The sequence below is a fragment of the Lates calcarifer genome, linkage group LG7_1 (genome assembly GCF_001640805.2).
Source record: "Lates calcarifer isolate ASB-BC8 linkage group LG7_1, TLL_Latcal_v3, whole genome shotgun sequence".
NCBI classification, from domain to species: Eukaryota; Metazoa; Chordata; class Actinopteri; family Centropomidae; genus Lates; species Lates calcarifer.
Genome location: NC_066839.1, coordinates 8,828,969 through 8,901,057, shown reverse-complemented (window position 1 = coordinate 8,901,057; position 72,089 = coordinate 8,828,969). Strand labels below are relative to the sequence as shown.

The 72,089-nt window shown below is 41.4% G+C and overlaps 1 protein-coding gene across 1 annotated transcript; it reads right to left on the bottom strand.

Annotated features, from left to right (window-relative positions):
* Positions 1–14,313: 14,313 nt before the first annotated feature.
* On the bottom strand, positions 14,314–70,356 carry LOC108895996 (glutamate receptor ionotropic, kainate 2-like). Its single transcript, XM_018695014.2, is given in 17 exon segments — positions 14,314–14,590; positions 17,599–17,849; positions 21,307–21,532; positions 22,421–22,638; positions 23,610–23,728; positions 27,575–27,798; positions 28,918–29,124; positions 29,275–29,388; positions 29,537–29,605; positions 29,607–29,645; positions 30,506–30,649; positions 45,376–45,549; positions 47,035–47,088; positions 48,596–48,777; positions 51,289–51,552; positions 52,229–52,396; positions 69,763–70,356. Coding segments are annotated over 17 exon segments (2,742 nt in total). The 5' UTR covers positions 69,887–70,356; the 3' UTR covers positions 14,314–14,425.
* Positions 70,357–72,089: the final 1,733 nt, after the last annotated feature.

Sequence of the window (72,089 nt, the reverse complement as noted above, 5' to 3'; positions counted from 1 at the left end):
TTTTATGACATTTTTGATGCCTTACTATACTATGACATTTTTATGACATTTTTGACGCCTTACTATACTATGACATTTTTATGACATTTTTGACGCCTTACTATACTATGACATTTTTATGACATTTTTGATGCCTTACTATACTATGACATTTTTATGACATTTTTGACACCTTACTATACTATGACATTTTGACACCTTACTATACTATGACACTTTTATGACATTTTTGACACCTTACTATACTATGACATTTTCTGACCATTTTTGACACCTTACTATACTATGACATTTTTATGACATTTTTGACGCCTTACTATACTGACATTTTTATGACATTTTTGACGCTTACTATACTATGACATTTTTATGACATTTTTGACACCTTACTATACTATGACATTTTTATGACATTTTTTGAAAGTTTTTGATGCCTTATCATACTATGACATTTTTTGATGGCTTACTACACTATGACATTTTTGACAATTTTTTACGCCTTACTACACACTTTTTGACGCTTTACTATACTATGACAATTTTTGACATTTTACCATACTATGACATTTTTTGAAAGTTTTTGACGCCTTACCATACTATGACATTTTTTGATGCCTTACTGCACTGACATTTTTTGAAAGTATTTGATGCCTTACCATACTATGACATTTTTTGACCATTTTTCATGCCTTACTATACTATGACATTTTTTGACGTTTTACTATATTATGACATTTTTTCATGCCTTACTACACTATGACGTTTTTTGACACCTTACTTATTATTACTTATACATTTACAGTTTACTGCTGTAAACTACATCTAGTAACAGATTACTTTGACTATTACATCTTACTTCTGATATTGCCAGTTACTTTTACATTACTTCTACTTATACAGATTACTTATACATTTTTTTATATTGCAGATTACTTCTATTATTAAACAGTGTTAGTGCTCTGTGCTGGACGGTTGATGTAAAGCCGTTTGTGAATTACCTGGAGTCCTCTGTCCTGGTCTCAAAGAGCTTCCCCGTTGTACGAAGACTCTGTGATCGTGGACTACGTCTCTGTGATCGTGGACAATGTCTCTGAGATTATGGACAAAGTCTCTGCGATTATGGACAACGTCTCTGATCGTGGACGATGTCTCCCTCATCCTCAACAATGTCTCTCCAATCATGGACCATGTCTCAGCGATCATGGATGATGTCGTGGACGAAGTGGTGACACCTGAAGGAAATCAAAGAGAAACATACAAAGGAAAATGATCAATACACTGCTACCTATTCCTCATCAACAGTTTAACCATGAAAACAACAAAAAAAAAAAAAAACAACAACAACAAATATTTGGGAAAAAGTACAATGATTATTAATTGTGTGTCTATCAACTAATCACTGAAGCAGTCGTGTATGTTACTATGAACTGCACAACGATAATAAACATTAACAGTTCAGTAAAATTTTGAATGCAGGGTTTTAACTTGTGTTGTTCACTATACTTAAGTAAAAATTCTGAGTATTTCTACCCCCATAGTCAGTCACACACAGAATCATTTTTTTCAAAGTTCAACCTTGTTCTTATTAACACAAATTTAAAAGATCTTTGTTTTGTGTTGTTTTCATTTAATGAATAACAACCAAATTTACAAACGTCTTGCCAGCAGCTTATGTGAAAATTTGAAGTAAATAAGTGTAGGACTGGTTGTTACACACTGCAAAGATATTATTAAAATCACCCTTGGACCAACAGTTAAAATTAACACACTTACGAACAACTCAATCCAATATTTTATTTGTAGACTCGATATTGTTTTATGCTGTGTAGTCTAGTATGTCTAGCACCTACACAAGATTAATAATTTCTGATCATGTACAATCAAACTGAAGTTAAGATATTTTTCAGTCCCATTTTGACTGATCCTTAACAACAACAATAACGTCTGACATTTTGATGCCTTACTATACTACGACATTTTTAGTGCTTTACTATACTGTGACATTTTTACTTCTATTTTGGATTACTATTACTTCTGCATTGCTTTTATATTACAGATTACTTTTACTGTAATTTCTAATATCAGATTACTTTTCCCATTACATATTACTTTTCTAATTACTTATTACTTACACATTTACAGATAAAGTTTACTGTTGCAAACTACATCTAGTAACAGATTACTTTGACCATCACATCTTACTTCTGATATTGCCAATTACTTTTACATTACTTCTATTTATACAGATTACTTATACATTATTTTTATATTGCAGATTACATCTATTATTATGTTTTTCTGATAGACTGAATACTGAACATAAACAATGTCAGTGCTCTGTGTTGGACGGTTGATGTAAAGCCGTTTGTGAATTACCTGGAGTCCTCTGTCCTGGTCTCAAAGAGCTTCCCCATTGTACGAAGACTCTGTGATCGTGGACTACGTCTCTGTGATCGCGGACAATGTCTCTGAGATTATGGACAAAGTCTCTGCGATCATGGACTGTGTCTGTGATCGTGGACGATGTCTCTGAGATCATAGACGGTGTCTCTGTGATCATCAACAATGTCCCTGATCGCGGGCAATGCCTTCGAATCGGTGACCCCCGTCTCCGCCGATTCTATCGCAAGGTCTCTACGAAGCATGGGACAATGTCTCTGACCATGGACAACGCCTCTCTCGTCTTTGACAAGGTCTCTGCGATCATGGACAACGTCTCTGATCGTGGACGATGTCTCCCTCATCCTCAACAATGTCTCTCCGATCATGGACCATGTCTCAGCGATCGTGGACAATGTCGTGGACGAAGTGGTAACACCTGGAGGAAATCGAAGAGAAACATACAAAGGAAAATGAACAATACATTGCTACCTATTCCTCATCAACAGTTTAACCACGAAAACACAGATAAATATTCAACATTACAACTGAACCAGAACATTTAATATTTTTTGACCATTTTTGACGCTTTACTATACTATGTCATTTTTTCACAACTTACTATACTATGACATATTTTGATGGTTTTTGGTGCCTTACTATACTATGACATTTTTTGACACAACGCTATGACATTTTTGTAAACATCTTTGACGCCTTACTAAACAGTGCTCTGTGTTGGACAGTTGATGTAAAGCCGTTTGTGAATTACCTGGAGTCCTCTGTCCTGGTCTTTAAGAGCTTCCCCGTTGTACGAAGACTCTGTGATCGTGGACTACGTCTCTGTGATCGCGGACAATGTCTCTGAGATTATGGACAAAGTCTCTGCGATCATGGACTGTGTCTGTGATCGTGGACGATGTCTCTGAGATCATAGACGGTGTCTCTGTGATCATCAACAATGTCCCTGATCGCGGGCAATGCCTTCGAATCGGTGACCCCCGTCTCCGCCGATTCTATCGCAAGGTCTCTACGAAGCATGGGACAATGTCTCTGACCATGGACAACGCCTCTCTCGTCTTTGACAAGGTCTCTGCGATCATGGACAACGTCTCTGATCGTGGACGATGTCTCCCTCATCCTCAACAATGTCTCTCCGATCATGGACCATGTCTCAGCGATCGTGGACAATGTCGTGGACGAAGTGGTGACACCTGGAGGAAATCAAAGAGAAACATACAAAGGAAAATGATCAATACATTGCTACCTATTCCTCATCAACAGTTTAACCACGAAAACACAGATAAATATTCAACATTACAACTGAACCAGAACATTTAATATTTTTTGACCATTTTTGACGCTTTACTATACTATGTCATTTTTTCACAACTTACTATACTATGACATATTTTGATGGTTTTTGGTGCCTTACTATACTATGACATTTTTTGACACAACGCTATGACATTTTTGTAAACATCTTTGACGCCTTACTAAACAGTGCTCTGTGTTGGACAGTTGATGTAAAGCCGTTTGTGAATTACCTGGAGTCCTCTGTCCTGGTCTTTAAGAGCTTCCCCGTTGTACGAAGACTCTGTGATCGTGGACTACGTCTCTGTGATCGCGGACAATGTCTCTGAGATTATGGACAAAGTCTCTGCGATCATGGACTGTGTCTGTGATCGTGGACGATGTCTCTGAGATCATAGACGGTGTCTCTGTGATCATCAACAATGTCCCTGATCGCGGGCAATGCCTTCGAATCGGTGACCCCCGTCTCCGCCGATTCTATCGCAAGGTCTCTACGAAGCATGGGACAATGTCTCTCTCGTCTTTGACAAGGTCTCTGCGATCATGGACAACGTCTCTGATCGTGGACGATGTCTCCCTCATCCTCAACAATGTCTCTCCGATCATGGACCATGTCTCAGCAATCGTGGACAATGTTGTGGACGAAGTGGTGACACCTGGAGGAAATCAAAGAGAAACATACAAAGGAAAATGATCAATACACAACATTATAACATTACAGCTGAACCAGAACATTTTCCAAACATTGGAGGGCTGTTTCAGAAAATGAACCGTTCACTATCATCACCTCCTGAAGAACCAACAACGAGAAACATTTTGGAAAAAGTGAAGTGATTATTGTGTGTCTATCAACTAATCACTGAAGCAATCATGTTTGTTACTGTAAACAGCATAACAATAATAAACACTATCAGCTAAGTACAATTTAAATGCAGTCTGGCTGAGTATTCCACCACATACTGTCACATACAGAATCATTTCAACCTTCTTCTTAAAACAAATATTTAAAATGCCGTTGTTATGTGTTGTTTTCGTTTAATGAAAAACAACCAAGTTTACAAAGGTCTAACAGCAGCTTATGTGAGAAAAAAGTGTACTGGTAGTTATACACTGTAAAGATATTTTTAAAAACACCCTCTGACCAACAGTTAAAATTAACACACTTATGAACAAATCACTTTAATATTTTATTTGAAGAATTGATATTGTTTTGTACAGTGTTGTCTAGCATGTCTAGCACTTACACATAACTAATAATTTCTGATCACATACAATCAAATTGAAGTTAAGACATTTTTCAAGCCCATTTTGTCTGATCCTTAATAATAGCATTTGACATTATTATGCTTTACTATACAGTGGTGTTTTGATGTCTTACTATAATGTGACATTTTTACTTCTGTTTTGGATTACTGTTACTTCTGTGTTGCTTTATATTACAGATTATTTTTACTGTTACCTTTAATATTACTTTTCACATTACATATTACTTTTCTTATTACATATTACTTCTAAATTTACAGATAACTTTTACTGTTGCAAACTACATCTAGTAACAGATTAGTTTGACTCTTATATCTTACATCTGATATTGCTGATTACTTTTACATTACTTCTTTTAATACAGATTACTTCTACATTATTTTTATGTTGCAGATTACTTCTATTATTACATTTTTCTGATATACTGAATACTGAACATAAACAATGTCAGTGCTCTGTGTTGGACAGACTCGAACCAACAGGAAGTCAGCCATTATGACTTTAATATATAGATTTTGCTCATTTTCGCCATTTGGGAATACTGTATTTGAACGAACTTCTAGATATTTAACAGTCAGGTTACTGTTTAACGCCTTTGTGATTGAAAGTTATCAAAAGCTTGGATTTTCGTCAAAAGGTACGGCCGTGGCGGCACCTCAAATTTGCTGTCGCAAACGCTGACATTCAGGTGTATAGCAGACAGGTACAGATGCAATATAATATAAAATTACCACAAACAGACTCAAAACGATTGCAACGACATGACAGACGGCTAAAAACCGAGTTAAAATGGCCAAGATGGAATACAAAAATGTCGGTAAAGTGACTGTAAACGGGGGTTTAAACAGACTATCAAGAGCTCCTTGTGTTTTACCCGTCCTCGTTAGGGGTCCACAAGTCATGTCACGTAAACACAAACACACACTTACCCACGGGAGAAAAGACTGAAATGGAAATAAGATCATTAGCTCGCCGCTAACGCAAATGCTAACGCTAGCTGCTAGCTAGTACGCTCCTTAGCCTTACCTTCATGCCACAGGTGTGTTCAGCATCCAGCCTCATTCCTGTTCGACAATAAAGCAGCTTCAAAGCTTGTTTTAGCACCCAGGCTTCTTCGGTAATTACGGTTTCCCCACAATACTGACAAACCGAGGCCACAGCTCAAAGGTTGGGACTCATCTGTTGTCCGAGTTTCTCCGCCTCTCTGCGCTCCTCCCAGAGGCTCATGACGAGACAAGACGTAGCCAATGACGATACACGCCACGCACAAGCGCGGCAGAGAGTGATCATACTCAAAGTGTTGACTCTGGTTTTGTCCAGTCACAAACAAGAAGTGCTGTCACACCCTTTCTGTAATCTGAAATGTTTCTGTGTTTTGTGAAGTGTTGTGCTTTGACCTTCAGGGGCACCGCAATTTCGGGCTGTTGGCTGGACAAACAAAACAATTTTCCCAAGATGACTGTTTGGCCATTTTTGCCTTTATTTCTTATAGTGTACATGTTTGATTCAGCAAATTTGAACTGGGGATGTTGCCGTTAAATGGCATGCTTCTTAGACATGTAGGTCACTGTGGCACCTCCAAAACAAGCAATTTGAAGATTATAAAAGCTATTTTTCTTTTCTTTCTCTTCTAAAACAGAATAATCAACAATTAACAGATTATTTGGTTAAGAAAATATCAGTCAAATTTTTCACATCAACTGAGGGGAACTTCTTTACTGCCTGTTTCCCTTTAAGAGCCTTTTGAAACTAGTTCAGCTCATTCAATTCTTGTCCACTCTGTAGTCTTGACCTTGAATAAAGTCACTCTTTCATAGTTCTTCGTTATCTGACAAGAGAAACAGTAATATACATCAATCATGGCACCTACATGTCACAGAGACTCAAAATAAATGAGTTCAGAGTGAAGAAAAATGATTTTCTTTATTCTATCACTTCTCAGCTCTGTTCACTAGGGGGAAACCTAGTGCCATTGTATCATTGTTCCCCCTCAGGCCTGTGAAGGACACAGCCAAAGCAGATTAATCACCTCAACACATCTGACTCACCAAAGACGCTGGTGTTTCTTCACAGCCCTCTCTCTATTCTCCTGCTCCTCTTTAATGGCCCAGCGCCTTCCTTTTTATAACCGGCTGTCTCTCTCACTGTCTCTCTCCCTAAGCACATCCAGACTTTAGGGGGTCCATTAAAGGTACGCTTTTTGTTTACAGTTTCCCTTTGTTACCCACCATCATTTCCCTATACAGCCCCCACCTTTTTTTTCATATACCATCTCTGGAGATGGCTTTGTCAAGGTCAGCTATTTTTACAGCTTGTGATATTGGACGTATCTCAGGGAGGCGATGATAAGAAGGAAGAGGAAGAGGACAGGGGGAGAAAGGATAGAGAACTAGACTGATAAACACCGCCGCCTTTGCTGCAAACAGTACAGGGTGTGTTTTGGGGATGTCAAAGACAGTACACTGGCCGAGCAGATGAGAGGAGTACATTTCTCTATCGTCCTATTCCTCATTCCTAAACTGCATGTTGACCTTTGTAGTACCGCCTCCAGGCTGTATGCTTTAACCTTTCCAGTGAGAGAGAGGGGGCCCCTGTACTGGGAATACAAGATAAATCACAACTGCTGTCTGTTAATGCGACAGGCAACAACACACACTGGCATACAGGCACTGCTGAAACCTTTGTACTCCCTCACCAAACCCTCCCCTTCTCCAAAACACACACACACGAGCACGCAGATGGCCATGCCTCCATAAAGATGTTCACAGCATCAGCGCACTGGGCTATTACATCTACAAGTGAACCCTGAATTATTCATCCTCCATTAAAATGCACTATGAGTAATGATAGCCACGAGTGTGTTTTGGGGTATTCTTTTTTTTTTTTTTTTTTTTTTGAGTAAAACACAGGGGTCATTAGGAGTCATTTCTGGTCAATTTTGTATGATCAACCATGCTCAAGAGAAAGACAGGGAAAAAAAATCCCATTTACTTTCTGTGCATTGGGAATTCATGTTGAAAGAGATCAAAGGGGACAGACAAAGAGATGAGAGAATCGACATCTTCTCGTCTCCATTTGGCTCCCTATGAGAAGAGGAAAATTACTTTAAAGCTGCTGCCTTGATGAAAGAAAAAGGCGTTATGCCTGATGTATTCCTCCAGAGGTGGAATCAACAGTATGAATGACTCAAAGGCAGAGAGAGGGGAAGGTGGGTGGGGGGATGGCGGGGGGTGGGGGACATTTGTTTGAGAGAACCTAATGGGGGATTTTGGTGAGGTACGAGAGTGCTATTTGACAGCAGTGAACAAAACAGCGATTCCCCTGTCAGGAGAAGTGACTGGTTCTAGATTCAACACTGTTATTTCCGGCGTGTGCATAAAAATGCAGCGGATGTCATCAGATAGTGAGCTCATTCGCACTATCAATCTGGGGATTTTATCAGAGTGAGCGCCATCAACATGTTCATCTAAAATGTGATTTAGCGTAATATTCTCCTTACTTTTCTCAGGACCAGTGCGGAATAGGTCATGAAAATGAAATAGCCTCCAAACGCACCATTAGTTTTTCTCACCCCTACTCTAAGAGACAACCAGCACTGTCATTTTTCTGACAGAGCTGTCAAAGCATCGAGCCAACCACCCTAGTTACACATAAAGCAAATAGAAATGAAAACATTGTCAGTGAAAAGACTCATGGGGTAACGGAGACGCCAGGAGCAGGGTGAATCACTTAGCAAGCTGTGCTCCTCCATTCTGCAGCTGCCACCCACCACAACACATCTGCCACTGGGAAAAAACACTCAGATAGAAAACCACATCCAAACGAATTGCTACATGACACAAAAGATCACTTCTTCAAATTGAAATTCATTTGCTGCTGAAACGGGGGTTTGTCCCCCTGGGCACACATGCGTGTGTGACTGTAGAAACCCACATACAGGTGGCAAACGGTTGAGAATCTACATGCAAACACACACTTTGCTCACGCGGATAATACACTTAGCTCCAGTAAAACCATTAGATTTCTTTATATGGGGCCGATGATTCTTCCAATACGCCCCCCTGTGCTATCTCTGGGCAGACACATGCCACTGCTGGGCAAGATCCTCATGCGTACCAAATCATCACTTTTCAACCAATGACGTCTGCCCGGCTCAGCCAGCTATTGCAATTCCCCTTTTATTACATTTCCCCAGAATTTCTTATTATACATGCTGAACTTCACAGAAAGGAAACCTGAGATGTCTACAGAGGGACAATCATCTACCGCAGGCTGAATATTGCACCAAAGATTGCTACTAGCTTTGTTGATATGAGCCACATGGTAACAAATCATTAAATTATTTACGCAGTCCATGCCAGGAATCAGTGATGGCTTTAGACTGAGGGAGAGAGAATAAAAAGATGTTAAATTGTTAAATTCTTCTTCTTCTTCTTCTTCTTTTTTTTTTTTTTTTAAAAAAGCAACAAGTAGCCTACTTTTCCACTACTACTTGTCAGCACTCATTTACTTTTACCACCTACACAAGGACTATGTTTGGCAACAAATTATGTTTTTTTAATTGCATATTGTTCTAAATACTTTTTTTTTCATAATTTGAGATATTTGAGAGTTCAAATGAAATAAACTGTAATTATGATTTGGATTTTATGTTACAAACAATAATTCCAAGCATTATTCTGTATATGAACTGCAGTACTTCACATGTTCATTCTTCATTGCAGTTTCCATTTGTTTTAGGTGTAACAAGTTTAGTTAACATGTATTGTCATATTATTATATCCATACATTTTCTGGAAAATTAAGTGAACAAGACTAAAAGACTCAACAGCCATGCTAGTAGCTCTGTATGACTGCACAGCCACAGTGATGCTCTTAGCTAAATGCTAATATCAACATGCTAATGTGCTCTTGTTGTTTAGCAGCTACAATATTTACCATTTCTATCATCTTTATTGATTACCGCTGAACACAAAGTACAGCTGTGGCTGAAGGGAATGTGATTAGTTTAGCATGTGTTTGGTTGTGAGCTAAAGTAGTGGACAAAGTAAAAACTTGACTGATACGAAGTGAAAAGTCAGGGGGTAAAAGTGATTACATTTCATACTGAAGAGGGTGTGAATGTCTGTACCAATTTTCATGGAAATCCACTGAACAGCTGTTGAGACATTTCACAAAATAACCACACAAATATCAACCTGCTGGTGGCGCCAGAGGAAAAGTCAGGGATCTGATCGAAGTCAGCAGGCTTCATCCTCTGGGAACATGAATGACCATCCATCCAGTAGTCGGTGAGATATTTAAGTCTGGATTGGACCAAAGTGGTGAAATAATGACTTAGCCATCAATACAGCCACATAATACACCACAAATATAAACTATGGTGAAACCTCTGATGATGTATTGTATGTCATTATACGCCCACCCCTAGATTATGTAATGACTTTACAAGTACATGTACTGCTACTTGTTTAACAGAGAAAAATCAAAGTGGGCTTACATGATTCTTAATCTGGAATCCTGAATTATTAAAGTCACTGGGAAATGAACAGAGGACTACATTTTCTCCTTCACAAAACCCTCCTTGGCAGGTGCTGTTAGCCTATAATATCTGTGTGACAAACCAAAGTCACATTCAGAAAGCAATTTTCTGTCCACAACGCAATCTTAGCCATTAATTGCCTAATGAACAAGATGTTATCCAAGGATACCTTTCCAATGACCACTTAGGTAAAGGAGGAAGAGGACTTAATATGATGGAAATAAGTGTGACAGACTAAACGGTCCCTGGTGAACGCACTGACGCATGCTCTGACCTTCCCTGTCAATCTGGAGGGCAGACAGGGCGGCCATTTATGTTGTTTTCATCATTACTCCCAGAAAAACCTTGTCAGAAACCCAGAACTGTCTGACCGCCCGCCGCTGCCTGTGGGAGGGAAATAACAATAAACAATGAAATATCAGAGAGTCAGAAGGCGTGGAACATTCTCTGGGCCCTTTTTGTCAGGCTGTGCAGTCTCCTGTGTATCATTGTGAATTCTATATACTTACAGTCATCTGGATTCCCGTGATCTCAGAGGGATATTTTAGAAACTGTGTGGTCAGAAAAAGCATCGCACAGCCCGGCACACAGCCAGGTAGATAGATGCACCAACAGCCAGGGAGCAAGTCAGGAAAACAGCTGCCCAAACATGCTTACAATGCTGATTTGATTAACAATTTAGCAATTACCTAATGTATTCATTTAGATAATACAAATCAAGTCTTTGGACATTTAATCAATTAGAAGAGTCCTGACATTTCAGAATACTGCAAGACATAATGCTCATCATTATACTTGATGGCATTGATGCAATCCACAATGAGACACCAAAAGATATTCTGTCTTCTGCTCCTTTGTTACCAGAAGAACATGAAAAGGTTGCATGAATAATATAAGGCAAAGGTACAATTATGACATTATTTTAATGACATTATTTGTAAAACCTTGCATCAATGTCAAATTCCATGAGCTCATGTTTGTTTTCAACAGGACAGCAAAGCCTTTTGGAGTCGTTTCTAATAAATGTTTCCAAGGTATTCAATCACTTCAGCTCGTGCCGCTAGATTTAGCTGGGTGGAAATGACAAGCAACACTGGTAGAGCGCCAACAGATTTCAGGATTACGTCTTCCCTGTCAATTCTCATAATGTGTATATGGTGGTTGTTTTAAGTAAGTCATTAACTACATCCACTCATGTACAGCAGAGATGTCATCACTAGCATTGGACTTTGTGTGGATGTTTTTTTTCCCACTTTGAAATCCCTGGACTAACAGATCAAATGATTAAAATGGGTGGAGAGGGAAGATAGGGGCAGTGATGTAGTGACCTACCATGTATGCTTGTCATTTCGCAACATAGAATAGAGTTAACAGACAACAGGTGTCGTGGGGCCAGATGTGTTTGTGTCACTTGGTGAGGAGAACACACATTTGGAGACAATTAGTGGATAAATTATGTGGCTATAATCAACATCACGCCCCAGAGTTGCTCAAGTCCACTTGAGGCAACGAGTGAAGTGACGCCTCCCAAATGAGCGAAGGTGAGACATTTACCATGGTAACGTACAGTGATTGCCTCGAAGCTGCTTTCATTGCAGTCGTACTGCAGCTGCACTGTTTTACACATACATTCACCAGTGGCCTATCAAGCTCATTGTGCACCTTAGAATCAGCAGTTGAAAAAAAAACATTATCACTGCAATGTCTCTTCAGAGGCTAAACTGGAGCTTTTGATCATATTACATGATCTTCATCATCTCGTTGAGTTGCCCAGTTGAAAATGTAGATCTCCAGATTTCCATTTAGATGAGCACTTCTCATCCATGTTGGTTTAAAAAGACATCATCTGATACGACTGAAAACTCCAGAGCAGCTACTAAATGGACCTTGTGGTGCAAAAATCTACATCTTATCATGTCATTTTTGTCTATTACTGAGTCCTAAAGGTAATATTTTTGGAAAGTTGTGAAAATGACCTGCCAGTGCTATAAGATTATTTCAACTTGTTTCAATAATTTTCTAGAATCAAATGACATTTTTTTCTTTATTCAAGTGCAGCCATCTCTTCTATTCTGTCTTGGTTGCAGATATTGACACAAATTTCTAATAAATTGTTGAAAAAGCTTTGTATAGAAAATATGTTGTTCGTCTCACTCATGCACTGATACCCTAACTGAACAGGATACCCTTAATGCACTGACTATTTTTAGAGCTAGACCAATACATCACCCAGGCCAATATAACTGCTGATATTAGCTTTTAGCAAATATACTGGTATGGATGCATTGTCTAAGGTCATTTAGAAATACTTTGTCCACCAGAGAATACTGAAAAGTTGAGTTTTGACCTGTCATATGTCCCACTTAGAATATATCCATATCAAAATTATTTATGTTATGTATTTAGGTTAAAACAGTTACTCTTGGCTGATATATCATTATCAGTATTGGCCTCAAAAACCCAGTATTGGTGATAATATAATTGTAGAATTACTTTCACTAGATTAAAAAATAAGACTTTAATGTTCTCATGATAAAATTTGAACCTTTTTTTTTTCTTTTCGCAGTTTCCTAAGGCTAAAATTTGGTGTGATAACAACAATCTTGCCTGGTATCACGAGCAAGCAACACTTGTTTTACTACGTTTTCCGTGGTGACTCATCATAGCCGCTGTTAGTTAATCACGATGTCTGTCAGTGGGACTTTGCTGACAGTTGCAAATTTCTAGAATGAGTCACCACCTTCGTTAACAGTTTCATTGTTCTTACCCTCTGAAATCCACCACATTGTCCCCCAGACAGACACTATGTACAACGGGCCCCACGAGACTGACAGGAAAAACAGACTGAATCTCTGAATGATGAGAGAGAGATGAACCCTACACAGCAGAGTTTGAAGCCCCAGTAGCCACCAGTTGTCAGAGTTTGAGGGGCTGAGTTAGTATCTGCTACATATTTTGTCCACAGGAAGGGGCTACCATGATACAAAGTACTACAAAACTTCTTGTTCTTGTACAAAAACAAACATTTTTGTAGAAATCCTGCATTTTAAACAACAACTGATACAGAGTGAAAACTGCAGACTGCATGTGATGGACGGACATGGATAAGGACTTTGACAGTATGCTTTTGCTTGTAGAGGCTTTGAACATAATAGTAGGCATGGTAGAAAGTTCTTTACAATGGCAGAACTTTGGCACGAGAAAGGTGTTACAGAAGAAAACAATGAGTATTCAACAAGGTCAGCATAGATGATTCGAAACTAAATATCACTTTTATACATCAGTTCACAGTAAACCGTTTGGCTCCGTCTACTGTTCCCTTTGTTGGTGTGAGATTAGTGTTTGTTCAAATCATTTGAAAGAAACTCAAGCCACTGAGGGGAGGGGCCGATGGGGGTCACACACACATGGAGGTAAGACAAAAGGGTATTGACATCAACAGAAAAACTACATCTGGTGTTACTGTCACAATAGAGTTTTCTCTTCTGCACAGGTGTCAAGTGTGTTAGATGAGAGTGTGTCGGTGTCTGTGTGTGTGTGTGTGTGCGAGCGTGTGTGCATACATGTGTTATGCGTGTGTTTGTGTGTGTTTAAGTCCACCTCAAGTGTGGACCAGACTTATGTTTTGTTCCAAACTTACATCATCATTTCAATCGTTTCAATTTACATACTTTATCAACACAAACCCAAGAGTCCCTCCTCTCCAGCTCCCTTCAAAAAGTGAACGTCACAGTGAGGTGACACTGCTCAGGTATCTATATTTCCACAGGAAACATCTGTCTACATAAGCAAGTGGGTTCAAAAGGAATCCTGTTTTGACTGCTAACTTCAGTCTGTGGTTAAAAGTCAGCAGTAATATAACCCTGTCCCCCTCCCCCCCCCCCGCCACCGTGTTTGTTTACTGAGGGGTGGGTGTGCGTTCGGCGCTCACGCCATGGTTTCCTTTCCTGGGAGTCTCCTGTCGTTGAACGTGTGCATGTTGATGACCTCCTCCGTCTTAACGATGACGGGCGGCTGAGGCTTCTGCTTGAGACGGCGTTGGCACTTCAGAGACACGCGCAGCTCGTCCATCATGGCGCTGCAGAATGATCGCTGCAGAAGGCAACAGGAAAAGAGGGGAGGAGGGGGGGGTATTATGGCTGGCATCGTGATGTCTGCCACATTACTCAAACTTACGCAACTTGAAAATGCCAGTATTAGCTATATTCAACATGGGAGTCAATACAGAATATCGGCAAGACATTAGGACTCTTGTAGGCTACATAACTGTCTAGAAAAGGTGATGAATCCATACATATCGTGAGCATGTTTGGACTTTATTACACTTTTTGTTTAGAATTTCTCTGTTAGCATGGCCTTTTTTTGAACTATTTTGATGGCATTTACTTTTGTGTAAAAATCTCACAATACCACAGAAAATTGGGTGCAGTCTATTATATGTGTTCTTTCAACTCATTCATGTCACCTCTGTGCTCCTGGGTCAGATCTGTGGGGGAATGCACTCATGTCTGCCATAATGTCTTTGTTTACCACTGGGGGGCACCAACATAGGATCTTTTTAAAAATTCCTCATAGAGGCATTAATACTCCAACAAACAGTTGAGCTTCACATTGAATCAAGATTAATAATTTACAGGGTATATATTTTGATATGCAAACAGTAATTTTAATGGCATGGTTTGATGTTTTATTTTATTTTCCTCCATCTTCTTTTTGTTGGTTCTGTCTTTGCTTCATGCTGCACAATTATGCTGCAGCCCTTTTGATCAGAAAATAATAGATTTTGATCTCAAGAGTCCATCTCCCCACCTGGTCTTTCATCTTCCTGTCTGGTTTTTCAAACTCCAAGTGCCCAGTTTGCAACACAGGTTTTTCTCTTAAAAGAATCAGAGCCTAAAACCCAATCTAAAAAGATTTCTTGGACTTCAGAAAGCCTCTCCAGAGCCTAAGAGGACGATATACGACTGTTTTTACAGGGTAAGTGGTGCTCCTCAGAATGAGTGAACCGATCTTGGTTTACTCAAGGTCGGTGAAGAAGGAAAGTAAGAAAACGTATAAAACATGTAGCAGCAAATGAAGATAGATTGATTTTTTATTTTTTATTGAACCGATTGAAAATAAGTCTTAACGTTGTAAAGCTGTCAGCAGTGGACAGGTCAAATTAGGTCAAACCTGTTAATTCATTTTGTAAATAATCTTTTTTTTTTTTTCTTTCTCAGCAGTAAACAGGTCTTAACTTAAAGGTCTGACATGTCCCAGATTTCCCCCCTTTTCAGCGTTACTGTCTCACAAAGGTCTGAATGCTGTTTCAGAGCCTTTTCGCACCCTGCCAAGAACTAAATCCTGAGAAAAAAACATTCAAACACTTGTAATTTTTGGCATGCCAGAGGAAAATGTAAAGATATTGCACAAAGGACAAAACATCCACTTCAGCAGATTAAATCCCAAAATATTGGTACCTTCTTTTAAAACATCAATCACCCCCTCACAGAGTGACAAGTGTTATGTAACTTCTGTAATATGAGCTTCTGTTGTCCCTGCATAATGCATGTGGTGTGAAATCCTATAAAATGCCAATATGCTTGAGCACCAACCTTGCCAAGACAAATTCCCATACATTCACTTTCTGATTATGCAAAATCTAATTCAAATTCTTAGAGGATGTAGGAGGAGAAGAGATATAAAAGAGGAGGGAGAGCATTAAAGTATGAAGCTGTTATTTTTTCTGTTTGTGTATGTGCGTAGGTGTGTGAGATGGATATCTGTGGGTGGCTTATGCACCAGGTATTTCTGTATTTTTCCCTCTTTTTTTACATATATTTGTCTGGCGCCTGAATGAAATACTTTGTATACTGGGAAGATGAGTGATTACAGAAGTAGAGAGGGGCAGGAAGGGTGAGGGGAAAAGAAACAATGAGGAGGGACATGGATTAGACTGATGGGAGAAAATATGGAAAACAAGGGGGATAAAAAAAAAAAAAAAGACGGTGATGTTAGGGTGGAGGAGGCTTGCAGGGCGAGAAAATAGAGAAGGAGAGGCTTGTTGTCAGCATGTAAATTACTTGCACCTTGGCAGCCTAGAGACTGTGGCATTTGCAAATTATCTGAATATTGTGACCCAGTCTTGCGGCTCTTGATTAATGATATCTAAGATGTGCTCTGAAACATATGCAGCCCCATAAAAAAAAAAAAGCTAGAAACTAATTACTATCGCAATAAAGTAACACGCCGCCGCACTGAGATAATTCTGTAGATGTAAATAATTAAAATACGCTATCAAACGGACTTCCACAATTATCTGGAAACATCATTGCACAAGTGAAAGTGCACTAAAATACATACTCTACACTGTGTGATGAATCATGTGCACTCAGTACTAAAATAGGGCACAGATAGAAGAGTCTGAAATGTATTCTAGAAAGAAACATAACCAGAGGCGGGAGAGAAAAAAGCTGCACATATGCAGCACTGTATGCATGGTGAACGTTTTCATTTCAGGCAATCATGCATTTAAAAGATCAGATCAAATTTGATTCATCTTTTAAAACAATAATAACTGCTGTAATTGTTCTGTCTGTTTATACTGCCCATAAGGAGACTACATCCTGATGTGATTTCAAAATAAGAGAAGGAAAATCTGTTAGACAACCAAAGTTTCAGTCTTAAAGTAGTAAAGTAAAACATTAAGTCATTAAGTCATGTTGCCATCTCTCTATGGGATGTGGAACTAAAAAGATTAACTAAGTACAACAAAGGAATCTTTTTAAGGCCGGTGTGGACGGGGGGGATCAGGTTAGAACTATTTCAATGTAAATTTGAGTATTGTTTTAAGATAGACCTGAAAAAAATTGATATGCAAAGTAAACTAACTAAACACTTTAAGTGTGTAGTACGTATGTGTGTTTTATTTGATTTTAGTTTGGTTTAATTGCAAGTTGAAACTCAAACTGAAAGTAAAATAAGAAAATGAGACATGTATAAAGAGGGATGCCAAATCCAAAAATTAAATACTGCCTGAATAAAATGACTGGGAGAGAAACAACAGCAAAAATACAGCAGAATCTTTAATCCTTTGAATGTATCAGGAAAGACTCCAGTACCTTCTCCAGCTGTGCGTTCTGTTTAGACTTGTAAAGGACCTCCCCCACAGCCACAAACACTGACAGCACCAGTCCCGCAGCCAGCACGATGAAGATCCCACCGATGTTCTGCACCCCCAGAGCGCTGGCCTCTTTGCTCTCCTCCTCGGGACATCCGTTCCCTCTCCACCACTTCTCCTTCATCATGTGCAGCTTCCCTTCCTCCTGCAGCTGCAGAATGGCTATTGTGATCTTGTCTCTGTATGGAGAGCCTGCGGTGACAAAACACCACATCAGAGTGGTGAACATAGATAAAAGCAAAATATGAAAAAAACTGATTATGCTATGCTGTGTATCATTGTCATATAGATATATATAAATAACCTTTAGTGGTGGGCGTATGAAACATGCTCTGGCTCACATGTGATCATATAACCTGTCACGTTATTGTTGGCTGCTTAGAGGGAGTTTTTTTGTAAGTCCTTCTTCAAATCCCACTAATCCCTATATTCACAGAGTGATTCCAAAATTCTCACTCCTCTCTGCAGTGTGTGAATTATAATGCACAGGGAGTTGGCAACAAATACTTGGCTTTGTGTAGCCGAGCTGCTGTTGAATCTGACGAATTAGCTGCTGTTTGCACGCGCTTTCATATGCCATAAATGGTGCGTATAAACAGGCAAAACAGGGCAGCCCAGCGGGGTGTGCATTACATGGGTGCATATGTGTTTGGGATTATACTGTATGTGTGTATCAGAGATAGGGTTTCTCTATCGGTGTGTTTTTAATGCATGTTGATGTCATGTTGAGTAAAAGAACCCCAAATCCACAGACACTGGGAAGGCGCCAGAATTAGCAGCGAGGCATTAAGGCGCAGCGGGTGCTGGCGTGATCAAAGGAGGAGTAATCGTTGCAGAGCACCCGAGTGGGGTCGTGTTCCTCTCCCATCCGCAGTGTGTGTGACACAACGCGCGGCCGATCAAGGCGCAGCACACCCACCCTGCCCCAGCCAGGCCGGGGAAGATTAATACTTACTGTGAGCGTTCATGTTTCATTTATAAACTGCCTTAAAAGCTTGTTAGTGTATTTATGTGATTACCGAAATCATACGTAATGAAGCCTGGTTGTACATTTCCATTTCCGTTTAAGGCATTTTGTGCTTATTCAGAGTCACTTAAAAGAGATGAAACAGTAGTAAAATGTAAAAATGTTTTATAATGCCGACATAATAGAAATCACCTTTTACAAACATGGGAACATTTTGTGCTCTAACTCCTGGAGAAATGAATTGAATCTGCCCCCTGGTAGCAGGTAGCATCACTTTGTCTGCTGCTCTCATACAGTTTTGCCTGTCAGCCCCTTTAGTTGATTCCCTCTCTGTCTCATCTATCATTTATCTATTGCCATCCATCATCCTTTCATCTCAGTCTCTGTGTATTTAGACTGACAAAGGGGACATTAATACAAAAAGGGAAAAATACATAGAATGTCACTGATTTTTGAACAGCATATCTATGTTTGCTTCTTTGATTATAAATCGTCTTGTATTCATGCAAGTGTGCTTTTCTTTATGACGTGCATGGTGTGAGATAACCTTAGATAAGAACACGTGCGGCCATACGTTCTGTGCTTGTACAGTAGATATGTAGTGCGCTGAAGACGCAGTCGTATATATGCATGTGCTCGTGCATGTGAAAAGCATATGCTTGCTTCATTTGAAGATGAGAGATCTATCAAGTATCCTGAGTCCCCTGATTCTGGCTCCCCTCATATTTCAAATGATTAATGATTGCCTAACAAAGCAGGCCTTGGATAAATGCTAATAGGATGGGTCCTTCGAGAGGAGGATATGGAGAGCGGGGCCTGGGCGAATGGAAAAGCGCTGCGCTTGACATGCTGTGCATACACAACTACCTGACAGATGTTCAACACCAGAGGACATCCATCACTCCCACACTGTCTGGCTTCAAGTATTAATGTGATCACAGTTTAAGTCGATAGCTGTGGATGACGCATTTGCGTTTTGGGAACAGGACATGTGAGAACTGACAAATGCTAAAAGGTTAAGACTTATTATACAACTTGCTCCGGTTTATTGCTGTAACAGCCCTACGGGGAATGAGCTGCTAAACAGTGCTCAGCGGGGCAAAAGTTATGGGTTAAAGGCTGACGTGCAGACCGAGGTCTTCATAGGGTTTGGGACAAGGACATGAGGAGAAAGAAAGAAAGAAAAAAAAACATATTCCTTCTCTTCGAGGAGGACTGCTGGCATGAAAACAGAACTGACTTTGAACTAATAAAGTAATTATCTCCAGACCTCTTTCATCACAGAAGAAACATTTTACAGCCTATAATCAGCTTTATTTCTGAAATACTGAGCAATGAACATCAGGATTAGAGATTGAAATGAGTTAGTGGGCAGTAATAACTTTGAGAGCGGACATTTTAAATCATTATTTTTTTATGCTTTTAAATACTAAACCACTTATTGCTGAATTAATATGATATGGGCTATATTTTGTAGTCATATATTTGATACACTATGTTGCTACATGAATAAAAAAAAGAACTGATACGTCTTCTGGGTCTACGTGTCCATCTCAAGGGCATCAGTGTAAGTACTTCTGCTTTTATGGAGCCACAGTGGGACTATATTTCACAGCATCACCTCAGCTTTGTTACAGCCACGGCTATCGCCGCATCCCCTGCAGATCTATTACTGCCCCATACTCATCAGTGGCGGCCCGGTCCAGATGTGGATGGCCAGAATTAATCCTCTATATTTTGATGGCCTTCATATCACTGATGATGGATGTGGCCATTACAGTGGGTCGCAGTGCTCTCCCTGGCCTCGTCATGACCGCTCTAACCTCTGTGACACTGGGACTGGAACCATCTCCAGCATGAAGCATGCTTTATTTGTAACAAAACTTTAAGTGGAAAACATCTGATTCATGATATCGTTTGCTAAAATGCCAAATAAAACAGTAAACAGCCATTTTGATGGTTTTAGCTCATCTGCTTCATCATAGGGTAATGGCTCTTTAAAATGTCAGTGCATTATTTTTTGACAGGAGCTGGGTCAAACAAGCAGTTTAAAACAGTTCTTAGTGCTCGTTTTATACTTTCTGAAATGCTTTGTTGTTGTGGTTTAGTGCTCAGATACAATTCAGACAGTGTCAAGTAACTCACAGGGAATTGCACTAAATTGACTTTTGTTTTGCTTTCTGTGATTATTTCACTGACTTTCACTCATAAACTTGCCTTATGTGACCTCAAAGTAGGCTAAAACACATCATTAAAAGTATTTGCGAACATTGTTTAACCCAGGTTTGCTCCTCTACTCTGTAAATGATCCTGGGAGAAAAAATCATTATGGCTGGGGAAAAAAAACCCATACTTGCTAAGGCAGATATCGAATGGCGCCTGTTTTTTTTTTTTTTTTTTGAGCCCTGGGCACATTTTAACCTTATCCATAAATTCAACCTCTTCAGCCATTCGCTTTTCATTAAGCTAAACCTTTTACACCTCACTCTTTCGAACCATTATACCCATGACCCCATCAATAAAGGTCAACCTTTCCATTCACAGAGCTTATCCATCATCCTCTCTATATAACTTTATCTGTCACATACTATCTGCAGTATCAATCTCTCTGACCTAAAGCTTTTCAAACAATTTATAAGCAGCAGGCAACACAGGTGTGTGTAAATGTTCGAGGTCATTTACCCATGGGTGTTCCCACTCCGTAGGCTTTGGAGTCTATGAGGCCTCCGATCTGGGTGAGGTTGCAGTTGCGCTGGGTGACAAACTCAATGGTGGTGGACTCCATGAGGAAGGCGTAGTCTGAGGTCAGGACGCGCTGGATACCCTCCTCCACATTCTTCACCATCACAGACTGCCTCCTGCTGTTCATGAACTCCCACATCTTGTCATAGGTGGAGATTTTTGTCTTCTGCGAGTCACCGGGGAAAAGCAGAGGAAGCAGCATTAGGAATAAACATCTCAAAATTCTGATGGTATGACTATTTTGTTTATGTGTGTTTTTCACTCTGGGTTAGAGGTTAGGGATTGGGTTTACTGCGAAATGCAGCTACCACACTTATTATTTCTATGAAAAAGAAAGTTAAGTTTTTATGAAATTGAGTTCCATTTCTGATGCTATTTATGGTTGGGATTGTTTCAGCAACAGTCATTCAGTGCATTTTCATTCTGTAATTATCTCGTTGTGTAGTAGTTTTCATACCTACTTTGGCATGAGGGATCCAAATAAAGCAAAGCATGTTTATAACTCTTCTACTACTGTTCTAAGAGCATATAAGAGCTGCCACTTCATGCTTAAAATGTTGAAACCGCTGCAACATAGGGTGGCTTTTATTGTGAAATAAATGCAATTCACTTCTTAAAATACATCTACGACACAAGACACAGCCATTTTCAGCATTTCTTCGACACCAGATCAGTTTAAAATATTGCAGGGGGTAAAGGAAGAAGAGGAAGCAGCAACGCTGAGTTGTTAGATGAGGATCAGGCGATGCGCAACTTCTCAGCAAGGTAACCAACTCCACAACACAGTGGGGTGCTTTTGTGTGGAAAAAAATATTTGCAACGTGTGCAGAATGAAATCAGACCGCAGCTGCAATTATTACTAACAGACTTCTTGATTAAAACAACATGTCTACCTGCACTGTAAACACTCAATCAGCACTTCCTGTAGTATCAAACAGCACTTAATGTGACCACCACAGATGGCACCCAGAATCTTAAATATTATAACTTTAATAGGTGAGAAAGAAAGATTCCTCATAAAACTACTCTCTAACACCCCAGGAGATCCAGCTACCTTGAAGAAGGTCATAGTGGCGCCGTCCTCTACCACCCCGTACAGGATTTTAGTTTGTTTGGCCAGGTCATCGGCTGAGTCTATGGGTGACTCCATCCTCTCCACGGTGAGGAAGGCAGCCAGGTTAGCCGTATAGGAGGAGATAATGATGAGGGTGAAGAACCACCAGATGCCTCCCACTATTCGAGTCGATAGGGCCTTGGGCATGAGCTCTGAGCCTGGTGTGAGGAAGGTGGCAGGGGTGAATGTTACACTGTATTTCATCTCAGCAAGTCCTCATTATGATTCTAATCTTGTATTTAATTGTTTACTCTGATCATATAAAGAAAAAAACAAGATGAAATTAGTTCCTTCAAAAAACAAAACAAAAAATAAATTCTTGTTTCGAGAACTCTCTTTGAGTTTTCAGCTGAGGCAGGTGCGCCACTCGCTTCGAGATGAAATCACTTGAGAGGGCTCTCAAAACAAGATGATTGCTGGATTTCAAACAAGTGAAATTATCTTGTCTCAGTCACAAGTGAGTGCTTTAAATAATGCAGGAGACACAGAAAAGTGCTATTTAAAATGTTCCCCGAGGACGGGGGGTTTGCATAAATCAATCAAATCAGGTAAACACATTCAATATCGATCATTCAGAACAGTGTGGAGAAGTGACAGGCTGTTTGGGCCAGAGAGTCATGTACCCAAGGTAACCTCACATCCTGACTCCACACCCCACTGATCTCCAGGTGCTGATGTGCCAAGGGCAAGAGGAGAAGACACTGGGTATAATAGTGCTATCATTACTGTGATAAAAAGCAGATTTAGAGACTGTATAATTTTTTTTTAAAATCTCAGTGGTTCTGCTGTCTATGGGTGACTCATATACATTCTAAATCCCTCATTCATTTTAAAACAAGGGTAATTTGATTTTACCCAAGTGGTATGATGGCTGTTCAGATCTATCTTTCTCATGTATACACCTCTCATATACACATATATTGTAGGTTTATTCTGTGTTCCTATGAGCTAAGTTGATTGAATTAAAAAAAAAAACATTACATGCACATTTACTCTGAGTTCTGTCTGGACCCCCAGAGGTTTTTCTGTTGCCGCTGGCTTGTATAAAACAACCCAGCTCTCAGAGACAGTGGGATATAGAGAGCTCCAGCTCCACAGAGCAACAGTAGCCACAGGCTGAGGCAACTACCTTGCTGCATGAGAGCCCCAACTCCAAACCAGAAACTATTGAGCAGTGTAAAATTGTTTTCCACTACATCTGAGTCGGGGTTGCATGGATGCGGGTTGTACCACTCATAGGGGCTAAACCTATAAAGGAGAGAGCACAGAGACAGATATGTCAGCACAAAGCAAAGGACAGTGTGTTCCTTGGTGCAGATTAAACGGCAGATAAAACACACATTTTAAAACAGTGCGGGTGGGAACAAAGGGAATGTAAATGTGTAGGAATCCTGTGTTGTGGCCTCGGGGCGTGAGCTTCTGCAGAGACCAAAGCAAATCATTCAGGCTTTTGCTGAGATCAACTTATTGGCATATTCAAATGCCATCAGTTTATTGTGAGAACAGATCAATAGGCTGGAATAACACTGTCGCTGGTGATAATGTCCTGGTGCGTGATGCTCTTTGGAGCTCATTTGGATTCACTGACTCAGGAGCCTTTATGTGTCCCCCCCCCCCAGCAACTGCAATCACCATTACTCTGCGGACGCCACATCCTCCTCACCCCACCGACATGGGACTCGCGCTCTCCTTTTCTTTTCTCCTCGTTTCCTCAACAGCCACCCCCCCCCACGGCCGCTTTTCCTCTTTTCTCACATTCCCTTCACACCTTCATCTCTGCTCCCTATCCTGCGCTATTCCCACCTCGACAACCCACACCTCATTTCTTCGCAGATTACCTTGCTTACCCTATGAACCTCCTTCCTTCACCCCTCCACATCCTCCCGCTGCCTGCCTCAGCTGATTGTCAGTGTCTTCAGGTCAGTTGTGGACATTTCTCATTTATTATCCTAAGCAAAAGTGGCACGGCATTAGCGGAGGGTGATTGGGTTAGCGTTAAGCATCAGGAACTGATTGAGTTTGTGCTGAAGTGGTTGATAGAGGGAACATTGCTTATGCAGAGTTGCTGGGCCCATCAGGTAAGGCTGTTTAGGAGCTTTTCGCCAACACGCTGCATGCTAATAAGCCTGTGAGCTAGGATTCAGACATCACAGCAACGTGATGCTATTTGTCAGCTAAAGCTTTTAGAGATGCAGAAGAATATATACAGGCATATATATAGACTGTGTTTACAAGACACACACAGCTTTTCATATTACTGAACCAAATGTTACGTGATGGCTGTTTGATGGTGGTACTGCATGACTGCTGTGGAGCAACATACAGATACTTCATTTGATCGTTCTTTGTTGTTGCAACGGTTTAATTAACGGTCTCGTTTTACAAGCATAGTGAATGTGGCAAAATTTTTGTCATACTGCTCTTCCCTTTACAGCTATTTTCTACGCTGTCCCCTTGAGAATCATCTGCGTGGTCATGGCTGTGATGACACACTATAATTCTTCCTGTCAACCCCATCAGGATGCCTGATTTACTGGAATGTCAATGAGTTCTGTCTCCTTGGAACCACGGGCAACTGAAATGGCACAATGGCCTTGTGGAATGGTGCAGAATGCGGTCTGTGTGTGTGTGTGCGCTCGCAACTGTCCGTATGTGTGTGTGTTTTATGCCTGTGTGTATCAAGCCGCTGGCGCATGAATGTTTGCGCATGAGCCTTTTATGGCTGTGTGTGTGTGTGTGTGTGTGTGTGTGTGCATCTGTCTGCGGTAGCGACCGTATTTGCGTTGGCTCGATCAAATCCATTCAAAGTCAAATATTTTCTGTGATGCTTTATTTATGTTGTTGTTCACAGATGTTACATATATTGTTTAGCTGCTGCCAGAGGCTAAGTGTGGGTGCCATTAGATTGGTAACGTAGTAAATCTATACAATGTGCATTTCATTGGAACGTGTTTGTGCCTCTCGTTGTCTACATGCGTATTCTGTATGCACCAGGCTCGATGGCTCCTCTGTATGACCTTTGCCTGCAGTCGGCCTGTATTCCTGCGGGCCGTGTACTGCACACCGATCACCAGGAAGAAGGGGATGTGAAACATGCGGACGTAAGGTCACCTCCTCACACCAAGCACGAGGGACATGTCGAATTGCACACAGAATTCTAAAAAGATTCCTCCCCTCACTCCCGCGCCTCGTCCCCTCCGCACGTCCTCAGCCACAATAACACAACACGCTCCCTCCATTAGCTGTCTGTTGGATTCGATTACTCTGGCTGGCATTATAGATCTGTTGCCTTTCCTCTCTCAGGCCAAGTGAGGAGGCTGTGTTGGGGAGTGTTAAAATCACAGGCGTCTGGGACTTGGACCGCAAACCTGAAACACTCCGTAATTACAGTACGTGTAAACATGTTATAATGCAATTTTAAATCCTCCATTCTTCTTGGCAGGTAGACATTTTCTACTCTTGAGAGGGTTTTTTGCGATCTGAAGGAATACCATTAGTTTTGTTAATAAAGAGAGAAATCAATTCATCCACAAACAGAGCTGGAAGGAACCACTGAGCGGAATGTATTTCTCTGGAGCTTGAAATGAGATCGCTTATTTAGTCAGGGAAAAAAAAAATAAAAGTGTGTGCGTGTGCGTGGGAAGTGGTTCAAAGACGTTGCGAATCCCTGGTGAGATTGAGGTGTTTAGTGTTTTATTGCGCAAAACTGGGACTTCATAAGCTCTCTCCACTCACTCTATTTGTAGGGGATTAAAGAAAATAATATACTCTGCATTTGGGTGATTGACCAATCAATTGTTGGTCGTGCAATCAATACTACAATTATGAAAGAACCAGCTCAGCGGACTGTGGAGAACACTGTATTTCAGATTTAAACTTTGCTGAACATTTTTTGGTCACAGTGTGAGGACAAGCACTATTTATTGCCACTGTGTGCAGAAAAGGCGCAGAGCATGCACACAAACAGGAGTATTATAATTTAATAAAAGCACCAATGCCATTTCATTTCATTACAACCAGAAGGATATCAGTATAATTGCATGCTAATCACTTACCCTGATATACTGTGGAAACAAAGGGCTATGGGTATAATTTGCATATTCTGAGCTAACTTAGGTGACAGTTGCTGCTTCCCTGTCGTGTGATCATTTTGCCGGTAACATTTGATGAAATGTGCATTAAACCCAAACCTCTCAGGATCAAAGGAGAAGGAGAGGAGCCCTGGGGTTAACACACATTGTTCTGTATCGTTCATGCATCTGTGGTTTTAGGGGAGTAAGGGGTGGGGGGTGGGTTCATCAGGATATCGTAAGAATTGTACTTGTACAATGTCAGCATTGTACTTGGACATTTCTTACAGCTGATTAAGAGATATATAACGGATTGCTGGTTTTACAGTTGCTGATGCTTGTGCAAAATTCTCCTGGAATGGTGTGAGGAATCAACTGATTTTACAGACTCATACCAATGTGTTCTTCCTAATGGCTTTAGCTCATTTACTGTTTTCCTCTCCTCAAAACTACTTTGTAATTGCATGATAATGAAGCTAGAACAATGTGTTTTTCTGAAAACTTTTCTGAGAGAGATGGTGGGAGGCTCTGAAAATCTGAGATCTGTTGTTTGGCAGCCAGCTGTTAAATGCATTTAAAACAGTCTGCTCGCAATAGTATTTTTAAATGATGATAACCCAATTCTGACACGAATAAAGTTATAAAAGCTATGGTATATTTTGGAAAACAGTAGTATAAGATATAAGAGAACATGTAAAAACACTGGTATGGTCCTTTATGGTAGCATCTTTACTGCAGCTTTCATATTCCTTCGTTGAAGACCCTATCTCCATCACTGAAGTCATCTGAGAATAAACAGGCATGCACTGCCTCTTGCGGGAGTGTTTTTTCCCACCAGTCCACAGCTTGATGATTTTCAGTGAATGAATTACTCTCTTCGGGCCCAGAGGGAGCAACTGCTGTGTTAGTGAAAGCAGGCAAAACAGGTAGGTAAAAAAGGAGGATTAGGGAAGGAAGAAAGAAGGAAGGAAGGAAGGAAAGAAGGAGAGGATGGAGGAAGGGAAAGGGAGGGTTGACATGTTACCTGGCTATGACAAACAGCACACAACTGACACCCAAGCAAGCCAGCAGAATATACATCCAGATATCGGGTGAGAGGGGGTTGAGGAAGGAAAAGACGCCGGGGTTGGTGCCGTTGGGCTTGCGGTACAGGATACTTATCCCCAGCGTCATGAAGGGCTTGGAGAAGTCGATGACCTTCTCTCTGACATAGGTGATGGCCAGAGGAGCCACTGCCAGGTCCGCTTTCTGCAGTGAGATAACGGGGGTTGGGTGGGGGAGAGTCCACCAATGAAAAACAACCAATCAAATTAACATCTGATTTCTGTCGACAGTCGGTCTGATCAATATGCACAGGAGGAAGAGCCGTGACAGAGGAGAGAAAATAGCCGGGGTCATTAGTTCAGGTAGATTAGCAGGTAGGATGCTGAGTTTCTCGGGAAATTACAGGTTATGTGTCTGATCCCTCTTATGGTGGTGTCAAAGGTGAGTCACCAAGGCAACAATCTTGGGATTAGATTAATCTGCGACGAATTAACCCTCTGTCCCCTCGAACGTAAGATTAGCCTTCTTTGGTGCTGAGTGCTGGCTCTGAAGGGTTTTTTGCTAACACCTTGAAGACATAACTTACTCTTCCATGGGCTTGTATTAGAGTGTATTTATCCTTGTCTGCTATTTGTTTTAACTAAACTAATATTGATTTTGATAAAAAGTAAAACACAGAAGCTCCTGTATGCTAAAGGCATTTTACTGCATACTTTCTATCATATCAAATCATTTATGTGTACATTAGAATTCTAAAAACCTTATTATCTTAAAGGGAGGCTATGTACATTTTGCTGAACACCATACACTGTGGCCACAAGTGACAATCACAGAATAATGTTGGATGTTAAAACATAGTGATAGTCTAAAGTTTGCTAACATTAGCATCCAACAACTGGTCACACCAAGCCAAGTAAGGCTGTAGCAGCAAAACCCCTGACTGATTTAAACTGAGCAAAGGTGTGTTTCATTACTGACAAAGTCAGCTTTTAATTTGTAAGAGAAAAGTACATTCTCTCTTCTTTCAAATATTATAGTCTCTCTTCAAAACATTACTATTAAATATCCAGTATATTAAAAATATTTCAGTTTCCAATTAAAATCAGCTTAGAATTGACAGTGAGTGCCTTCAAGCAAAAAGGAATAAAGAAATATAGAAAATTTCACTTTGATGTTAGACAAGCTGAAATATTACCACTGAACTGACAGCTTTATGAGAGTTGAGGGACAGTTTTACCCTGGTTTAGATGTATCTGGTGATTTCTCCAAATGTTTTAATTTCCTGTATTTTACCATGTGTAGATTCAGTGTTTATTGACTCACGTGGTCCATGAGCTCCCGCACCATCCCGTTCCATTGGCCTGTGCTCTCATCCAGTGCACCATACTTCCCATCTTCTACTAATCGCACCTCATAGCGGAAACCCAAGATGGCAGAAAGCTCCCTCAGCAGATCAATACAGTAGCCCTCAAAACGGTCGTTCCCATACAGAGGCTTGTCTGACTTCTTAAACATCACGTATGGCTCCTCCTGTACAGGGAGAATAAGTTGGTGTAGAAGTGCAGAAGTGTGTGTGTTATGTGGCATTAGATAAACAGTTGTTTTTTTATCCTGTGTGTATTTGTTGACTGTGTGTGTGTGTGTGTGTGTGTGCTTCTGCTTTCATTTGGTTGTGTCTACCAGTATGGTGGATACACGCAGGGATTTGTTAGCCAGAGAGTCAGTGATGTTGGATGTCTTGCTTTTGTGAGTTTCTGTCATATTCAGGCCGCTGGGAGGATCCCATGTTCCAATCTGTTGAAACAATTCAGTGTCAAGTTTATACCACCTTGTCTTGTTGACAGACAGGAAATAAAATGCTTTGAAGCATCCAGCCCAACTGTTTGTTTTTGTTAAGACTCAGGAGCCACACGGCATCAACGACACAGAGTGAGTGACAAACCTTTTCCAGCCCCTCCTCCTTCAGACTGATGACGTCCAGATCGAAATCTGTTCTCAGTCCATTGGTCTTGATTGAAGAGAACACGTCCTGTCAAACCATCCCAGTGAGCCTACAGACAATAATATACAGCATAATAAACTAAAACCCTGGGCTCTCAGTACAGTCATTCCATTAACCTTAAAGTATCGTCTTTCTCAACAATATCAGTCCAACCTCTAACCATAAAACTTTTTCTTTTCCAATTATAAATTCCGGCTGGCTCTCTCCTCACTGTCTATCTCAACAACATAACAAGAAACAATAAAGCAGCAGGAATAGAAGCAAGCTTGACAGGTAAGACTTCATTATGCATGTGGTTCATTGTGCTTGAAGTTTCACTTCAAAGCCATTGGAGGAACAGACGGGCATGGAGAGCGACAGCAGACACAGGAGGGGGAGGAAGCGCCAGCCACTACAATGGCTCGTTCCGAAAATTACCTGCAATGATACCATCCAGAGAACTTTGTAGAACAAAGCAAATGGCTGACCCTGGCTAGAGTTAAGGAGACACACAGGGGCTTTGATATAAACTTGAGTGGAGATATGCGAGAAGAAAAAGCCGGAGAGAGAGAATGAAAGATCACAAAAAACATGTAGTTACTGCGGATAATGCAGTGGTTATTTAGATTTCAATCTGATAAAGATTTTTGAGAGTGTTGAGATTGGGCGATAAACTTGTTTGGGATGTTTATATGAGCTTTATCATTATCACAATTTTCTAGTAGAGAAGAAAATGCATGCTCTGAAAATCACTCTCAGAATGTGCTATAAAGTTCAGTTAAAGCATTACAGTGATTTACAAAGAAGATGTTTGCAAACACACGACCACACTCATCATCAATATAACACAACAGAAGCACAGCGTTCAGCAGATTCAATAGGTCAGAGGTCAAGACAGAGAGCACATTGATAGCAGGGAAGGACTTGTACCTCTTTGATGAGGCTGATGAAACGCCCTCCAAAGCGCCACGGCTTGTGGCGATTACATTGCAGGGAACTGACGGTGATCTGCTGCGATTGCTGCACCGCCACCGCCACCACGTGCACGGCGTCGTACATCAGTGCCGCATCGGTCTGCGAACAGGAGGGTGATATTATTAGGCATTTTTACAACACCTGTCGATACGTTTGTCCACATGGCCTTTAATCCGTCCATTTGTTCACCTGCGGAAGAGCATGAGAAACCGTGTGTGAAGTCTCGGGTGACTTGCTTTACTCTTTAGTCGGGACAAGAGAACATAAATTAGGAGTATTGCCAGCAGTAAATGCCCTGCACAAATGGCACGGTGTCTCAGCCTGTTAGTAAAAATACCCCACCACTGTCTGAGGCAACGAGAAAGCTCCGCCAGGGAGAGTCTCTCAGTGGAAGGCCGGCTTGTCAACGTGAAGACTAATGGCTCCTGATGGGTGTGCCTGTTCCCCAGAGAGCGAGAGAGAGAACGCAAAACAGGCACCAGTGCAGACGGCACAGCTCTGACTGGCACACCAGTGTAAAATGCTAAATATACACTCAAAGTGTAGCTGGGATACACGGTGAATGGTCATCCATATAACCCCAGTAATAAGTCATCAAAAGGAGCAAAAGGAGCTCAAGCTCATTTCACACGCTGACAAGCTGAGATTTATCTTTACCACTCTGCCTTGACACACATGAATTCCTTTCATGATGCCTGTCCACACAGTTTGAGACACTCCACATTTACCCGGGTCAACACATCACAGCTCAGCTCACATCCTCTTTCCATGGTCCCACACTGGCTGAAATACACTGCGGTGATCTTATTTGACAAGTCCTGGATGACCAACCTGCGAGGGAGTATGAAAAATGACTTTGAGACCACAAAGTATCTGCAGCTATAGGGTCTTTGTGGATGTGCTGGCTGTCAGAGTGAATGAGCCGGGGCTTCAGCACAGCTAGGCGGCGAAGCAGGAGACCACTGTGCTGCTGCTTAGCTCAGATCAGTTCCCTATGTTGTCTCTATAGGCGCAGTGAACCATCCCGTGGCATCCATGTGGGAGAAAAAGGGAGGCATGAAGGATATGGGAGGGGCAAATTATGCCTCATGTACAATTTATTCATATCTTATTTATGGTGGCAGGCCAATTAAAGAAATAAATCTTACAGCCAAGACTGAGGAGGGAGGAAATTCAAGATAGAGAAAGAAGGGAGTTTATGTGTGGTTGCGGCGGTGGGCAGACTGTCAGTTTTCAGCTTGTCCCCGAGCTCTCCCATGCTTTTGGAGTTGGTGGCTGCTGATGTCAAAGGCAGGAGCAGATCAGAGGATGGGAGACCCATCTCTGCGCTCTTTCATCCCCACTGCTTCCCTGGGAAAGGGAACAGCTAGTGCCATATCTGCTCTCCCAGTGCCGACAGTGGTATAATATGTGTGTGTGTGTGTGTGTGTGTGTGCAGATGTGCTAGCGCGTGTGTGGTGGTGTTCATGGCAAACGCTGATTAGGAGAAGAATCTGCCATTCCACTAATCTATTTCTTGAATAGAGGGGAGGATTTTCATACACAGCCAATATCCAAACACTATTTTCTCCACTAAAGGGAAAGTTCATCATGTCCAATCATCCAATTATTGTGTTACCAACGACGTACAAAGGCATGGCTTGGTGGATTGAATCTAGCCTTTTCTCCCGGATGCATTTTTGAAAACACAGCTCAGTCTGAATTCGGAAAAGCTGTAACAATCACATTCAGTTTCAGCCCACTGCATCCCATTTCAAAAGTACATGATTCATTTTGAACTCATTTATTCAGCAAATTCACTTTTTGATTGATTTCAGTTTGGCTGTGACATGGTTGAATTCATGCAATTCAAAAAAAAAAAAAAAACAAACTCTGCTTCTACTCCTCTTTTTTAGTACTCTTCATAAATATCTCTTCACTTCAGTTTTGCATGTGACCTTTTCACTTTCCTCTGGCAATCTTGACTTTTTTCATCCAAATTCAATCAATATCACTTTCATATTCTTGCAGCCACAAACTCTTTATTCAATTGGGTCAAACTACAGCATGTGCTGCATTTCCAATAAGTCATTATAGCTATAAATATACTGTATTTTGTGCTTGAAAAAAAAAAGACAATCTGACAACTTGTTTGCTAAAAACAGACACAGTCTTAAAGTACTGCTTGGAAGTTTATTTTTACTTTTCTTTTCATACTGAATTATGCCCCAGTATAAAATGCAGCTGGGATATTTTAGCACAGCCTTGATGTGTGACAGAAGGCTGATAATTCATTTCATAGAGGCTTAACAGATGTTACCTCCTATATTTGACTTCAAGACACGCTGGGTGTCGAACCGTTTGTTTTTTTTGTTTTTTTTTACCCCTAAACTATACGCAGCACAAAAAGTATCTGTATCAAATTGTTTATTCCGGTACTCTTTAAGTCGGATTTTTGCATCAAAATACAACAAAATCAGCCAGAGGTGAGAGGCTTTCATTTGTTTTCCATGAATATATTTTCTGTTTGTTTTTGTTTCCAGATATTAATACTTTGCAGGAAATTAAACCCTGCTGTGGAATCACTGGAAACAAGTAGGATTATCTCATCCTGTGGTAGATATTTCACATGGTTTGAGGAAGAAAAAGATTTTATGAATACACGCGAGACTGAATTAACTGCTAAAAATGGACATTTTACTGTGCAGTTCTTTGTAGAATGAAGTTAACATTGTTTTAAAAAAAAGACTGAGCAGCTAAAGATGGAGTTAAGCAGGCATTTAATATAATATGCATTTAATATGCTACAATAAATTTTGTAAATGAGAGAGACTGCTTTATGATGACTCATATACAGTATGCGTGCAGTATCCTGTTTCAAAATGAAGACTTTAAAAAAGCCTTATAACATACTACACTGACAGTTTTACAGTGATAACAATATATATTTGCTTCATCAGCAGCTGTAAAGAGTTTTTTTAAAGAGACAGGAATTTGTTTATTATAACATAAAGATCGATTTGGCTACAAGATAAATCAGTTTATTTGGGAACAGGAGTTTATTAGATTTTATACAGTATAAACACAGTTGTGTGTGAGTGGGTTTGCACTCTGAGGCCAAAACAGTCCACTGAACCGCCCCCCCATCAGAGTCTTTGTTTGAATGACTTATGTCATTCTGTTAGCTTCTCCTCCGACCTAACAACCATTCCTGGAAATATTTCCCCCATCTTTTAACTTCTGATTGCCATGATTTATCAAATACTGCCTGGTTCGAATGATTTATATGGCAAAGATCTTTTTCCTACTTGCCTTTGGAGCAGAACAATTCCTGAAAATCCCTTTGTGATGGAAACAAAAAGAGGCTGGCATCGAGTGGAAGAAGGAGAGATCAAGGGGGTGGGTGGAGGAGCTGGGGGGTGGGAATGTGAAATGATGGCTCACAGTTCTGGCAGATTGCATTCAATTTAAAAACAATCCAAGAGTGATCTTGATATTTATTTCAGAGCCAAGCACGGGTCCTGTGGGGTGTTTTAAGTGCTTTAAGTGAAACCAATCTCGAACCCCTGGGACTCTCTAGACAGAGAGGGTAGAAGGTTTCAAACAAGATGCCCAAAACCTTTGTTGCCTTGTCTTTTTCACCTCTCTGTCCCTCTCTCTCCCACTCAAACAACCATATAACTGAAATCGCACAATCCCCTTCTGCTTCAATAAATGCGCCAGTCTAGATACTCTTCTCCTTCATGTAATGACTCACATTTTTTCCCACACCTTACATCTTCTTTTCCGGCCCTTGATGTCTTAGTTCAACTTTGCATTTTCTCTCTCTCATAAACATGATACGTGAGGAACATACAAATATTAGCACCCATGTGGGTACCAATTAGCCAGGTGTGTGCACGCTACACACACAGGAAAACACGGACGCGCTCAGACACGGTGACAAACTTCGACTCACAGGCTTCCCGGAGGCATGCCTCATTTGTCGTAGTTGCATGCGGTTTCCTCATTTAGAACAGGTGAACTGCGAACTCTGCCGAGCTTGCTGCTGTGTGTATGTCTATGTGTATTTGCACAAATATATTCATTTTTACCGCATCAGTATTCACCCCAGCTCTCCACCTGCGCATAATTCCATAATTCCTCTGATAATGTAGCACCCTGAAAAACGACATCTCTCTTTCTCTTCTCACCTCTTCTCAATCATTCATCCTTTCCCCACCATTCCTCTTACCACCCATCCAAACACACATTACTACCGGTCTGGTGATGGACGTGTACTGCGGCTGCTTGTGTACAGTGGAAAACCACTGTTTATACATATCGCATACATCTGAGCAGCCCTAATGAGATTAGCACTGACCTGCTATTCACCATGCATGGCTGGGCCGCAGCTGCCAAGCTACAGAGCAGCAACTCACACTATAAGTCACAGAGATACTGTATGCACTCTCATACACACACACAGACACACACACAGATACATACTGGCAGCATTGCCATCAGCATCAGAGTCACAATGTCAGCGGGGGAGAGAGAAGCTTGATTGTTTTCTCGGAGCTGAAGTCACTATGCCCTCAGATCACAGACAGACCCATGGGGTTTGATGATTTGATAGAAGACGGAGGTAATTATTCATTTCATCCCATAGTTTATATGTATTTGTGCTGCTTCACTGCACAGTCGGTGCAAGTATCACAGCCACAAATTCTGCTGTCAGAAGAAGTGCTGCCTCTCTAAACTTTATGATTTTTAGCAATTAAATCTTCACTCAAGCAGAGACTTATGTAAGAAATACACCATTGAATTACAATTTCTGCTTTAATCAAGATACCACCCCCACTGACTGACTTACTGTAGCCTATTTGTTTTATCTGCCAAGATGAAATTCTCATGAAGGACATGGACACCGATGGGAAATGTCTGTGCATAATTAGTGAAAATTTTAACTTCAGCAAAAAAATATGTTTCCTCCCAAAGACGCTTATTCACCCTCTTTTTGAGAAGTAGGTGAGACAAGCACTCTCTCGCCTGTCTGTGCAATATGAAGCTGGAGCCAGCACCTGGTTAACTTAGCTTAGCATAACGACCGGAAACAAGGGAAACCAACAGCCTGTCCCTGTCCAGAGGACACACACACAAAAAAAACCAAAAAAAACAACACACTGTGGTTTTACTAAAAGTTACGTTCCAGATTTTGCACAGGTTAAACAGGGAGATATAACATGTTAATTTGTGAACCTTAGACATGCTCGTAGGCAGATTTTGTTACCTTTGGACAGAGCCAAGCTAGCTGTCTCCAGTCTGGTAACTGGGCTAACATCTCCTCGCCCCAGTTTCTTTCCGATGAAACAGATATAACTGTGGTATACACATATTTCCCAGAATTGCTGAACTATTCCTTTAAAGTCGAACGGGTATACATCTTACAGATGTTATTTTATATGATTCCTGATATCTCAATAGTCTCAACATTGTTACGTTCTTACTGCTTTTATTTCCTTTGAATTAGTGGAGTACTTTTGATCCTCTTTACCTGTATTTATTCAGGAATTTAAGATTAAGCCTTTACTACTAAATTCTAATGTTTTTTCTGTATTTCTGGCACTGGTGCGTTATATGAGACCCTGGGCAAGGGAACTGTATCAGTGCGTTGAGAATTTTTCACTTCTGGTGCAAAAACGAAAAGATGAGAGTTGAAAAACACTGAAATGTGACATATATGATTTATGGGGTATATTATGGCTGTTTCAGGCTTCCTAGCAGAGAAGGGAGAGCAGGCAGTGTCGGATCATTTTGCTGGGGAGGAAAAAAAAAAAGCCCTCAGGTGACTGAGACTCAGTGTAGTGTCCTCTCTCTCTCTCTCCCTCTGTCCGTAACTTTTTCTTTCTGTCTACATCCCTTTCCTTCTGATGGCCCCAGTCCCTCCTCAGTCCCTCCTCTGTCCACATCTGTCTTCTCCCCCTTCATCCCTTTTGTCTTTCTTTCAGCGTATTGCCACCGCCTTTGCCCGTTGCTCTCTCCAGTATTTAACTGAGCTGTGCGTGAGTGCTGCTCAGAGTGTAGGTATATGGGGGGGCTTTGCCAGTGCCGTCACCGTCATTTTTCCTCTTTTCCTTTTGTGCGTTGGAGGTTTAATCCCTTTCTCACATTGCATTTCCACATGCTGAGGCAACAGAGAAGCCTTGTTGCGTTTTTTTTAAATGAGGTTTTTGTCACAGGCAAGTAAGACTGGCTTCCTCCGACGAGGACCCCTGGGTAACAGATCCATTGATGGTGCTGGATTTATGTGAAAGCACATTCATGGCTTTATTGTAGATTTTAAGTGCACTTTAAAGGGGGATAAAGAACTACACTGCAGAGAATTTTGGTTTAAAAGAGAGGGCCCTGTGGGAGTGATGAGAGTGAGCAGAACTCTGTTTGATGTATGTCTATATAGCCTACAGTATATTTATTCAGTATTGATGGCGTGTTCTTAAAGTTCCCTTATCAAAAACCAACAAATGCTTTCATGTTGCAAAACCTCCACTCTGACCTTACGTTGTACTTTTATCAATGTCTAAGTGATCTTTCTGTTTCAAAAATAACTTGTTACATCACTATAACCTTACAGTTTTCCCTGTAATACTAAAATAACATATTTGAACTTGGAGAAAAAAAGTCAGAAAGGCAGAGACACTTCCTGACCTTGTGAAACTTGGAGAACAAACAATTTGTTTACATAGCTAAATGAGTAAAACTGTTCAAACATGCACAGACTGCTCATGCTAACTACCTAGTTCATTTTTCTGTTTGTTCCAAACAAAACACTGGCGCCCCTGCCAGAAACACATTTGTGCATACCAGATTTTCCCCATTCCCACTTTTAGACGAAAAGCAGAAAGCGAAAGTAATAACTTTTGAACTAAATGCTAACATCAGCATACTAACGTGCTCACAATGCCAGTACTGATATAAGCACAATGTTCAACATGTTCACTGTCTTTAGCATTTTAGCATGGTAACATCTGCTAATTAGCATGAAACACAAAGTAAAGCTGAGGCTGATTAGAAGTGTGATTAGGTTTGTAGGTATTTGGTCGCACAGCAAAATACTGGACAAATTCAAAATCTGACCTGCTGTCAGATGAAAAGTCACAGGATCACCCAAGTTACTACACTTAATTCGGAGGGATGTTAGTACCATATTTCATGACATCCAGTAGTTAATGATGCAACCTTATGGTATAAGGCTAGAGGAAAGGTCAAGGGAATTCATCCTCTGGGGACTGTGAATATTTGTAATGTTCATGGCAAACCATTCAGTGGTTGTTGAGATATTTCAGCCTAGATGTTGTCATCCCTTGAGCCATGCCGCTAGTGTGGCTAAAAGTGTCACAGATTGTTGCTGTAAGTGACTGCACACGAGTAAACCAATATGACATGTGCCAAACTAGAGGCTGTGAATCCTCAGAGCAGTGGTGTCCCACCAGACCCTTCAGGCAACAGCATGCTGTTGGCAGCACTGTCCACTTCAGAGTCCACCCTAATTAGCACCACGCTGCCTAACCTACATCTGATTAAGTGGCTGTTTAACATGATGGCCTTTCCTCAAATTTAATCAGCCACCAGCCAGGTTCAGCTAAAGGAGCCAGTAGGTGCCCAAACCGCAGGTTTTTCCTCCCCTTAATTCATCAGTTGTAGTGTCCAAAAATTCCACAGTAACAAAGCTTTCACAATTCAAACCCCTGAAAAATTAAGCCAAGACATGGTTTGTGATTAAATGATAAGTCACTTAAGAGCTAAACTTCATCGGCAACACCCATGAGTTAGAGCTGGACTCTACAGAATGGAGGAGGAGAGGAGAGTTTGTTGGAGGGCTAAACAGTCCTTCGCATTTCACTACCATCTGGTAGAGAGGATGCAGGCAGTATGGAGGGAGTCCACACTTGATTTATAGTGTAAACAACACAGGCAGTGTTAATTACATCTGGGTTGCTGCTAAACAGTGGGCATTTTGTAAGGGTCTCTCCAGAATACCTGGGTAGAATGATGCTATCAATTTCAAAAAATGTGTACTAGCAACATCTTTTGTTTACTGTATGCTGATATTTCATGGGAATAAGCACAGACTTATTATTTTAAAACTGCAAAAATAAACATGAATTGCTCCTTGTTTTCCCACATGTGCCTAGAAGAGACATACATTTTGCATGTTGCTCTACAGTTAGTTATTTCGTTTGTACAGGACTATACACACGCATGTACAGGCACATTTCTAGTGGTGGAGAAGCACTCATATCCTTTGCATACAGTAAGTAACTGTCTTGGAGAGGTGAAGCCCCTTTCACACTGTTCTATGGTTACAATGCCAGGAACATTATTACTGACGCATTAATGTTTAAGTGGCATTTTAATGTTGTTGCTGGTCTTGGTGTAGCTAATTTAGGTATTCTATATACTGCTGGATAGTGTAATGCGCTGCATAACATTGCATCATCATTTATATTCATTTTAGGTTTTTATCCTAATTTTAAAAAGTATAACTATAACTGCACAAATAAATGTAGTGAAGTAAAAAGTACATTATTTCCACCTGGTTACATACTGTATACCTTATGCTCTTTCTTCTTCTTTCTGAACATACTGTACAGTATATGTGTGTGTATGTGTGTAGGGGGATGACCCATCTCTAAAAGGATGATAGCTTGCCAAGAGATCCCAAGGCCAGCCAATACCCCTGAGCATGAGTGTGACCATGACACAGAGCTCCTGCTGCCTGCACCAGTCTCCAGGGGCTGATTGTGTGATAGTGATCTGATGATGGTTGTAGTCGCTGATTGCACAAGCTTTTATTGTCCTATATAACATCAGCAGGCGCCTCGCTTGCATTATACTGTCGAGGAATGTCTGTTGTGCACGTGCGTGCACTGTACGGTTTGTGACTCTCAGGAGGGTATTGTTAGAGAATCTGTTTAGTGGTGTTTTTTTGGTTTTTTTTTATTATTATTGTTTTTTTTCTTATTGTATTGTTCTAGATTCTCCTTCTTCTGTTTTTGAGATTTGTTTATTAGCATTTAAAGACAATAAACAAAAGAGACATTAAGGTAAAATGTGTTAGAGGGAGCAAAAATCAAAGGAAAAACAGATAATACATCACTCTTTTTAAATTCCTCCTCTCCCTCTGCCTGTTCTCGCTCACAAAAGGCTTCTATGGACCGAGGGAGCACTGGTGCTAATAATGTTGATGCTGTGCCAAGCCCAGCTGGTGGTGCCCGGCACAGGGCATCGAGTGTCTGCTCTCCACAGTTGCTGTCTTTAAAAGGCTCTCTCCTCTGCCAACTGGGATCAGAGGGAGTGAGATCACACTGCTGTAATGGACGCAACCAACCTGTGAATCTGTGTGGAGCTCATTCTGTTAGCTTTCTCCGTCCTATATCAAATACAGAATTAGAACAACACGTTATTCTGTGTAGCTGGAAAAAAGGTGGTTTGTCAAAGCACTGCAGAGCATGCTGCAATGACACCTATTTAGAGCCTGACATATACCAACACAGTACTCCACATATTTGAAAAAAAATAATCTATAATATATAGGCCGATATTTATAACAATTTCCTTATAGCCTTTAAATGGTTATTAAAGAACTGTAATCAAGGGTTTGGACATTTCTGTATTTCAGTTCCTTGGCACATACAATATGTTGCTACTAACATATCTGAGATAAGCTCAAACTGCCCAATAGCATCAGTTGTGCTGTTGCATCGATTGGCCACTGAACTAAACTGAATCTGCAGCACAGAACTACTCTGTGCGGGTATTTAGTGTGAGCACATCCAATTTACTGTAGGACTTATTTAAGCTGCAGGGTAAAGACTGAAGTCAGTTTTGAACAAATAAAAGGATTCCCCAAATGCTGAATTTAATTTCCAGTAAAGTTTATTTGTGCTGTGATTCATATCGGGCAAAATTACAGTTTATGTCCTCCATTCAATATTGTATTGACTGGGGAGCACCAAATTTGGCTCAGCACCCATACTGAGTACCCTCATTTGGTTGAAATGCTGTATGAATGCAGCTCACGGGGGAGAGGGATCCATGTGTCGGTATTCTCCTCCTATTGTCAGATTACAGGCAGCCATGTGCTACCCTACAACAAACCCGCCAGCGAGGCCAAACCCAGAGCCAACCCCCCCCCTCCTTCCCCTTCAGAGCAGCCATTAAACATGGGGAACTGAATCAGGCGTCTTACGGTGTACACTCAGCGTGTTTCACACTTACATACAGAACAGTGCAAACACACGCTTTTATGTAAACATGCATGGCAAAACACCCTGTAACCAGAGCGTAGCTGCCACCTAGAAGGTTCCTCCATCCCGCTCTCAATGTGTGGGCGGCTCCCACTCTTCTCCCAGCAGTCCTTGTTAATGCAGCAAGGTGTCTGTTCTCCCCCTCTGTCTCCCCCCCCGTGCATTTCTCAGCAAACCTGCTCCCTCCTGTTTTACCTTCCTTTTCCATTATCTGCTCACAGTATCCACAATTCAAGCCCAAACAGAAATACAGTACACTCAACTCAAAATATAATCACTGTAGGTCTCACAGTAAATATACTTCTCATATATTCAGATGAAACCTACTGTACTAAAATTATGTTGAAGGTGCAATCTGAGAAATAAAAAAGTAAAAAAAAAAAAAAAAAAAGTCATCATAAAAGTCAAAACATCACATTAAAATCTGCTCATATAACAAGTGTATTGTAGTAATACAGTTCCCACAGTTATGCTAGCTCAGTTCAGTTTCAAACGACACATGCATCATCCACTGGTGGAAGCAAACACACCCTGAGAGGCAACTCTGTCACAGAAGCAAAAGACAAAGAAAAACCTGTGTAATGTTTTTACAGTGCAGCCAAGCAAACTAACAGAGAAGATTCATTGTGTCACTCTGAATCAATATATAAATCTAATGAATAAGTCAACCAAACTTATGATCAAATGTTGTCGTTCACATTATATAAGATGCATGCAGGCTGTGGATTTTGTTTTCAGAACAACACCCAGGGGCCGTTTCACAAAAGCAATTTGCAAGTCCCGCTTACACGCTGGCTGCAAATGGCGGCAGTGTCACGTTTCGCAAATGACTGTCACTCAATCCGCGAGTTCTACAGGGCTTTTACATGCACAGGCACGGGTTTCAGGTACGGAGTTTGCTTTGATACGTGAAATGTGTCAAAATTAACAAGGGGAGGGAATTATTTCATGTTGCAAATCGCAGTTTTCATGCTGCAAATTAGGTGAAATGGAACCCAGTCTGTGCATGCATCATTGAACTCCCTCTGTGTGGGTGTGCAATTTGTATCCCGTGGGGGGGAAAGGTGGACTGCCATTAACAACTTTATAGGGATACAGTTATAAAATGCAAAAAGCTTTTGCTGAAGAGACAACAGCATAAACAGCATTATGTAATGAAAATCTTCTCACAGGAAGTGTGGAAAATATACCAAATTTTTTATTTCTCTTTCATCATCCATATGTCACCAAAGCTTACTTTCCTTGTGTACTGTGTGCAGCTAACAGCAGTTCTTTTATGATTGTACAGCTTTTTAGGAGGAAGAGAAAAGGCAATTTACAGTCCTGTGTTAGAGGCAAATGCTGTGTTGTTTTTTTTTCTCTTTAAATCATTGTCATTAGCAATTATTTACAGTATCCTGAGAAAGTTTGCTGAGCATGCATGTTCCTGTGCTGATTTGAAGTTAAGTTTCCTGCTTGAGGATGTCTGCAATAGCTGCTGACGGAAAGGAAAAAAAAAACATTGCCAAACCTGCTCACATTTCTTAACTGGTTTGGAAGTATGTTAAGTATCTTCATGCATTCCTTGTTCTTCCAATTCATTTAGCCGGTGTTAGTCTAGCATGCTTTTAATACTGTCCCATGTGAACTAAGAGAGCAGCCCCATTATGTCATACACATTACCCAAACAACTGCACTCTATTAATAACAGAGTCATTATTGTGAGCTATTACACCAGAATTTTCAATTGTGCTGATGACACTGGAGAACATTCAGTCCTCTGTTGTGGTAATTATAGCTCAATGAAATGTAGACATAAATGAAATGATGCAGATGTAGAAAATATCTGGGCCTAAAGCCTCAGTGAGGCGTACAACTGGGAAACACTTTATTTTTTTTCTTTCCTCAATTAAATCCAAGTATATACTTAGTTCAGTGAATGGGGATTTAAGAGAATTCAAATTACAACAAAGCATTAAAACCAAATATCCCATTAGCTGCAGGCAATAATTATACACAGATGGGACAAAAATAATGATCAGATTAAATGCGAAAATAAAAATCTAATCTGTCTATCTATCTATCTATCTATCTATCTATCTATCTATACACAGGTTATAGGTCTCTAACTGCCGTTATTCACACAAAAATGGAGAGTGACAACAATTTGAGTAGTAAATTACTCCAGGGATGTGGTTAAAGACTCGACAGATGATGAAGCAGACGATTTCACCAGCACTTGCGCGTCCGCACACAAATGAACTGGACTAATTAGCATCTCCGCTCTCATTATGCATCGCTCCGTGTCAGCGATACCTCTGACAAACAGAGTTAAGAGGCAGAGGCCGAGCGTGTTTGTGTCTGCGAGCCTGCCTTGGCCGAGGAGGGACTTCTCATTATGCGTCCTTCCCTGAGACAACGCTCGGCCTCACCCAAGGCACTGAGTGTCACTGTGATTATACACTACCCCGCATTAATGCGAGCCTAGTGGTGTGAGAAAACATCGCATGCACCTTTCGACGCTTGCACCCCCCACCCCCCAATCTCTCCCGCCTGTTTTCCCCCCATTTCCTCGCGCTTATCATCAACCCCCCTCCTGCCGCCACCATTTCACCTAACTGCACTTTCCTCCTCCTCCTCCTCCTCCTCCCATCTCAGTCAATCAATCCTTCATGAAATCACAAGGTGACACGGACGGCGTTGTCCTGGCAACCATCGCTACACAACTGTTGCCTGGTCACCGAGCACAAACAAGCCCAGAGCCCAGCACGGTTTCTGTGTGTGGCGGAGAATGACAAGGTATGAGGGAGAGGAAATAAAAGGCTGGAGGGAGGGTCGGGGGTGGAAGGTCACGCAGTGGCTGCCGCAGCCCTCCCACACTTTAATTTAATGATACCCTTCAAGGTGGCTTCTCTCCCCGGAGTGCTGTAGCATAAATGTCGGGCAAATCTACAAATTAATTAACCACATTTGAGTTGCAGAGAAACCAAATATTATTTTAACCCATGCATTTGTAATGTAGGTAGAAGCTATTTATTAAACACCCGCAGAAGTGTTTCTCGATTATGCCTTCATTATACCATTAAAATGACAATGTTTTCATATTCACGCTTCTATCTCTTCACTCGTTATAAAGAATCCTCTTAGGGTGGAACACTCTAAAGAATAAAATACATCAGAGCCGGGATTTATAAATAGCGTACTCTAATGAAGTACTTTATCAAGCTTGCACGAGGCTTTGGACGTATTATTTATTATTTAACGGTGGTTCTAGTCCAGTGAGATATGTCAATATGTAGTATAGGATCTGACAAAATGATTCATGCAATGCTAATTAATCAATTCAACATTCACCACTAATATCCATTAATTTCCGGTGGAGGGGAAAAAAAAAAACCAAGTGATTTAACCTCTTTGTGCAGTGCATTAATCTTTTTTGCATACATAACCACTTTGCTTGTTTTCCTCCATTCCAGTGCCACACGGGAAAAGGATGCACATACAATATTAGTGCTTGTGGGGAATAAATTATGATATTTCTATATTTACAGCAGTGCGCACTGCATGTTTCAGACATGATCTTATATTACAGCAGACTTGTGGTATATTTACGTGGCTTTATTTAGCCAAGTGAAGTTAAAACACATTTATTTCCATGACTGATGTTGTTTGTTTTCATTTCTGATTGTATGCAAGAGTGAATTAAGGCTGAGACTGACATATGAATAGGCAGCATACACCGTGTCTAATTTGAAGGCTTGTCTTTAAGTCTTTGATGTAAAGACACCTCTTTCATTACACACATTTCTGATGGCAGATCTTAAACCTGCCAAGAAGAAAAGAAAGACCGGATGAAAGAAGGTTAAAAAAAAAAAACCCAAAAAGGTGTTTGTCTGCAAGGAAGGTGTTGCGAGGGAAAGGAGGGAGTGGGGGGCAAATTGACTGTTTACAACAAGAGACACAGAGAGGGACCTTGAATGTCCATGACGAGCTCCATTCCCGTTTTCACTTTCAAATCACCTTATCCCATGCTTTTTTGGATGGCATCCTAAAAAACCAAGGCCATAATTTCCATCCAATTTGCTCCCTCTCTCTGCACGAACACTGACAGATTGTCATATTTTGGCCACGCTCCCAGAGGAGAGTTGTGAGAGGCAGGAGGGCAGATAAACGGCTATTACCATTCACACCGGCTCATTACTGAGCATTTAGACCCAGCAGCACCAACCCAAAAGCTCCACACGGAGGGCGTTCATCGCTGCTCCCGTGCCCGCCCCAGGAGCCCTGCACCAAGGTAGTTGTGATTGACAACTGGTGCCCACTCATTCCCCCTGAAAGCCACTGCATATTTCAAAGCATTGATTTATTTAATCTGCCATCTTGTATAGCTTCAGTTTATACGAGCACAAATGCCTTCAGCACAATACCCCCATATAGGTGCAGTTACATTACATATGGTTTCCAATTTATTGGGCCACTTGGAAACACAGGAATGAAGCACAGCTATAAGCATGTTTTTTTCATGTACAACATAACATGTGCATCATGTAAGCAGCCATAAAAAAGCCTGGAGCCTACCGTCATGAATCCATCCAGCAGGCCTGAGTCCGGTTTAGGCGGGGCTTGTAGTCGCTCCATTGACCACTTCTCGATGATTGACGACACCTGAGAATTTTCTGTGTTGAGGATGCGGAACCCTGTCATGTTGACTCCACTGTAACGATACGGTTCCATGTCCAGGGCGAAAAGGTCCTGGAAGCATAAAGATGAAAGTCTAGATATGTTGATGAGCTGCGAGAATAATTAATTTATCATCTCTGTTTGTTCACTGATGCTATTTTCATAACATCTCTCATCCATTTGAAAGGATTATTTGAGTGGCAGCTTTAGCAAACGGAGTGAGAACAGAGGAGTGCAGTTGAAAGTATTTCAGGAGGTATTTTATCTCATGCTGAGGCAGTAGCCTTGATTAAGGCAAGGCTTTCAAGGTTACAGGCAGGCTTTTGGTGGACTGCCATCTATCATGTGGAAGTGAAAGGACAACCCAATTGTCCTGCATACAGCATGTCTGGCACCTAACCAGGCAGATGTCTCTGGGACGCAACAACACAGTTGACAGAGCAACAGCAGGTGATGGACGCAGAATGGGGGTGCCATGGTCAATGTTTGCTGTCCTATTCGGAAAGCAGCATGGATGGCTTGGTACCAGTATACAGCAGATTTGGCCAGCACAGTGGCCTCCTGCAACCTGCCAAACACTGGCTGATGTTAAAGTAGGCATGCTTCCACCTCGACAAGCGGCAGCAGCATGCCACCGAAAAACACCTATAATCACTATTCTCTTTCCCTTCCCAATGACATACCTGCTGTCACTCACTCCCCTTTCATCTAGTCCGATAGTATATGTGGGCACATGAGAGATAGCTGCACGTCCTGCGCACTGGAAAATGTCTTTTCAGGTCAGTTTTTTTCCTCCAACCTTTCCCTCAGCCTTTGCAATTGTGCTCCAAACAACACAGCATGCCATTTGTTTGTTAGAGCTATAATGGACCAAATGGGTGACAGCCTCATCTGCTCAGGGCTATTATCTGAGCTCTCAGTCTTCTGTTCTCTGTGCTCAGTGAAGATGTGCTGCTTTTCCTCTGGAGCGTAGCAATCTTTGTAGTGGCTAGATCAAAGAACTTTGGAGAACTTCAATCGGTGCCAGAGTCAGAATAAAATATATCCAACTGCTTTTGTTTCCTATACTCAGGGTTGCGGACAGCCAGCCGGGGTGAAGAGGTTGGTGCATAATTTAGGAAATAAACGGGACGTTAAACTTTTGCAACTGATACTTTAAATGCAAATGGTACATTTATAATCAACTACATGACAATGAGTCGTCTTTTCAAGGCCATCTATTTCTATCACCACAAAGTCGGGGCTGTAGTTCAGGTTCAAAATGCTGCACACAAAATGAAAATAATAGGATGTTTTTCTTTTGACTGGCTCCTGGTTGAGTTATATTTAATTTTGTTCTCAGAGAAGAAAAACTGCTATCAGACGCTCAGACAGATGGATGAATCTTTTGCCTTGCGACAAGCAAAACTGGCGAGTGTTTACACTGCAATAAGATCTGAAAAAGAAAAGTATTCAAACCACACACATTTTCAAGTGGCTGGAGCTGTGCAAAAAAATGTAGTAAACAACATATGTGACTGCATTTTTTCAACATACAAGAAGTGCAAGTGTACTTACCAGGGTAGTAAAAATATAATGGTAGTACTCTGTCATCATACCCATAGCCAGGGCCTACAGGGAGAAAAGCATAGCAGGTAGTAACTAAAAATCCAAAATTAATATCTTAATTGGCTTATTATTCTATCTATTTAACTTTATTTAATCTGTATAGTCACTCTAGTCATATTTCTTTCCTAACCACAAAGGCAGCTGCGAATTGAGATTGGATAATATCTAAAGCATTCTAAATTGGTGCTAATGACTGATTAATCAATTTGCAGACTTAATATCGCACCTATACTGAGATTCACACAAGTAGTAATGTCTTAACTAATCTTCCTCTCCACAGCCAGACCGACACCTGAAAGAGAAATCCAAATAACACATCTAAAGCTTCTTTGCCTGTTTTTTAAAAAAGGATTTAAGTAGATACTTTTCACACAAAATGTGTTGTTTGTAGTGGTATGATTTTGTTTATTTCACAGCTCCGTCTCAATGTGATAGTGAAAAAAAAAAAAAACATATAAACCTTCTCAAATTCCTTGCTATTTTCTGTGAGCACAGTATTAAGGCTCTTTATAGTTAAAAAAAACAAAAACAAAAAACAGTGTGTGGGGTCACAATGAATACAAAGAATTGTTGGAATATGTTGTACACACCAACTTTAAGCCAGCAGAGCTTAGGAATGTATTGAAAGACACACTGAATTGAATTGAGCTGTTGACATGCAGCAACATTTTTTTTTTGTTGTTGTGTCTTCCAAGTATTCACCATCAATAAATAATCATTCTTGTTGCTTCCTGTAGACACACAGCTTGTATAGAGAATTCAAACAGTGCAATATGCTCGTGAGAAGACTTCAATTCAGTGAGAACCCCCACAGTTCTCATAAATAATGTGCCTCTGTTAAATGAATTTAACATGCCTGTGAGCAGAATTAGACTTTTTAATTAAAAAACCTTTATTGTGCAATGGAGAGCATCCATTATGACGGGTCAGTAGCAGAGATCTAATATTCTACAAAGAGATTAAAGATGCACAGAGCAGAAAGTAGGTATCCGAATCATTTGGATCAGTGCTTAAAGAGAGAAAGAGTAATAAAGGGAACACATACTGTATGGGCTTATTGTTTTAGTACATATACATAATGAATGAACTATGAGTCGGTGTAACGAGCACTGAGTCTACGTTTCTATAAGGGGAAATTATGTAAATTTTGGAGACTGCAGTTAATTTACTTTTAATTGAATTCAGGACGCACTGTGATGAAAGTTACTTATCTTATTCACAAACGTAGCAGATTGTCCCAGCAACTTAACTGTTGTTGCTCTTTACATATTGAACTTAAAGGTGAATAGTATTGAATAGGGCTGCAACTAATGATTAGAGTCACTACCAATTATTTTCTCGATTGATCTTTAAGTCTTTTACAATTGCTTAGACCCAAAGGTTGTGTCTTCAGTTGGCTTGTTTTGTCTGAGTCAAAAAGTCGAAAACCACTTCATGGGCTCCATAAAGAATCTCCCCAGGTTGCAACGAATCTAACTACCTATTATGACTCATTAAGGTGGGTTAGTACCTGCTTTAGGATCCAGGCAGCCATCTCATGTCCACAATCAAAGATGACATGGAACTCCTTTGCTTTCTTCATCTCCTTCAGAAGTGGCTTGGCGTCCTTGGTCTCTGTGGGCAGCTGTCGGATCTTCAAACGAATGTTGTATCGTGATGGTGCCTTGATCAGCTCCTGCAGTCGAATGAGACCTGCAGACAAAAGAGGATACGTATAGCGTGAAAAATGAATTTTAAAGCTGCAGCAACACACTGTGTTTGATCTGACGCCATTTTGAAGTATCTCTGATGCTGAAGAGGCCACAAAAAAGACCCAACTGGATTCAGGTTTTCTCAGCAGAAAAAGGCTCATATGCATGCCCTCCTAATCCACAGTCTATTGATCCTCCTACTCATGCTTGGCAAGCAAACGGACTGCTACAGACCTATCAAGAGAATTTAACACCAAGCCAGCACATTGCACTCTTTTATACCAAAAGCACAAAATAGAAAGAACCTCGATCTGCACCCTCCTACAGAAACTTCCAATCGCACAGAAGGCTCCCAAATGTTGATTCGCTCTCCTCTTCCATGATACCATACAGTAGCATGGAATAGGTTCAATTTTATCCTGATGGAAAGCCGTGGTCAATCCGGTCTCTCCCGTCTCCCTCTCACACACGCACACACACACTTCAGATGTGCTCTGATGAGAGCGGCTCTGTTTGCCCAGCTTGTACTTGCCCCTAGGGAGCCCGACGCCGCCGTCACATATTGAGCTACAATCTTCACCTTTCATTTCTCGACCACACGCTCAGGTAGAAAGCTCTCCGGGAGATACTGTGATGAGATTACAATGAGTTTCTCCCTCAGTAAAGAACTTCAGAGTCCAGGGATGAAAGAGGCTGGATTGATGGGAGAGATGATTACTTGTCATGGGTATAAAAATGGATGGAGCAGCGAGGATAGTTTGAGAGGGAACTGGAGAGAGATAGGATTTTTTTTTCTTTTTCGTGGAACCACTTTAAGATAGCTCAGCCTATTTTTTATTTTGAAATGAAGTGCTGTGTGAGCAGTTTAATAGTGTAACTGTGAGTGGGGTTGGGTCTCCCTCAGGCCTATAGAAAGATTGGTGTGAAATAGGAACATGCAGGTCTTGTTGTGAAAAGTACCATTGTAGGGAGGAATACTGAACCTCCTGGAGCTTTCCTTAGGTAATCCCAATAGATCCCTACTCTAGGGCATGTCTGCGTCTTCCTGTTTTTGTTCGTACTGACACTTTGGGAGGTGTTAAGCGAGAAAAAAAAAATCTGTCAAGGGAGCTCAACGTTTGGGTAACACTGTCAGCGTAGATGTTTGTGGGCTCTGGCTAATGCCTTCAGACTTTCCCCCTGGATCTTCTAACGGCTGTGTGTGAATATTTTATCCCCTCCGATAGTTTTTCCTGCCAGCCGTCAGATAGGCTCCAATCAGCAGCGAGGAGCCCTGGAGCATGAAGCTGTGTGATTACAGCCTGGGACCGGGTGGAAGCGGAGGGGGGATGCAATGCGGCTATGCAGCTGTCACACTTTTCAGGGCGTCAGGTGTGTTACAGCAGAAAATGCTCCATAGAGGAAGCCCAGGCTGCTCCTATCTGACAGAGAGAGAGGGAGAGAGAGGCGAGAGGTCACCTTTTGGCATCTCGCTGGGGCGGTTTGCCGGAGAATGAGGGTGTTAACATACTGAGCTCTAAGGCAGGAAGTGAAGAGAGGTCAAGGAGATGAGTCAGAATAATGTGGCAAGTGGGACGAGTCATTGCGATATCATCCGAGGTTAATATACGAGCGTTAGCATGCTGCAGGACTGACTGTTTACTGAAATATATGCAACAGTTGTAAAAGTAGAGATACTGGAGGAAGGAAAATAGCAGTAAAACTAATATTTTCAAGACACTGTCAGTTGATAAAAGGAGCAGAAAGGGGCTTAAATATCTATTTAGAGGCACAATTTAAAATGTCAACTGCAAGACAATATTCATTTTCTCAGAGGAAGGAGTGAATTCATTATGCAACCTGTCTGAAATTTAAACCTCCTCTCAACTCTGTCTAATTTACTTACATTAAGTTGTCAACCACATCATGCCAAATAGCTCATAAATTGCGAATAAGCATTTGAATATTGCTATCTCCTCCGCAGCGGTTACACTTTACCTCATAAAAATATCACTGCACTTCAGCTAAAATACGACTCGTCTTTTAAAACGCATATTATGAGCCACTCCACAAAGTCACAGGATAGACAAAATGGCTCACAGACACATTTGATAGCCACCCTCAGAGATCAAGTGTCTCTGTGTGTTATTAATGGCTGTTGTCAGCACCCACATACTACAATTCTGCATTGCATTAATCTGAAGAGACATTAGGTCATTCTGGGTAATGTGGTTCTCTTTTTTTTTTCTATGCTGCTGCTCACTCTCCTGGAAGACTGACATGGGCAGCACCTGGAGGACTGAGGCAGAACAGTAAGCTATTGATTTCTGAATTAACTTGACAGGTTACAAAGCACTCACTGAACTCTGAGCAGCAGTGCTGCTTTTTGTAGTTCACCTGGTACCTCTTTCTTTTCTGAACAGTTTGGGGTGTAAGGGCTGTGGGTTTTAAACGGTGTCATATTCATCATCACATGAAACAGACAAACACACACACTCACACACTGGAAGATGGAGACAGACACCAACTGTACCTGTACCTGTGCTGTCGTCATAGACCACGGTGACCGTTCTCCACTTGAAGAAGTGCACCAGGTCGAGGATGGCTCTGCTGAGGGAGGAGAAGTCCGGGTACAGGCTGACATAGTACGAGTCCCTGTTGTCTGACACTTGGTGCTTCCACTTGGTCTGGATGTGGGGCACTCCCAGAGCATTGCAGATGGACTGGACTGCATTAGCCGACGAGCTGTGTGAGGGGCCAAAAATGGCCGCCACCCCGAGGGAAAGCTGGTCACATGCTAGTAGGGTAGTAAGAGTGTCTGTTTAGTGTTTCTGTTTTTGAATTCTTACTGTTCAGCATTGTGTCACAGATACTGCACAAGATACTCTCTCTTTCATAAAACACTGTTAGTCTTTATTCATTTAATTCAACTCTGTGAAAACTTTATTTAAACTACTACTTTATTTAGACTGTTTAAATGGAATTTATTAAAGCGTTTGTGGAGGTTTGAACAATATAAATAGCATGAAGTGTTGAAGATGGTGTCAATCTGTTTTTCAAGCTATAAGTGAAGCAGGAAATATGGCCTTTTACTTCTTTCTCAGCAGCTGCTCGGTCTTGTTTAATCTTATTGTGCTATGAATTCCTTTATTTCTGTTGTTTTTTTTACACCTGTTAATATTTAGATCTTGTCTTGTATATGCGTGTGTACTTGACATAGGAAAAAAGTGACTGCATCAACAGAAGCTAAGTGGGATAAACAATCATAGACAACAATACTAAATTAACCTCTGTGATTTTTCTGTGACATCTAAAATCACTGGTAGTTAATTTTTTGTGTTCCTCACAATAGTTCTTCACCAAACCATCAAAACAACATTTAAAATGATTTATTTTGAAATGGTGGACAGGCACTCTTATGTCCGCTGAGTACATTTATTCATTAGTCCTCAGTTGTCTCAAATATGACTCACCTTTCCTGGAGGCCTCAAAGCTGTCGAAGATGTTTATTCTCTGGATGTCATAGGTCAGCGTGGTGTTGGGGAGCAAGGTGCGGTTCCTGTTGATTGTGTTCAAGGCAAATTTAAAGGCTAGTTCCTCTGCTCCAGAAGGGCCGCTCTCAATGGATTCAAATATTCCTCCTGTGGGCCGAGAGAAAAACAAGTAAATAAATTAAATCTTTTAAAAATCAGCTGAGAACAAGAACTCTGAATAGCTGCCTCCTCCTCCTGTAAGTGCAATAGATTCCTTAACACAACTGACATTCAATGTAATGATCGATATGATGATCTGAATAGCCACTTCCTCCTCCTGAAATTGCAATAGGTTCCTTAATACAAGTGACATTCAAGTAAATGATCGATATGATTCAGGCAATTACAGCTCAAGCAGAACTATCATTTTTAACACTTGAGTATTTGTACCCTCATATTATTGATGCTATTGTGTTCACTTCTTCACAGAGCTCAGTCACACGCTGACATGAAACAGATTTACAGTGTGGCTTAGGCGTTTGGATGTCGGCTGATTTGCATTCTGTGGCAGTCGTCAGTGTAATTATAGGCAATTAGTTGCGTAGGGAGGTGAGTTCAGGGGTGGGTGCCCTTCTTTAACTCCCTCGCTCAGCCTTGACAGAAAGGTTCACTCTTCCATTTTGTCCCATTGATTTTAATGATCCTCAAATGAGAGGAGAGCACAGAAAAACAAGGAGTGCAGAGAACAAAGAGATTAGGGCAAAAAAGACAAATAGGAAGAGAAGAGAAAGAGCGAATAAGTGCCACGGGTATAGAAAGAGGTATAGTGAAGGAGAAGGTCAATCAAGTCAGAAATTAAGATAATAAAGAATGTTTTTATGACCCGCTTTAAAAACAAGTCAACTCAGAAATTCAAATTATTATCACTGCATCATATTTCACTGATACTTTTGTTGGTGTTAAAAGGGAGAGCATTCCTGAAGGGGGTACCATGCTGTGCCTGCCTGAGAAATCTTGTTACCTCTTGGATATATGAGAATCACACCTCGCGATTGCTCATTAATTGACAAAGTAAAAGCCTCAACACAAAAACAAAAAAATACAATGCACGCTGTTTTGCCGCCACATGAGCCAGACAATGTAATTACCACCGCGAAGTAAGGTGTTGTCAACTTAAAACGGCTCCCTCCAGACTTGTCAGTTATTTTGAGCTGAACAAAAATGATTAAAGCTCCAGATGGCCCATCAGTGTGGTTCAGAATCCTAAACAAAAGGAAGGCGATGTTTTGAACTGACCCACTACTCATTTCAAGATTATGTCACGACATAATTTACCTGAGGTCATTAAATCCGACAGTCACCAGAAATGCGTGCCGGTAAATTTCACTCCAACGTACAAGGACGTATCGCAGTTACAATCACATTTACATGCTCTGCTTTTTTCTTTTTTCAAGTGCTACAAAGTGTATGCAGTTTTGTTCCATCTCATTTACAAGGCAGTCACCCAGGACACGTCTAATTTCAGGTGTAAATGGGGTCAGTGAGAATGATGACAGAGTATCTTCACACATCCATCATTAGAGTGAAATAAAGCCATGCTATACACAGCACAATATGTAACATATGTAACATATTACAATTTTACAAAGAAACAGCTGTAGAGTGTAGCAACTACTTTCAACTTTCAAAATAAATAGTAATAAAGAAAAATCAAAGCTACTCTCCAACAGCTAGTACACCTTTGAGGATGGACTAAATCCTGAGAAAGCTTTACAGAAATCAAACTTAAAAGAGAGTGGATGAGGTGGTGGTGGTGGGGGGGGAGGAAAGATGAAAGGGGGTTGTGAGAGCTGCTCTGAGAAACACTCTTGGAGACAAGAGCAGAGTTCAGGAGTCCATCTGTGGTTCCCACCCTCTCAGCGGACAGAGAGTCAGTTTGATGAAATCCAAACTGAAGAGAAAAAAAAAAAAGAAACTTTAAAGCCTGTTTATTGATTCAATTACGGAGAGCGAGGGAAAAGTGAGACTGAAAGAGGAAAAGACAGGGAGAGTGACGCATTTGTAAAAAAGAAAGTGGAGAGAGCAAGAGTTTTACAGTAATAGACACAAGCAGCTATAAATAGTGACTGGTCGGGGCAGGGGATGATAGAAGGGAGTGCAGGAGGGCAAAGAAGATGTCATTAACTTAGGGAAGTGAGCTTTATCACTGTCACCATGATACAGCCATACAGCATGTTATGCTTTCTTACTTAAATTTAAGGCTTTCTCTTTTATATACCTGCTGTATACTCCAAGAGAGAACTAAAGAGAGTGAATTAGTGTTGAAAACAGCCAAATACAAGAGCTATGGACAGACTTATAAAGGCACTCAAATGTGTGTTTTGTGTTCACTGTGTCATTAAGTGAGCTACAATAATGAGGTTTTCATGTGTTCATCCTCCTCCTCCTACGGCAGCGATGCGATGCAAGCATGTTGCTATTCATGGCATTTCATTTCAACGAAATGGCACATTAATCTTGAAAAGAAGGACTATCCGAGAATCACCATTAAAGATGATAGGAATCATGTCAGTCTGACCTAATAGATAATTATTATACTATTGCCCTAAGGGAGCAGACGGAGCCCCACTGGCCTGTGCAACGAGTCTGAAAATGAGCATAAGGATATTAAGTTGTGTTCATCAGATTTCCTTGGCACAGTGTATGGCGTGGGCATGCTGGCTTTAAAGAAATTGTATACCTTAGAGAACACAGAGGAGCAGAAACATTAAATTAAGTATTTCTAGGGAGATGTCAAACATTAAATTACCTTTGAATATGATAGCACATAGGAAATGAAATGGAGAGTTTGATTTAATGCTCCATGGAATTTAACATGTTACACGAGTCCTTGGTTTATGTTATTTAGAGGTCATATCCTCTGTGTCTACACTGGATGATGAATCTCATGTTTCCTCCCAAACCGGGCTTTCAACATCTTGAAAAAGATTTGCACACATTAATACAGGGTGTAACGTATATATTTAGCTTGCTTAAAGTCTGATAACGTTCCCGTCTTGTATCATCCATCCCCCTCTCACTACTTGCTGTCGTGGTCCGTCTGATTGCAGGTGTGTGAGTTACAGCTGAGATAATCAGTGTGTGTGTGTGAATTATGGAGCCGCCATCATTGGGACTGGTGTGAATTATGGTGCAAATGAAAGCTCTGAGTGAGTTATGAGCTGGATAATCACCCTGACGAGAAAACAGGCCTGCTGATCTGAGTGTCTCAGTGCGGGTGTGTGTGTGAGAGAGAGAGAGAGAGAGAGAGAGACCGAGCGGAAAGTCGAAATCAAAGTGCAGTGTGGGAGGGCGTCTCCTCTATGTAAATTTTATTCTCTCTTTATGTTTGTTCACAGTTAATCAAGCTGCATTTTGGATTGAACATAAAACAGCAACTTGGTTTTTGATAGAAATTAAGTTAATTTGAAATTAGTCCCAGTGAGCAGGAATCACTCACCTCTAAAGGACATACATCACAGACAATAGTAATGGGTGAACCTTGACATCCAGTCACACATTAACAGTATATTGTACATAACAGCAGGGAGGACGTATTTACAACTAAAAGAAAGGGGTTGCTTACTAAACTATGAATGAAAATACACGTAGGTCTCTCTACTCAAGCATGCTCTAGTACAATGGGAGATGGGAGTCAGATATGTTTCCATGGCGACTCATGCATCTATGCTATGGCTGAGAGGCATCTGCAGTTTTGGATTCTGAGCAGCTGATTGGTGGAGGAAGGGCGATGTGATAGTGTGGACAGCCTGTCTCTGTGACTAATGACCAGCAGTGCAGCTGCAGGATGGCAGTGGGCTGTTGGGTGGCTGCCATGGCAACCGGCGAGCAAAGTTGTCACTAGGGCAAGTGGCTCAGGTATGCACATGAAGTCACTCCGTTAGGCTTTAAGACCTCCACCATACCACCCCCAACCCTCTGGCCTGCTTCTGTCTCCCTCCGTCTTACAGACGGTGAGGAGCAGTGCACAGAGCCAATAGACAGGAGGCAAAAGTGATGGAAATGCTCCGTAAATATCCCAGAAATTCCCGGTGGGAGCGCTCCCTGACATGTTTGGCGGTGAATGGGACATGATGCATGAAGGCCTGCAGAGAGTCGCCGCCCCTGGTCATTAATCTGAAGCTCCCTTTGCGGAAGACTGACCTTCCTATGCTGCACAAGGGCCAATTCTCCCTCTCCCCAAAGATCCCCAGAAATCTGACCAGGGCATGGGATACATCAACTGTGCAGGGCGCTTGCCAGTGTTATGAATTCACACAAACAAGCCATCATTAGTGTAGTCTCTCTAAAAAATAAAAAATAAAAATCACTAGAAAGATGTTTGGAGAGCTGTATGGTATGACTTCATTTGTTACACACGTCTTCATTGTTTGCTGACGAGTGACATTCTGTTCTATTTTATCCTACATGTACGGGCAGAGACACATGCTGCTGCTTTTAAATGGTTTGTAGCAGAGGTGATACACAACACTGTAAATTTTTTGACAATGCAGCTACATCTCCTCAGGCTTTGCCTCAGAGATAGTATCTTACAGAGTATTGGTTTTGTAAGAGAAAGATAAGGAAAGCAGTAAACTTGGATAATGTGGGGTTTTTTTCTGAGAAGACACTCAATACATTCTTGGTTGAATCTAGGAAACTTGACCTTAAATAAAATTAAAGCGATAAGAGTAAAAGTAATGGAGTAAAATACCAATATTTTAATCTAAGTGTGTCCATGCTCCCTCTATACAAAAGCTGCAAAGGAATAGACTAGAATAGAAATCCATCAATAGGAATTCAGGTGTCATACTGTGTGAAAGACCAAGCAATAAAAAAATCCATAACCTTGAAAAAACTGCAGAAAATACAGTACACTTCATATAAGAACAAAAAAATCCATCACAGATAAATCAATAACTTAGTTAACCATCCTGTCAGAATTATGGAAACTGAACATGAAACCATCTGAAAGCAGCTTATGTGAACAAGAGTTTAGCTGTTGTTATCGGACTTGTTTGGCTTGTTGCTGGTATTTTCTCCAGAATAGAATCACTTCTGTCACCCTAAAGCCTCTTGACACTTGGACTGGACTGTCACCTGCCACTGCTGGACGCTAAGCCTTGGGCTGACTCACACACTTGAACATGCACGTGTGAAACACACACAACCGCACGCACGCCAGAGATTGAGCCTAAACAAACCTGTCAGGTAAGAAACAACTGAGTCTGGGAAAATGTGACTGATGTGAGAATTTAAAGCCCACGCCTGCGGCATTCAAAGACACCTCAGTTCAGTCGCACTCGGGATAATAATTAGCTCCACCATTGCCAAAAGATCAATCTCATCAATCTCTTATAATGAGCACACACACACAGTCTTCAATTAGAAATGTGTGCCACCACCCTCATCCCTGACCGAACTCCAAGTGGGAAACCAGTGATCATATAACATGTATTAATTCTGAGCGCTGGCAACAGATGTGCTAATTTGCCGGGCTCTCTCTATTCATAATAATGTGCCAGCTCCCTCCTCAAAATATGTGCTAATTTGCAAGGGCTCATTGTGGATGTGCTAAACTACCGGCTGACATTTTGTGTGCTAATTTGTCAAGCAGGGACCCCTTTTGGTACTAATTGTGCCAAACTGTGAGTACACTTCCACAGGCCTTGAATTGCTGAAGTCCCAAATGACTTCTGTCTGCTCGCAGTTTCCAACCTCTCCACTGCTCTCAAATTGCGAATGCAACTGAAAAGAAATACCAACTACTGTGAAAATAAGATGTATAAGCACTGAGTGCACACGCTCGCCTGCACACACACAGACATACACAGATGCACACACACACACTCAACATTTCACAGAAGTATGTGCCTGCTCTTGAGAATAGACAAGCTCCTTTAAGGAACACTGGAGCAGACCTAGAGTCAATTGCTATGGTAGTTCTGTAGTATCATTAAATGCACACACACACACACTATACCGCAATAATAGCCTATTCCTGAGATTAAAAAATCTACTTACAGAAACACAAGGTCATAACCACTGTTTACTATGATGATGTGTTTTGTTAAAACGCACAATTTCGCTGAAATATTTCATATCATAATGAGGCATAAACACACCTACATGTGGGCACATAATCATGAATATTGTTTCCTTCTTGGGTTTCAATTACCTGCTTAGGCAAACAGAGACACAGTGAGAGGCAAATGCATGTTTTGCAGTGCCAGTACACACACATACACTCAAACCCACAGAGAGAGCCTTTTTTCCCTAATTGGCAAGTACACAGAGTATTTCATTACCTGAAAATTATCAATCAATATTTCATACAAACATAAATAATTCTACTCAAGGCTGACACCTATGATTATTTTTATTGCCAAATAACAGAGCAGCTATTTCTTTTCAATTGACTGATTAATTGTTTGGTCTATAAACATCCAAAAATAGTGAGAAATGGTCACTGCAATTTCATAAATCCCAGGGTGTCTTAAAATTATTTGTTTTGTCTGACCAGCAGTACAAAACAACAACAAAAAAAAAAAAAACACCCAATCACATATTTTCCTTTGTGGAAAACTACTGCAGCTCAGTCAGTACAAGTCACATACACTTAAAGTTACTGCCAACTCTTTTCCAGGTGTAAAGCACCAACATAAAGAAAACTGTAAGCTCCGTGCTTGCTACGAGTAAAAATATTTATCGAAGCTTGTGATGTGCACAAATCAACAGAAGCACACAGAGCGGGAGACAGCCATTATAGTGGCTGTAATATAACATGCAGAGAGGTGGCAACGCGTTCTGAGCTCTTCCTCAGGCAGTGCTGAATGATGCCTTAGGAGGAGAAGTCAAGCTTCAATAAATCTTTTCACTCTTTGCAAGCAAAGAGGTTTCAATTGTCTTTATGACGACTCTCTGTGGGTCACTTTGAAAATCCTTTTCCTACGGTTACCAATGCTGAGAATAATGGAGTTTTCTCGATTTTTGAATGCATCTTCCTCACCTGCCCTGATATTCCAGGGTATGACAAATAATACTGAGTACATTACCATGGAAACATGAATCATACAAATTGATTTGGTAAACTGAGACCAAACATGCATATTAGCACATAACTACCAATGTTAATACTAATATAAACACTAGTTCTTCTGTGTTATAATACACAGCATTAAGTGTAAATAATGCATTAAAGTTCATCAACAAAACATATGTGCACCATGCAGTTATGATGTATTGTATACTGTATCTGTGGCATGGAAACATTATTTGAAAACATGCATTTTGGGAAAAATACAGTGCCTTTCATGCACTGTTGGTTTTATGAGCATTAGGACTCTCACACTTTCTATCTGCCTTCCAAGTATAAACATGAGTATTCCCAAAACTGCTGTCACAAGGTTATAAAGTTCAAGTAAATAAGACAAATCCCAAAACTGCAGTCAGGGAGCTTTTTCTGCCAACACAGAAAATATGTGATTTAGCTCTGATATACAGGCCATAGGGAGTGAGAGGGGACCGCTTATTGAACAGAATGCTTCCTAATGCTTCATGCCTCAGCCATCTCTGCCATTTCTCTTTCTATGCTCCATCTTTTCTCTCCTTTATCAAACGGCCCCACACACGCACGCCGTCTTCCTCACTCCCCCTGACTAGAGTACGTCTCACGGTGGCCTCGGCAGGTGACAGATGGCGACCTCACAGCGCTGCTCACTGTAAACTGAGTTTTAATCAAGCCTAAGCACGTGTGAGAGATGCTAATTATCCACTGCAGGCTAAGAGAGGCAGGAGTCCAGACTTGAGAACATTGAGACTATGCATGTGCATATGCATCTCTGGTTTATAATCAGTTTCCCCCATTGTGAAAAAACAAACAAACAAAAAAACAAAAAACATTTTATAGGCAGTATTAGCATTTATGGCGTTGTAGCTGAGCAGTACAAGACAGGATGGACTGGGTGTCTCAAGCATCCCTGGATACTCCAGCCCTCAGGCTGGAGCGCTCAGCAAAATAAATAAAGATGAGAAATTGACTAACAGTAATCTTCAAGTCTTAAAACAAACTCTCTGAAAGTTAAGAAGTGGGATTTCCAACTGTCTCTCAGCATACTTGCCAAAACGTGGGATGCTAAGACTCTCATCTCACTACTGTGCCATCTCTGCACATTTACATTTCAGGCAGGAACCATCAGTCTTATCCAGAAAGATCATGAGAGCAGGATAAACTTCTCACATCTAACATATCACATGCAGCCGACCTCAGTGTGGAGCTAAAAAGAAGTTCAATTTATAATGTTGCAATCAGGTCACAGCAAATTATATGAGACTCTATCGTCCTCGTTACTTGCTTCTCTGCTCTCATTCTAATTCTCACTGTTCTCCTGCTCATCAAAATGGCCCTGTATTACACTCTCCCCATTGTAATTTTGGACAAAATGGCTGTAAAATTAGACTTTCTTTCTTGTAGAGGGGCAGATGTTATCTCCATGTCAGAGCCAAAGGTCAAGAATTAATTCAGGAGGCGGCTCTTTAATGCTCACAGCTGGGTTTTTGTAGGAAGATGGAGAGAGAGAGAGAGAGAGAGAGAAAAGAGAGACGTTTCACAGGATTTCTGTAATCTGATTATAACAATTTCTAATCTTCATAAATGTATATATCCCTGCCCGGAAGATTATTATTATTTTCAGATAGGAAATGATACAAATGCTGGAAAACCCTGACTTAAATATACTAAGATTTCAAAAAGTGAATCATGAATATATAGAGTAGATCACACAATGATGTTGTAACACAGAAATAAAGTTAGTTGGGAGTCATATCTATTGGTTTGCAAGGCATTAAAACTTGAGTTCTTTCACTAGAGCATCTAAATAGTGTCTATACTGCCTCATCAAAGCGCTTTGTGCCATGAAAAGAGTACGGAGATTATAAAGGAGGTAATATATGGATCAGTTTTAATCCTTGAGACGAATGAGTATTGTTCAGGCCCCTACCATATCTCCTATATGTTAGATACATTGTAAAGTAAATCATGGTGATAAAAGCTACACCACAGTGTTCTATTCCAGGACTGTGGAAGTTCAATGAAAATCTGACAGACTGAAAGGCTATTCTTTGCGCTGAAATTCAAAGGTTCAATATGAAATGGAGGCTTGGGATGTCCGTGTCAAATGACGAATCGTGCCTTTGTGTCCAAGGACACGGAGACCAGTGGATGAGGGGGAAGCAAGGCTTGATGATAGTGAGAGAGAACAAAGTAGAGGGGAAGGTCCAGGAGACAAGCTGAGAGCCAAAGGGAGACAAAGACGACACAGAGAAGAAGGACAGAGAAGGACAAAGAGCGGGGAAACAGGGAAAAGGAAAGGAGAGAAAACGTGCAGAAAACTCTTTATTTTCTGGATATTGATTGGATGCAGAGAGCGCGCCTCGCCGTCACACTGCCTCTCAGATGTGTTTGGAAAACAACAGGTGATGGGCATGATGTCTAAAGTCGGAGTAAGCTGTAGGTATTACGCAGATGGCAGACGGGTTTGCTGTCAGGCAACCAAAAAGAGGAGAGTTTGGAAGAAGGAGGAAGAAAGGGAGGGAGGGAGGGAGGAGGAAGAGGAGGGGGAGGAGGGGCGGGGCATGAAAAAAATAGATGAGCGAAGGAAACGAAGAGGGAGAAATGGAGAATAAAAGAGGTCACTGGAGGCAGATAAAAGACACTCAATTAAACGAGTGAATGGATGGCCCATTAGACCTGAACGGACACCTGCATCCTCCACCCCACCCCACCCCCACCCTCCCTCAGCCACAGGGCAGGAAAATGTCAAGTCCTGGTTTGGGTTCATCAGCCTCCCATGAGCCACCGCTGTACACAAGCTAGGCTGATAATCAGAGCTACAGGTACAAATCAATATGCTACACTTTGCTGCAAAGGTGTGTCCATTTTTCCTGCTTGTTCTACAAACACACACAGGCGATTGCACAGCAGCAGAGAGAGAGAAAGGAATGAAAGAGACCCGCACGCTGCACTTTGGCGAGGAAAATAGCCAGGAGCAAAATGATAAAAAAAAAATTACTGAATAATGAAGTTCCTCAAATATGCATGCTCACTTTTTCTCAATAAATAAGAAAAGATCTATTGGGGATAAATGGAAAAAGACAATAGAGGTGAAACTAGTGGAAAAAGCAAGAGTCCTGTTTTAATCTCTACCCTGATCTGCAGTCTACTGTTTATTTCACCATTCCTCACATTCATTCACACCCCGTTGAGTAGGAAATTCAGAGTCTTTTGTCATGTTTGGCCGGGTGTGGGTATATCTCATTGGTAGCTGTGCAAGGGAAACGGAGGCAATTGGCTTCATTATGCTTCCTCAAAAATCTTAAAACAGATTGTGTGAGATGGGAAATCAATCCAAGTCCGTTCCAGTCCACTGTAATGCTTTGTGTGTGCGTGTGTGTGTGTGTGTGTGTATACGTTTGGGGGGGGGTTGTTGGGTCATATCAAACAAATGGGGGGAGTGCGTTGTTTTGAGTGTGTGGGCGACAAACAACAGAACCCTCGCGAAGGCTACTGCAGCCAAAAGATGGGAGGTTTTAGCAGTAAATCTCTGTGTCAGAATGTTCCCTAAAATGAGCTGCATCTTTTCAGTTTCTTTAACTAATGACAGCTTACATCTGTTATCTTTACGCTTTCCTTAACACTGCTGACTTTAACTAAAATCTGGCAAAAATGCACAAGCTTCTTTTCTACATATTTCTCCTCTCACCTTCCCCTTTGCAAATAGCTTCAAAACAAAAAGATTGAAAAGATAGAGAATGCCACACAAACACTCAAAAAAGGCTCTGAGCAAAAGGAAAGGAAGGACAGGAAAATGAAATTCATCATTGCAGGAGGACGTTTTGCATAGCCCTGGTGGATCCTGGACAATGGAGTGTCATGCTGATTCAAAGAACATGATTTTAAGTAAGCCTGTCTCAATACGACCTCCCCCAGAGCCCATTTCCCTATGTGTCCTTGGTTCAGACACAAAAATGTTCGTACATTTGACAGGCTGCGCTGTCAATGGGAGCCCGAGTTCCGCTTTCTCTCTTTCAGTCAGTTGCCCCCACCCCCCACCCCGCAACCCCCACCCCTTCCTGTTCCTTTATTCAGCTGGCTGGGGATGAAGGTGAATCACCACATCCTAACCTGATCGTGCCTCACATCATAGGCAACACAGCCGGAGGGCTTTCTGTAATCGATTGACTTCTGGATCTCATGTAGTTTGGACGTCAAAGCTTTCATTTATATGTGCCTTCAAGTATGTTTACTTAGTCTGCGTGCTTGAAATTCACGTGTAATTGCCTCTGTTTACAGGACACATTGAAACAGTTTTAAATTTAGTAAGTAAGTAACTACTTGGATGAAATTATTAATGCATATTTGCAGCTGGACCCTTTAGCAACAAACACATCCAACAAAGGGCAACCAATGACCCTCCTCCATTCATGCAATCATGGAGCAAATATACATCAAACATTTACTCTAGCTGTCTGTCACCAGCTTCCATGATAACCCACTGACAAACCAAGTTTGTTTGCCTCTATTAAGCAATCACTTAATAGTTAATTACCCCAGCTGAGCGCTTATGAAAGTTAAAGGTCTCACATGTTACTCCCACACACAGTGCAGAGCTTGGCACGATACTGCAGCAAGTGGAAGGTCGATTTTTCAATCCACTTAAAGCAGAGCCGATTGGAAACATACAGTATATCACACTGAGAGTAAATGAACAAGTCCAACTGAGTTTGGAACCTGACAGACAGATCGAAAGCAGAAACAAGAAATGTGATAATGCTTACATAAAAACCATATAGTCCTAACAGCTTGTGGCTATTTAAAGTCGCCATTAATTCACAGCGACTCGCATTATTAATCCACTCCTACACATTCTTCTTATACTACACATTTGTTCTTTTTTTTCAGTGTACGTGTTTGCATTCCCACAGATGGTAACCTGTGATAGATACACACAGAGAAAGGGGCATCTGGGACTTGGCACTGTTTACTTGTTATGCTGCCAGTTTCTTTTTTTTTTCTTTTTTTTTCACGATTCCTCTTAGCAATACAAACATATTGATTTTTATTGATTCTCACCATCTTACGGTCTAGTGGAAGTGGAGACAGCCAATACGTAATGAGACATAATAGATAAATTCATTAGAGGTTAATAATAAATACATATTTGGGTTTAGTTTCTCAGAGAAACCTGTGAGGATATTTGTGTTATTAATGTTTTTGCCATTTTTCTTTCCTTTAAAAGCTATTTCATGCAAATCTGTAGACTCAGGCAAATTTTCAGCCTGCTAATGCTATACAGCTGACATTTATTCAGAGCTGCAGTGCATGACTCCTGGCCTCCCACTACATTTCCACAGCATACTCGACTGTCCTTCCTGCCTCTCTTCACAGAAGCCATCACAAAACAGTAATAAAAGACCACAACTGAGAGTGGGCTGAGAGTGGACTGCTCTGAGGCAAACTAATCTATCTTTACTCTGTATCTGCCGGCCTCAACACTCACTGTTTTTCTTCTCGCTCACACTTTTACACAGACTCCCCCTCTCTCTCTAACAAACACTCTTGTTTTTCTTACACCTCTCAGTGACTTCAAATTTTCTTCAATCTCCCTTGGTGGGATTGCGAGAAAGACGGCTCCACACGTGTTAAAAGATGAAAAAAAAAAGAAAAAAAAAAAGAATTATTCTTTGTGAGCAGTTTCAGCTCTGACCTTCAGTCAGCTTTGAGCCAGACAAGCAGGCAGCTAGACATGCTGCATGGTTCTTCTCAAGGGACAGCTTCACAGAACAATTGCACATATAACCCCTAACCCTTCTGATACCCAGGGAAAACCCTGAGTGACACTGACAAAGAGTGATAGGCTGTGAATGATGAAATCAAGCCTTCCACAAGGCAGCAGAAGAACACAGGACTCAGATTTATTCTATTTGAGTTGCAAAAAAGCAGACCATGTGGCAGAGGAGGCGGTTTTGCAAGAACTGGTTACTCTGCAAACAAAGTCAGCCATCTAAAACCTCCTTCAATAAATAATCGTTTCAAATGTAGCTGGTAAATCTCAAAAAATTCGCTTGATTCCAAAACACAACAAGAAACTAATTTCATACCTCACAGATATTTTCCATTTCAAAATGCCAAGAAATCTGTACCCTGAATTAATCACCATTGAGCCTTTTGTAACTGAGGCATGACAGCAAGACCTTCAAAGACTCAGGACTGTAAACATGTTTTAGAAATCCATCTAGATATTTCCCTGCTTCAAACCCATGTGTGGTGCTGCATGCTAATGTACGACAGATCTCCTCTTTGTTCTTGAAACCCACGGTGGGTATTTTTAAACCATGGAAATCATTTGCCAGCAGAGAAGAGATAGTTTCATATTTCTATAAGCTATGGCGGGGCCATGTGACACATGAATATTTTAAGCAGCTTTGTGCCTATTTAAATGTGTTTGCCATGAACAGGCTGGCAGTGGGCCAGGGCACAGGGTGTTATCCATAATTCCTGCAATCCCAAACTAAACTCCGGCATGCTGATAATTCAGGCTGGAGGAAAGCAAAAGCAAATAAAGTCAATTAACTAAAACTCCCCTTGAATTTGCTCCCCCTACCCTTGCTTGTTCTTGACAACCTTGTAATTTCACCACAGTAGTTGAGGGGATAAAAAGAGTGTTAAATATTAGAAGAGCAATAAAGGACCTATATCCTGGCACAGCACTGTGGAAGGAGCTAGATAAACTTAGCTTTCACCAGAGGGGATTGTGTCTTTTGCCAGAGGACTGCAAAAAAAAAAAAAAAGGACTTGATTTCCTTTCCAAAATGAAAAATAGCGTTGTGTTTTAGTCGTAAATATTCCCAGACATGGCTGAACTGGGAAAATATAAACATAAGCAGGAAAATAAACAAACAAAATGAGCATCTCTGAGTCAACAATGCTTTCAGCAGCAGTTGACAGCCCGGGGACAGACTGCATCTGCCAGTGCTGTTTGAAGATGGTGGTGATAATGTTATCACTCAACCCCACAGCCGCAGACCAACTATGGCCATCGAAATAAAACACCATCTTAATTTCGTTGTTGGTTTTTGTTCCATTTCATTTCTTCCTAAGACGTGTAATGATTAAGACACATGTTTTCTAAGTGAAACCCAATCAACTCTAATGAAATGGCAGATCTGATGACTCATTGCTTGAGTGACTGAACATTTGTTATGTGGATCGCTAAATAAGATCATGTACATGTAGTGCCATTTCTGTGAAAGAAAGGAACATGAGCTCCTTTAATTTTAGCCTACCAGCTAGCGGTCACGTGATGCTATGACAACTGAGAAAGCTGAACTTTTGCAATGGCAGCATCTTGACATACCACTGTACTGAAATTTCATTTACTGTTTCATCAAGGTCAGATCTTTTTACAACCTCTCCTGACATCCCTCTCATAGAAAAAATAATAATATCTTAAAATTTAAGGGGAAAAAAATAAATAAATAATGTAGGCCAAACATAGTCCAGCTTGCAAATTCAGTACTTATTTAAGTTTTTCCATGCCAGAGAACCAAGCTGTTAGATTTCATTTCATGTTTAAAGTGGATATTTTACAGCTTTTCCTTCAGCCTACGTTGTGCAGATGGAAGTGGAAAGAAAAGCAAATTTCAGCTGAATAAAACCCCCCACTTTGTTCTGGGTCTCTGAGATCCTTTGCAACAAAGTCTCATTCAGTGCCCTCACAGGGTAAGTGTAAACTAGTTATAAAAAGAGAATCTTCTCTCAAGCGTATTTTATTACACCTTGTAAGGGCTGCAACGGGTCCATTACAGTATCTAAGTAAATGAATTACCTGTACGATTTATAAATGAGGAACACTGAACACAATAATTCAATTCTGTCTGAGAATTAGCTCAGCATATTTGCCTGCAGCTGGTGGCCCAAACACTTCTTGTTTCCACCCCCCTCTCAGACACTTGTCGCTTGACACGGTAAGACCGGTGCTGTGAATACAAAGGGCTGAGTATGCTTTAGAGTGCGTGTGTGAGCATGTAAAAGGTCTCAGTCTGACAGGAGAACAGTGGTTGTACAATGTGAGCCGCCTGTCTGGGCAGAATGGGATTTGGGCAGGAAAGGGAACAGACAGACCCGGGGGAGCTGACCTCCTCGTTTAGCCATGCAGCAGCCTCTTGCAGGGAGCAGCTGGGATTATCTGCTGATGAAGCACATCCTGCAGGACAGGAAGTGCACTGGAAAAAGGACCAATGGGCTTCAGTGTCTCTCAGGGCAACTCTACATTTCCTCCTGTCTCTCCAAAAGCACACGCACTGACATACATTTTACTTTCTTGATAAAAATCACCCACACACTACTGTATCTTCATCTATCATTCTCTTTTGGAAACTCTGCTCCTTAACAAGGAAACACAGACATATCTTTTCTAAAGAGAATGAATTGCACGACACGAAATGGAGCGATCTTAAAAGGCAAAGTTGTGAAGTGGATGCTGTTTGACTGACAAGAGATAATGCTGCACAAAACCCTTGAAACTAAAGCTTTTATTCAACGCGTACCAGTGTTTTTCTGTTCAGCAACAGGCACAGGCCGCGCTGCTGCCAAGAAGCCGAGGTCGCTGTCCGTGGTCCTGAACAGGCGGTGCAGCGGCTTGTTCAGAGACACGGACAGAGACCCGACTTTTTAGCCTCGTTTTCAGCCCCATCGGTCGCATCACTGCCACCAGTACACAGACCACAAAAAAGAGAGCTTTACCTCAGAATAAAAGATTTCAGTGATACGAATCAATTTTCATCTCGCATGGTTATGGTGCTGATGCCTCGCGGGTCCAACATGTCAGGCGACATATTGGGTATGCCGAGGAACAGGGAACAAAGTCTTATTTTCTGTTGTCATATTCACACAATATAATATACAAATATATGCATCAGTGCGGCATTCACGGCCAGATTTCACTCTACGCTGTCAGAATAGGTGTGCTTCAAATATTTTATCAATTACTGCTCCACGATCTCTCCCAGGAATTTAGTCATTATTTGCCGCCTTGGAAACTTTGGTGTCAAATACTATTACGCTGGGACGTCGCCGTACCCCAAAGGATTACTGAATAGACGCCCGGCGTCTGTCAGACAACGTGTGAGACGGGGAAATCAGCTCATCGGGCTGAGGATGCAGAAGGAAGAAAAAGCACATCCCGTTGCCATAGCGGCGGCTCATGCGGACGCGGCCTGACTCTTAAAAGGGACCCTCGGGGGAATTGGGGGATTGTAAGGATGTGTTGTCAACACTTGATGACATCCGCTGTCAGGAGGGGCTCCACTGTCACTCCAAGATGTTCTCTGTATAGGCTACATGCAGCAAGAGAGCGGTAAAACGCAGCCACCCTGAGATGGATTCTGATTAAGCAACAGATGAAACCACAAGAGGCCGTACTTTAGTGATTTTAGAGCAGAAAAACAAGTATTAGTAGCACAATTGTAGGGCTATGAATCAGCAACAATGCACTGTAGTGGCAACTGTTGAAGAACTACTCTAATAATCAACATTAATTACATAATTCACGCGCCAAGCCATAATCTAATACTCGAAGAGAAGTGGCTAATCAACTTTTAGGATGCTGAGATACACTTGAGTATGAGTGATGATTTTTCACTTGGTGCATTTAACAGTTCTGGGGCTTCCAACGTGACTCAGCCAATCACCTTTGAAAACCCGCAACTATCCGTTAAATCAATGCCAATAACCTTATAAATAAACGACATAAATAAGCCACGGGAACTCCCATTGGGTAACACTTCAGTGGGATTAAGAATAAAAAAGTACTGCCCGGTGTATCGATTGGCCCCTTTTGACAGACCAGAGTGATCGATCCGCACTCCGGGGGGAGTAATGTTTACATGTAAACATTTGCTGCAGAGGACACGTTGGGGATGTCAGCAGTTTAAAAGGCCGTGGAGATACTGGAGTCCGCGGTGGGTACCGGTGGGGAGACGTGAGCAGTGAGTCCGGCTGTTTTTTTTTCTTGAGTTTCATCAGCTGCTCGCATCCGTGAACTGTTGCATTGGAGCACGCCTTCATCTACGGCTTAGCTACAGCTGATTTTCTTTCAAAAGTTACTGTGACACCGGTTTAAATGTTTGTAGAAAACACCATTCACCCTTCGTGGTGTGATGCACGCGGCAGAATAAGCCTCCCGACAGGCGTGACGAAACAGTATGAAATTATAAAGATGCAACTATAAACTATTCATCAACAAACATGAGGTTAAATTATTTCTCCAACTCTGCACTGTCAGATACACAACAAGGCAAGAGTGGGGCAAACGTGTCTCGACACATCTGCTTTTGAATCCCGTCAATGTCATTTCACTGTGGACTGTCATAAGGGCAGTTCGTGTTATCAGACATCGTTACAGATGGCATCGTATTGTAAACAAGTAGAATCTTACCAAATCTTAGAACGTGTGGCATCCCGCGAGTGTAACCAATAATCAGCAGCAGAAGCGGGATCAGCCTGAGGTTAGACCTGAAAACGAGACTGGTTATCATCAGATGATGGGAGGTAATCTTCATGTTGTTTTTAAAAAAATGCACAGTGGTTTAATCCCCCCGGTGCGCGGGTTCGATTCCCCCGTAATTCTTCTACGCTCGTTGGGCAAGGCAGGGTGACGGCGGCCCTGGATGCGCAAGATCACGGCATGGTCACTTGCGCTTTCCCTAAATCCATTAGCAGTCCCGGCATGATTCCTTTCCCCTTCTCCTTCGCCTCCTTCACTGCGCCAAGAAACAACAATCCTCCGGGTCGAGGTACGGCGGGGCGTCCATGTCGAAGGGTACGGATCCAGTGGGGAGGGGGGAGCCCGAGCATGGGCTATAGGTGATGTACTGGAGAGGGCTGGAGAGGAGCTAGAGAGCGCCAAGCAGAGGATACAGCAGCGATATGCAGCCCCCTATGAGGCGCTCTGGGTTGCTTGCGCTCCCATTATACTGCACTGCTGCACAGGCTCTGACGTCGAGCCAAGGTTAGTGTTGTGAACGCGCACCAGAGAGAGACAGAGAGAGTGCGAGGGAGAGTGAGGGAGCGAGAGGGCGGTGGGGGGTGGGAGAGAGGGTAGATGGAGATAAGGATAGAGAGGGGGGGGCGGAGAGGTGAAAAAGAGGAAGGTGGGGAATAGAAAGATGGATGGATGGATAGAGGGAAAGATAGACGGGGGTGGGGGTGGGGGGATGGGGAGGGAGGAGCGGGAAACTTTATTTCATACCACCTTTCTAGGCTGCGATTTTTTTTCTTCTGTAACTCAACTGGCACCGAGCTCGCATGCATTTGACATTATGTCGGTAAATATGCAATCTGTTAAGTGCGTACAGTCACAGCAACTTCGGGGTAAACCTCTTAAGTTGCAAGTAGTCCAAATTACAGATTCGGATCCATTCACAAAAGCAAAGCATCCGTGACGGGCAGTTCTCTGATGGTGAAAATAAAGTTATTATGTTATAGATCAAATGTGATAATCTTCTGTGATAATAGGCTACTCCAACCTCCACTGAACACTATGTTGTTATGTTTTCACTTCTTGGAGCAGGATCTCATTTCAGCACCATGGACAGAGACGCTGAGGTGCAATTCATCAGAGTTCAAACAACTACATGTACTTTAACAACCATTACGCCGATGTTCCCACTGGGAGGTGTTTAAGCTTATTGGCCAATTCTACAAGCATTTCCTGTATATGGCACATAAAGGCATAACTCTGTACACGCTGCACACAATAACCGGCCACCCTCTGCACACAGGCGATGTAATCTCACGCCTGCAGGATATCATTGCGGTGATTTTTCTCCCGCGCACCCGAGTAGGACATGTAGGTCCACTTCCTGTCATTCATAACTTCTCGTTCTAAACCTCTTTTTTACGAGATTTCAAACCGCAACCTTTCAACAATTTACACCATCATTCCAGAGATGTGGGAGGAGTGGGATGAAAGGAATTAAAATTGGCAGAACAGCAAATCCGTTAGGCTATATCGACAGAAGCTGCTGAAAGGCACGAATATTTAACCTATGCAAATAACTCCACTTTAGACTTGAAAGCCCTCCAGCAACAGACTATGCTCGAGTGTGAGCCATCTTCCGATTGCGAAGGTGTGTGTGTGTGTGTGTGTGTGTGGCATACACACAAAAGCTCCACTGCTGGTTAAATTTCACGGGGAAAGACGTGCGATATCTCTCGAGATTTTGAAGTAGGCCTATCGCCTTTCTATCAGATTAGCAGGGGTTCAAACGAGGTTTTATCCTATAGCATGCGTGGCACCGAGAAGATGGATATCGTCCGCCCTTGCGTGGGCCTACACGCTATTGATCTGACACTACATGCACCTTATCAAAGTCCGCCCTCAATGGGAAGCTCTTCATGGGCCAGCGCATCAGCTGGAGCTATAGGTAGAGGGCTATTTACTCCCAATGGGGATGTGAAAGGAGCTCTTTGATCGGCGCCACCAGCATCCAAAGCTTGGATGAACGCCGTCACTGTGTGGCTCAAGTGTGAATGGCTGGCCTGTGTATGTATGGGTGTGAATGGTGTAGAAGTACTCCAAAATAAAGTCACTGCAATAGTTCCAAATAGATGACCCTGTCGTAGCTACTTGATGATCTCCTCTGGTGTCACTAAGATATCCTTGAAGCATCATACTGCCTTTTATTGCCAATGTATTGTATCGTTATTAGACTGCAGAATAGAGAGATCATGAGTAAATGTGTGGATAAGCAAAGGATACTG